The sequence below is a fragment of the Camellia sinensis genome, chromosome 9, assembly GCF_055761805.1.
Source record: "Camellia sinensis isolate YWXY chromosome 9, ASM5576180v1, whole genome shotgun sequence".
Taxonomy (NCBI): Eukaryota; Viridiplantae; Streptophyta; class Magnoliopsida; order Ericales; family Theaceae; genus Camellia; species Camellia sinensis.
Window position 1 is genome coordinate 149,946,310 of NC_138969.1, and position 72,089 is coordinate 150,018,398.

At 40.1% G+C, this 72,089-nt stretch overlaps 2 protein-coding genes, 1 long non-coding RNA gene and 1 pseudogene across 3 annotated transcripts; 2 read left to right on the top strand and 2 right to left on the bottom strand.

The window, feature by feature from the left end:
• Window positions 1–7,179: 7,179 nt before the first annotated feature.
• On the bottom strand, window positions 7,180–11,015 carry LOC145798796 (uncharacterized). The gene is made up of 2 exons (XM_082887805.1): window positions 8,562–11,015; window positions 7,180–8,492 (listed from the first exon to the last, which is right to left on the bottom strand). The coding sequence occupies exons 1-2, from the start codon at window positions 8,655–8,657 to the stop codon at window positions 7,995–7,997; spliced, it is 594 nt and encodes a 197-aa protein (XP_082743931.1). The 5' UTR covers window positions 8,658–11,015; the 3' UTR covers window positions 7,180–7,994.
• A 1,515-nt stretch (window positions 11,016–12,530) lies between these two features.
• LOC114315533 (trans-resveratrol di-O-methyltransferase-like) lies at window positions 12,531–24,573 on the top strand (annotated as a pseudogene).
• A 579-nt stretch (window positions 24,574–25,152) lies between these two features.
• Window positions 25,153–29,172, bottom strand: LOC145798797 (uncharacterized). Its single transcript, XR_014340433.1, has 2 exons — window positions 28,586–29,172; window positions 25,153–25,567 (listed from the first exon to the last, which is right to left on the bottom strand). It is a non-coding gene; the product is annotated as an uncharacterized LOC145798797 (long non-coding RNA).
• Window positions 29,173–32,338: 3,166 nt separating this feature from the next.
• Window positions 32,339–34,485, top strand: LOC114315518 (trans-resveratrol di-O-methyltransferase). Its single transcript, XM_028262127.2, has 2 exons — window positions 32,339–33,263; window positions 33,951–34,485. Exons 1-2 carry the CDS (start codon window positions 32,490–32,492, stop codon window positions 34,251–34,253), a joined length of 1,077 nt encoding a protein of 358 aa, XP_028117928.1. The 5' UTR covers window positions 32,339–32,489; the 3' UTR covers window positions 34,254–34,485.
• Window positions 34,486–72,089: the final 37,604 nt, after the last annotated feature.

The following is a 72,089-nucleotide window of genomic DNA, read 5'->3' on the forward strand; positions in this document are numbered from 1 at the left end:
AAAATTAATTTTATAGCCAAGAAGGAGAAATGAAAGATATAAGGGGACTCTGAAAGAGTCCAATGCTATGAATGCCAAGGATATGGCCACTTTGCTTCAGAATGCCCCACTCGTTTGAAGAAGAAGAAAGCCCTCGTCATCACTTGGGATGAGGAATCAGAATCTGATGAAGATGAAAGTGACAACGAAGATCAAGGCGAAGGGGGACATAAATAATTCCTTGCTTTCATGGCGGCTTCTGAAACTGAAGGACAAACAAAGTATCCAAAGAGCCCAGTTGTGAATGCCACTGATAATGAATCCTCGAGAAGTGATGATGAAGAGCTTGAGCAAGCTTATGAAAAGTTGTATAAGGAATCTCTTAAGTTATCCAAATTGAATGACAAACTCACTATAAAACTCAAAGCATGTGAAAGTGAGAATGTCAAACTAAAGGAGGAGATTTCCGAGGCTAGGATTGATGCTATAGCTAATGATAGACAAGCGCTTTGTGCAAAACTTTTGACTTGTGAGACAGAGAGGAATGAGCTACAACAAATCTATGCAACATATGAAGAAAAAATTGAAACTCTCGAGAAGTCTCAAGTTGCTTTGGAAGAACTAATGATCAAGAAAGAGGAAGAACTCAAGTGTGCTATGGTTACCATTGGTCTTTGGGATAAAGGATCAAAGACTTTGGACAATATCATTCGGTCTCAACAAATTTGTTTTGACAAGAGTGGCATTGGGTTTGGTGGTAAGAAAGAGCAAAAACAGAGTGCTCCCACATCTCATGATACAAGAACTCAAGGAAAGGGGGAACAAAAAATTCAATGTAAGGATGGACTTCTCAAACTTTCTAGAGTTGGTAAGGTAAAAAAAAAGAAGGTACACCCTGTACACCCTGTTTTTATTTGTCATCATTGTGGTATGCATGACCATATTCGCCTTTATTGTTATAAGTTACATGGGAAAGTGTATTTGCATAGACCTAAAAATAGGATATTGGAAACCAAGTCAAGACGGGTTCCCATTGAAAGCAAAGGGAACCACAACGCCAAGACACCACCCAAGAATCGCAATGCTCACAACTTTGTTTATACTAAAGCGATTTGGGTGAGAAAACATGACTTGTGTTAATTTGTTTTAGTTTTTAGGTTTCTGTGTGTTTTTTTTTAATGAGAAAAAAATGTGTGCATGTTCATTTTTATGTCTTGCTTTGCTTAGAAAAAGAAAACAAATGAAAAAAAAAATCCCAAAAAGATTTTCTTAGTATGGTTTTGCAAGCTTAAAATTTTTGAGTGATCCTTGGTGCATATTGGAATTGATAAGAATATCCATTACGTGTTAATATGTGTGTGCTTTCTGTGGTCATTACTCATTTTGGAGTGTGTGTTCTTTGATTAGTATGTCTCATTCTGTACACACTCTTGGATTAGCAAATTTTGGAGTCTTCCGCCTTAGTGATTATTTTTCTCTATGGACTTCTGTCATTGATCTTTTGCGTTTCTGGAGGAATTGACCTATATTAGTATATCATGGGTGATGTTGAGTCTCTTAACCATCTTCTATCTTTTTGCATCTCCACGGCTTTCCCCTCTATTCTTTGTAGTCCAGCCATGAGGAAAAGGCTACCTCAGAGTCACCAACCAGGCCATCCTTATTATATCCATGCTTCTCTGGTTCAGTTTTCATACTCTTGAGCGTGTTAGCCGCCAATGAGTGTGCAAAAGAAAAAGAAAAAAAATGAAAAAGAAAAAGAAAAAGAAAAAGAAAGAGAAGAAGAAAAAATATGCAAAAGAAAGAAAAAATGTGCAAAAGAAAGGAAAAAAAAAAAAGGATTCATTGATTGAGGGGGAGCCTCCGCCTTTGCTCACCAAATACCCCTTGATTTCTAGTGGTTTGACTTTCCTTAGTTGTGCTTAGATTCTCTTGTCAGAGGTCCAACTTTCAGATCACTACTAGGATTGAATCTAGTGTTTGTCGAACTCAAAGAGTCATACACACACTTTTATCTTGGGATCTATACTTTTTACATAATGCATCACTTTCTTTCATGAGGAATCTTCTACAGACTGTGCACATTGTGTTTACTAGTAATTGTGCTTCTTGGATAATCTTGTGTGTTTTAAGGTACAAATCTGAGATTTCTTGCTTGCTCCACCATATTATTTTTGTTGTTTTTCTTCTTGTTCATTGTTTTTAGTGAAGGGGAGTTTGGTTTATCATTGCAAGAGTTTGTTAGAATGAACAGTTTGATTTGTTTGGTAAGGGACATTGGCTATAGTTGTTTTGCATGTTGCTATGCACTGTTTGCTAGTTATTTCCTTCTTGCATGTTCCTGGTATTTACATCGTCATATCATTGCTTGTGTGGTTTATGATCTTACTTTTGTTGTTTGAGAGTTGTTTTTATGAGTCTTAGTTTTCATCTATTCATGTTTTCCATCTCATGTTTCAAGATAATCGTGTCATATGTTTATTGTTTTTTCCTATACTCTTGTGGGACTAATAGTTGTTTTGGAGATTGTGGCACTAATAACTGTTTTGCAGATCATGACCTTGAGAAAAAAGTTGGCTTTTGTTGGCTATAATGGGTTGGGGTGATTAGGATTTTATTTGTTAGGTGTGTTTTGTCACGGCATTGCCAAATGGGGAGATTGTTAGGTTTTTATTCTTGGCAATCCCGTTTGACAAAACTCCTTTTAGTTGTATTTGTTTTCACTCTTTTATTTCAGTGAGGCTATGCGTTTATTAGATGCGAATCCAACCCGAATCGAGCCTCTTGAACTCGGCCAGTACGACATTCAGTTTCTACCTAGAACCTCAATCAAGGGGCAGGTGCTTGTCGACTTTATAGCTGAATTTACCGGGGGTCTTGCCGATTTCAAGTCTAATGAAATTCGACGTAAGCCGAACTGGAGAATCTATGTTGGGGACATTTGGCAGCTGTACTGTGATGAGTCATCCAATCAGGCAGGCAGTGGAGCCGGAGTAGTAATCATGGCTCCTGACGGCGTAGTAATTAAGTAGGCCGTCAAACTCGGCTTTAAAGCGTCAAATAACGAAGCCGAATACGAAGCCCTTCTAATCGGTTTGCGGAATGCACATCTTCTGGGTGCTCGGCGCTTGCTCATATTTTGTGATTCAAAACTAGTGATCAATCAACTGAAGGGAGAGTATGCAGCAAGAAATGACCATATGGCAGCTTACATGAAAACGGCTAACTCCTTGCTAGCAAAATTTGATCATTATGAATTGAATTAGATTACACGTGATCAGAACACGCATACAGACGCCCTGGCGTGCCTAGCCTCCGCCATTAACTCAGAGATCAAACGGACCATCGAGGTGGGTTTTATCCCAGAGCCAAGCATTGGTCCTTCGGAGGAATTCCAGGTCAATATCATAGAATCGAGACCGAGTTGGATGGATCCCATCGCCGCATTCCTGTCTTCCAAACAGCTCTCAGACGATAAGAAAGAAGCGCACAAGCTGCGAAACAAAGCCCTACGTTACTACTTGGATCCGCATGGAAAGCTTTACAAAAAGTCCCTTTCTGGCCCATACCTAGAATGCGTGCATCCGGACAAAGTTGAAGAGCTTCCGGCCGAAATACATAAAGGTAGTTGCGGCGCACATTCTGGCGGGCACTCTTTGGCCCATCGAGCTATAACACAGGGGTATTATTGGCCGACAATGAGATCTGATGCCGAATGCTATATGAACAATGTGAACAGTGCCTGAAGTTTTCCCCCTTAACCCATCTGCCTGCTAAAGAGTTAATCTCTATCACCAGTCCCTGGCCATTTGCCCAGTGGGGGCTCGATATCGTAGGACCATTGCCGAGGGCCCCGGGCAACAAGCGATACTTGATCATCGCCACAGACTACTTCACAAAATGGATCGAAGCGGAGGCATTAACGCACATTCGAGATGCTGATGTCAAGCGCTTTATGTGGAAAAATATCATAACACGATTCGGCATTCCAAGAGCTCTTATCTCAGATAACGGCACCTAGTTTGATTTTGGCGTCTACCAGGAGTTGTGCAGCAAGTATGGTATCCGGCCCTACTTTTCCACCCCGGCTTACCCCCAGAGCAATGGTCAAGCAAAAGTCTCTAACAAATCCATCTTGGACGGCATCAAGAAGAGGCTGGAGAAAGCTAAGGCCAAATGGGTCGAAGAATTACCAAGTGTATTGTGAGCACATCGAACTACGCCGAGGCGATCCACTGGAGAAACGCCATTTGCTTTATGTTTTGGAACCTAGGCAATCATACCCCTGGAGATCGGCCACCCAACCCTGAAATCGTAAGTTTTTGATATGGACCGAAATGACACGATGCTGGCTTTGGATTTGATTCTGATCGAAGAACGAAGAGACCGCGCTCTTGCCTCCATGGCACGATACCAGCAACAGCTTGCCAAGTCGTATAATCAGCGTGTTCAGCTGCGCCGCTATACACTAGGAGAGTTGGTCTTGAAGAAAGTACTTCCGGCGGCCAAGAAACCGGCTGATGGAAAATTGGACCCCAACTGGGACGGCCCCTATCAGGTCGATTCGATCGCAGGGGTAGGGACGTATCGGCTTAAAGACATGTCTGGAAGGAGCCTCCCACGGCCTTGGAATTCAACGCACTTACGAAAATTTTATCATTAAACCCGACTTGTGGGGAATGATACTAGTTCTGAATGGTTTAACGTGTACGTGCACCACTTTTGTAATGCAAAGATCGTTGTTTACTCACTGCCAAATCCAGTTCAAAAGTATTCTGAATATATTCTCCGGATTCGGAGCGCCCTTCATGGATATCATGATTGGCCAAACAAAGTCTCTGGATTCGGAGCCCCATCGGCGCATGACGTCTTTGGGCCGATAAAGCCTCCGGATTCAGAGCGTCCTTCGTGGATATCACGATTGCCCAAACAAAGTCTCCGGATTCGGAGCTCCATCGGCGCATGACATCTTTGGGCCGATAAAGCCTCTGAATTTGGAGCGCCCTTCGTGGATATCACGATTGGCCAGTCTCTGGATTCGGAGCCCCATCGGCGCATGACGTCTTTGGGCCGATAAAGCCTCCGGATTCGGAGCGCCCTTCGTGGATATCACGATTGGTCGGATAGTCTTCGAATTCGAAGCCCCATCGGTGCATGATGTCTTTCGGCTGATAAAGCCTCCGAATTCGGAGCGCCCTTCGTGGATATCACGATTGGCCAGATAGTCTCAGAATTCGGAGGCCCATCGGTACATGACGTCTTTCGGCCGATAAAGCCTCCGAATTCGGAGCGCCCTTCGTGGATGTCACGATTGGCCAAACAAAGTCTCCGGATTCGGAGCCCCATCGACGCATGACGTCTTTGGGCCGATAAAGCCTCCGGATTCGGAGCGTCCTTCGTGGATATCACGATTGGCCAGATAGGCTCCGAATTTAGAGCCTCATCGGCACATGACGTCTTTCAGCCGATAAAGCCTCCGGATTTGAAGCGCGCTTCGTGGATATCACGATTGGCCAGGTAGTCTCCGGATTCGGAGCCCCATTGACGCATGACGTCTTTCGGCCGATAAAGTCTCTGGATTCGAAGCACCCTTCATGGATATCACGATTGGCCAGATAGTTTCCAGATTCGAAGCCCCATTAGCGCATGATGTCTTTGGGCCGATAAAGCCTCCAGATTCGGAGTGGTATTCATGGATATCACGATTGGCCAGTCTCCAAATTCGGAGCCTCATCGGCGCATGACGCTTTTGGGCCATAAAAGCTTCCGGATTTAGGGCCAGGGCCGTGCGTAACACGTATGCTGAATAAACATTTAATGAAGAACGCTCTGTTATGACGAGCCGGCTAAAACGGTTTGTACATTAAGGCATTTATACATTTGAAATGAACTCCAGACGGTCAATGTCTATCCAATTATCTAAAACACATTTATTCGAACATCTATACAATAAAGCACAAAACATGCAAACATATGTGTGCCGAACAAAAATTATAAAGAAACACGAACATTGAAAACAAAACATTTTATTCAATCAGCCAATGATTACATAGTTTTTAACGCAATCTGCATTTTAAGCATCACAATGAGTATTTTTATCCGGTGTCTCCCTTATCGTCACTCTTTTCGACTTCAAAAGTGAAAAATGAAAAATGATCACGCTGGTATAGCGGCAACGCCGAATCAACACCTTTTGCTCGGAGAGTCTTAGCGGCCTGAAGTGCCTCGATCCAACCGTGCCTAAATCCCCGGTTCTCGCATCGGCAAACCTCCTTCGCAAGTTTCTCTTTAGTTTTGTCGATCCCAACCTTCCGGCCCGCATGGAAGCCTTGTTCGTAACCCATGGTCCTCGCATTCTCTACGGCGAACATGCTTGTCGTATCTCGGTCGGCAATTGCGTGACTCAACAACCGTTGAGTCACCCTCTCCTCCACGATCGGGTTGGATTGACCCACCGCACGCAGCTCGGTGGTTTGAGCCTTCCTAAGCTCCCTGAGCTCACGCCCGGCCTTCTCCGCGCGAGCCTCCAAACTGTGAATTCTCTCGTCTTTCTTCTCTATTTCTCGTCACGTGGCGTGCAGGCGCATGCCGACCTCATAAACGGTGTACAGCCCCTTCACCGCCCCATGGATACCTTTTCGAAATACTTCGAAATTTTGTCGTCCAACCATTGATTGCTGGATTTCCGGTGGAAAGATCTGTCGAGCAAACTCGACCGCCACACCCGGATCCTTGACGATGGAATCCGCCTCCGTCATCGGTTTATTCCCCACGAAAATCGCAAAACCCAATGGTCGTGGCGCTGCGTCTGGCTTGTTCCTTGGTCGCGTTTGCGGGGAGCTTCCCCGTTCCTGTTTTTCTTTCCGGGATGATCTGCTTCGACGACTTGGGGGCTGGCGTTTTTCCCGTTCCTTGGACGTCCTTCCTCCTGTGCGTGTAGGCTCGCCACTGCGATTCATTACAGTGTCTAGCTCCACTAATGTTCGTCCTTCTCCTCTGCCGTTGAAGAACAGTCTGTTTGACATTCGCACTTACCCCAAGCTAGTTTAAATCAAGTATGAATAAGAATAAATGGAATCACTAGCACGAGCTCACCCCATTTATTCTTACTGTATGTAGCGCCCCCGAGGCGATATCTTTAATGCCAAGCACCAAAAGTCGGACGCTGATCGGATCATTCCATGAACTAGTCCTAGCTCATGCACTGACTGGGGCAAAGGCAGATTTATTAATCCGATCGGTCAAGTATCTAAACCCAATGCCGATCGTTTTATGCCTCAGCCACTCCATGAACTAGTCCTAATCGGCTTATGAAACTCACATTGGCTGGGGCAAGGGCATATTTATTAATCTGATCGGCCAAGTATCTAAACCCAATGCCGATCGTTTTATGCCTCAGCCACTCCATGAACTAGTCCTATTCGGTTTATGAAGCTCATGCACTAGCTGGGGTAAGGGTAGATTTATTAATCTGATCGGCCAAGTATCTAAACCCAATGCAGATCGTTTTATGCCTCAGCCACTCCATGAGCTAGTCCTAATCGGCTTATGAAGCTCATGCACTAGCTGGAATCTGATTGGCCAAGTATCTAAACCCAATGCCGATCATTTTATGCCTTAGCCACTCCATGTACTAGGCCTATTCGGTTTATGAAGCTCATACACTGGCTGGGGCAAGGGCAGATTTATTAATCTGATCGGCCAAGTACCTAAACCCAATGCCGATTGAATTATGATACTTGGTATTGAAAGCAAAATGCAGCCATTTCACAATTGAAAGAAATACCATTCATCAATAACAAAATTTAGCACAAATAATAGCAAGGGAAAAAGGAAATTTTCATTAGTAAATTGGGCACCAATTGTAGCCATTTTACATACAAAATTTACTAAACAAAAAGGTACAAGTTCATACGAAAATGCCTAGTAAAAAACTATGATTGTAGCAACACATGAAAACGAAAAGGTGTGAAAGTACATTCGAAATCCTAAAACAAAAACAACAGTCGCCTAAATTAGTCCTCAGAGTCAGACTCCAGCGGCTCAACATCCACTTGCTCGTATGGAATCGGCATAGCCAATGTCACATCAGTAGCAACAAGGGCTTTGAGCCAGCCATGTTTGAATTCCCGATTTTCAAATTTGGGGACTTTGTCTACGTATTCGGCGAATGCAGCACTTTTCCTGACCTCGAATGCCATGGAAGCCTCCAGGTCGGTTGCTTCCTTCCCCTTCTTTATTTCTTCCAACTCAGCCTCTAGTTTGGAGATCGCCTCCTTGGCCAATTTAAGCGCGTCGTCGCTCGCGTTCGCCCTCTTCTCGGCGGCCGATCTCAGTTGATCAGCGATACGGGCTCTCTCCATCTCGGCCTCGGCCCGCGCGCTTTTCATCTTCACCCTTAAAGCCTCGAACTCGGCCCTACTCCTTTGTCTCTCAACTTCCGTTTGTAAACGGCCAAGCTGTTCGACGGCGTCATGATGGCGACGGCCCATCTCGGCTATCCTTCCGACGGTCTGCAAAACAGGAAGTTAAGACCAAAACAGTATTTGCGTAAAGTGAAAAGACAAAGTCAAGATATATACCAAAAGAGCCGATTGCGCGGCCAACACTATTGCAACCAGATCCGGCTTCGCCCGAAAAGCCACCTTGTCAGCAGGCAGTGAAACGGACGTAGCCATGCTTAGTGCGACCACTGGATCTTTAATTACCGAAGCATCGGAGGGGATCAGCGTGTTTTTTTATCTTCGGTTGAATAACAAAAGGTACAATCACATCCGATTCCTCCAAACGTCGTTTGTCGGTGCGGTCTTCTTCTGAGCCAACCTCGGCCTCGGCCTCAGCCTCGGTAGGGCGCTTCTCTGCCCTTTGCTCAGCCTCTTGACCGGCTTGCACAACTAACTCGGCCTCGGTACTTCAGTTTTTTGTCGTTCCCTCCTCAATAACAGGCAAGGAGGGTTGAGATTCGTCAACAGGCAGGGAGGGCTGAGATTCGACAGCTCGAATGGCCTCTGCTCTTCGCCGCGCAGCCATCCTTTCCGCGTTCGCCTTCTTGGCAAGTTGGGTGAGGCTTAACCCAGCCATATTTTCGGGGTACGCGCTAGGAAGGTCCTCTAGACCGTGAAAAATGTCGTCAAGTGGAAGGTCCTCTCGGCCCGAAGTGGACGGAAGGTCGGCTGAATTGAGGCTGGCTTCTTCAAACGCTAACTTCAAAGCCTTGTCGACTTCGGCTTCAGACTGATCTGACTTGGCGACCTCAGCTACTTCTAGGCACTCTGAATTTGACCCTTCAAAACCGACTTGCCTCAAATTTTTGAAATCAGTCAAGATAAGAGCGGTAAGAAACTCCTCACCCTTTGAAATTGGGATGTTTTCTGCCGCCGAAAAGGTCGTATAAGTCGGCTCGTAGCAGAGTAGAACGTGGGCCGCCCTTCCCTGTTTCTGGAGACTCAACCGGCCGAAATATTTGAGCGTAACCTTGATTTCTGAAAGAACAGCGTCGTCGGTTGAGGTCAAGACTTTCTTCAAATCGTTTCCTGCACAAGCAAAATCATGAGGTCTCGAAAATGAAGCTTTATAAATATAACAAAAAAATAAATAAAAGAAGCTATACGGCCACCTAGTTCGCCCCTCCGTCTAGGAATAGGATTGAGGCGATCCTCACCTTCGCCAAATTCCCAGTTTCCTTGGACGACGACCATAACATCGTCGATTTGCTTCCCAGAACTGGAAAGCATATTCACTAGTTGATGGTCGGTGTCCCTGGCCCTAAGGAAATAACGCCCGTGCCGACCAAAAGACTTGGCCAAGGCGTAACAATGCCGAATAGCGGGAATGCCAAGGTTAAGCCTAAGGCGACAGTTTAGTGTGATAATCCTCATTACGATTCTAAAGAAGTTGACATTGGGTTGGGAAGGGATTAAGCCCCAATGGCAGAGCATAGCCCTAAGGAATGGGTGAAGGGGGAAGCGAACTCCACCCTTTATGATTGATAAGAGAGGGAAGACGATCGTGGTTTCATCTGCCCTCTCCATATCGAGGGTGCCGTCTGTCACAAGTGACAGACGGACGTCATTAGGAATGGAGAAATAGCGTCGGAAGCCAGAAATTCGATCCGAAGAGAGGAGATCTTTTAAATGTTTTTCCATTTCCCCCAGCCTATAAGAATATGCTAAGCCAGAAACAAAACAAGAAAAAAGATTCAAAGTAGAGAGAGAGAGAACTTACAAGAGGCGAAGAGGATAGTGAAGAAAAGGAAGTTACAGAGGTAATTCGGAAGGCAGTCCATTGCCGAGCGTCTAAAAGTGTGTATGTATTTGAAATGACGTCGAAATTTTAAATCACAATAAATAGAAGTGTACGGAGGGGTGGGAAATTGACATGATAATCGAGAAGCGTGTGTTCAGACATTTGCGTTGGAATGAGGTCAGCCGCTGAATTTCGGCTTTGACTTTTCGAGTTCGAAGCCAAATACTCCAGCCAACTGTCGTTAGTGGAGTGCTCGGGGGGCAATTGTGGGGGCCGAGTATTGGGAGTCATAGAGATTCCGGATAGTCGAACTTGGAGAGTCGAAATATATAGCACTAGGCCTCGTCTCGCACGCTCGAATCCAATCCTACTCGGTCAAATAGCCGGTTAAGCAAGGGGCCGAGTGAAAAGTGGTTTGCTACAAAACATGCCGAATAGCAAATTGAAAATGGACCTAATCTTGAGGCCCAAGAAAGAAAAGATATAAATAGAAGAACATCAGCCAGAAAGAGGTACGTGAGAACCATTACACTTAACTTAAAATACAAGTAATTCAGAGAGTAGAGACTGACTTGCCCGTCGGAGAGCTAATTCTGGCATCCCCGACCGGAGTGTTAATTCTTTTTCAGGTGGCTAGCTGAGGATTACGAGCGTCCCCCAGGATCAGAAGAGTATTTCCAAACCACTTCTCCACAGACAACAACTTTGCTTTTAACCTAATTGATAATAAATTTTATTTTACAAATACAATATAAATGCAATATATATAATTATAAATATCTTATATAAAATCTATATAAATAATTTCTTTTTTTATATTTATATTCAGATTAATTATATATAATTAACTAACACGTTAAATTAATTAAGTAACACATTAAATTAATTAAATAACACATTAAATAATCATGTAACCACACAATTAATAAATTCAAAACTAAAATAAGATAATAATAATAATAATAATAATAATAATAATAATAATAATAATAATAATAATAATAATAATAATAAAAAAAAAAAAAATAAAAAATAAAGATTTACGAAAAATCAGGATCGCTACACTGAATTTGTGTTTTGGTCGTTGACGACATCACGAGCACATACCCACATCGTAGGCACGGTCTCATGGATTGTGGCCTCTTTCATGGGCCACCATGAGCCACACAATTCTACTAGGCCAACAGACCTAAAGGCCATAATTGGTCGTGGCGTCTCGTGGGAGCAACCTAGCACCATCATGGGCTCAACCTTGCAAACAAGAAAAAAAATTATGCCAATGTGTGAAGCATAAACCAAGGTTCCTTGTGACAAATAAACTTAAAGAAGAGACAATACAATCCAAAATAATCACCAACTCAATACCAACAAATATAAAAAGGATCGGGTCTAAACCCGAGCCACTATAGGAAATGTTTGATTGGTGGACTAAATTTCTTGGTATTGTTTGGAATTAATAACACCATTAGGTTAAGGTCGGGATTAGTAATATATAAAATAAGTTATTTTAGTTGGCTAATTTAGCCTGGTTAAAAAAAGTTGTGTTTGAGATGATAGTTGATTTTATTTTTAGTTGATTTAATGGTTGTGAGAGATCTATAAAGCATAAATACGGATATGAAATACGGTTACAAGAAGATATGGATACGACAACACGACAAAATCTAAAAAAATAGGATACTAGTGCGGCTTGGATATATGTAAAATATATGTATATATATATATATTTAAAAAAAGTTATTAGTAGTGAGTTACATATAAGCTCAAGAATTTGAGAAATCACATTGTAATTTTATGATGCAAAATACTAACATTTAAGAATTATGTATTAATTTAAGTTTTTCAATAGGTCTTGCAAACATTTTACTATTTCAATATCAAGTTTAATATGCTTATATTATAATAGTAGAACAATTCACAATTTGTCTCTATACTTTTTCCTTTGTCACTAATAAAAATGTTGTATTCAAGTTTCCTTGTTTATTTATTTATTAATATTTAATTTTACTATTATTATATTCTTTCGCTAATCGTTACTTTCTATGTAGTTATAACATGCCTGAAACAATAATAATATATCAATTTAACAAATTCTATTACTTTAACTTACTATGTTCTTCTTATCAAAGAACTAAACTAAGTATTAGAAAATATTCTTGTTTTTATCTTTACAATTATATTATATTATGGCCTCGTTTGTTTTGGGAGATGGAGAAGGGATTGTGATTGAGATGAAAGTGAGATCCACTAATGTTGTGTTTGTTTTAGGAGATTGAGAGGGAATTGAGATAGGTCTCCGGATTAGAATGAGCCGTGGAGAGGAGATTGATATGGAGGTGGAAGAGTTGGTATTAGAAGTTAGTCCTCCTACTTAGTATTATTATTATTTTTTTGAACATTAATGTTTAATGTTTTTTTTTTTGTTAAATAAAAATTATAGTTTTATTTGTTTTAATATTTTATATTTCTTTTATAGAGTAATAATTTAACAATTTTCACACTAACAATTATCATCAAAGCAAATACAATTTTACTTAATCCCCTCACTATCAATCCCCTCATTATCAATCCCCCTCTATTCTACCTCTGAAAAAGGGCCCTATAATGCTATGTAATAAATACTACAATACTAATTTTGTAAAAGTAATATGTGACTTCGAGTATCCGATACTTCAAAATTAAGTATCCGATACTCCAAATTTAATGAAAAATTAATTAAGAAGTATCTGATACTTTTAACAAGTATCTGATAAGTATCCCTGAGTATCCAAAGATTATCGATATTTGATATGGATACGATACAGAGATGTCTCTCTTTTTGGAGTATCTGTGCTTTAAAGTGAGAGAAAAAATGAAATGATTATAAATTAAATGTGATATTTTATTTTATTAGTTATTTAGTCTATTTTTAATTTTATTAGCTATTTTAATCAAATAACCTCTAGCCAAAGAAAGCCTATATATATGTTGTGAGAGTATTTGTACTATGGTTGTTTGGGGTGTCCTAAATAAGTGTACTTTTTGTCTTTTTGGACTAAAAAATTGACGAAAAAAATATGGATGTTTGGGTTAACTTTTTAACTTTTTATGAAAAAATTTGTAATAAAAAATTATAAAAATTAATTTGTAGGGAAAAATTATGATTGGGAGTTGTGTAGCCGTAATTGTTGACTTTTGGTGAATAGTGTTAACTTTTTAATTTTTTGAGTAATTTTTTTTACTTTTGGACTTTTTTATAATATACCAAACTTGGCCTTTATTATGATATAATATAATATGTGATAAAAGGAGAATAATTATTTTTTAACCAATGATGTAACATCCCATGGCTATGGGATTAGGAATACCATCAGTGTTGTTATTGGTAATCTCCCACCGATGGAGTAGCAATATCATGACATTATCAAGCCTATTCATTTTAGCCAATCAAACACAGTGTAGGGACAAGAAAAAAAATAAAAATAAAAATAAATTTGAGGGGGAGGGGGGGATTACCATCAGTGTTAATTTGAGAAAATTATTACATGTGTGGAAAATTTTATAATTTTAATTATCGATATTGATAAAGTTTATCATTAATTTATAATTATTTTTCAAATTCTACACTAATATGAAAATTTTCACAAAAAATAAAATAAAATGAAACCTATTTGGACTCTGCATTTTATATATCAATCCCAATCCTCTCCTACTCTACCAAACAAACGAGGCTATAAAGTTGATCATTTCTCTTCTTATCCTGCCTAAAAAATTTGTTCTTCATCAAACACTGTAATACCATTACTCATCCATCCGAGCAAGATCTACAAGGCTAGCTAGCTATCTTCGTGGACCTCCACAATGGCCAATTAGGAGCAAGAGAGTTGTTTCAAGCTCAATCCCACATATACAAACATGCATTCAGTTTTGCAAACTCCATGTCACTCAGCTGTGCAGTTCAGCTAGGCATACCAGACATAATTCACAACCACAAAAAACCCATCTCACTCCCTGACCTAGTCTCATCACTCCAATTGCCTCCCTCAAAAATCAATGCTCTCCACAGACTCATGTCCTTGTTAACTCACTTGGGTTTCTTTGCCTCAACAAAACTTGATCCAAATCATGGAGATCAAGAAGGGTATGTCCTCATTCCATCATCTAGGCTTCTCATCAAAAGTGAATTACCCAATTTGTCCCCACTTTTCCAAACCGTGATCGATCCGGTTATGGTCGCTCTATAGCGACCTCGGTCTTTTCCCATTTGATTATTGTATCCGGACTTAGGTTCCGTAGATTCTGTCGTTGTATATTGTTGTTGTTGTCCTTTATTTTCTCACTTGGAATTATAGGATGTGTTGGGCAGGTTTGTTTCAGGTTGGTTGGGTTTAGAAACCAAGTCTTGCTGTCCAGGTTTTTGGTTGTTCGCTCGAGCGAGGAGTTTGTCGCTCGAGCGAGATGTCTTTTTGGTTCTTCGCTCGAGCTGGGGTTTGGTCGCTCGAGCGAGAGTTGGCGTCCAGTATGGACCTGTAGCTTTGCATTCTTGGCTCGAGCGAGCTTTTCTTCGCTCGAGCGAGTTAGTTCATCCTTCGCTCGAGCTATAGTTCCTTCGCTCGAGCGTGTGTTTGGTTACAGACCTGAGGGTTTGAGTTCTTCGCTCGATCGAGCTTTCTTTCGCTCGAGCGAGCTTTTGAGTTGTTGGCTCGAGCAAGGCTTCCTTGGCTCGAACGTAGTTTCTCTGTGTCTGGTCGCTCGAGCGACCAAGTCTTCGCTCGAGCGAGACTGTCCAGTTTATATACACAGCAGCGGGATTTGATCAGGCTTTTTCATTTTCTTTTGATTCCAAACCCTAGGTCCGACTTCTCTCTCTCCCTACTCACCTTCTTTCTTAGATTTGATCCACTTAGGGTGTGTTTCTACCCTAGATCCTTCATTAAAAAGATAGAGTGAGGCAAGGGCTACCATTTAATCTGAACATTTGGCAATTTGGAGCATTTTGGTTTTTGGGCACTCATCTCTGTCTTCATCATTTGGGTTGTTTTCTCTGAGGTAGGGATTTCCTACTCCATTTTATAGGTTTTGATCTAAGTTTTGGTATTTTGATATGTTGGGGATACTTTGGTAATTTTGGGAAAAACCCTAGTTGTTTTATTAATTTAATCCGTATAATTAATTCATGGAATTGGGAAAAGATGGTTAAATTCATGGAATTGGGGAATTCATTGATTAAATGGCATAGTTGGATAATTTGAATCATTTGTCTAATGAATTGTTAACATAGTTATTTTCAGTTTAGAAATAACTGTTTTGGGCTATCGGTGGAGGATAGTCGTGATTGTTGTAGACATTGCATGTGGATTAGGAATAACTGAAACTAATCACATTGGTTAAGTCATTAATTATGACTATTGCATTGATACAGAAAATACGTGTATTGATTGAGCATTGCATTTGCATTTGCATTTATATTGTTTTGTGTGGGAGGAGATAGGGGATGTACTCCACGGTTTAGGGGAAGATAGGGGATGGACCTCTAAACCGGATTTTGTTTGGGAGGAGATAGGGGATGGACTCCATTAGCATCACTTTTATGTGTGCTTATTTATATAGAAGTGTTTTATTGATACAACACTAAAATGTGTATCAATCTGGAAGTATGAAGTGTTTGATTTGAGCTTGAGTCTCATTTGCTTGTTGATATTGGAAGAATGTGAATATGTTATATATAATTCACTGTTGTAAGTTTGGCCAGGTTCTGAGCCATGTTGATAAAATTGGAAATTATAATGTGTCTTAGACAATAGTGTCATGAGACAGTAAAATGAAGTAATTGATTATTTTGGTTAACCATCTGTTGAATGCTATTGCTTTATTCATTGCTTATATGTGGTTTAGTATATTTCTACTGGGTTGTGGCTCACCCTATATGGGAACATCATTTTCAGGTTCAGGTGATAAACTACCTCCAAGGACTTAGCTTTGGAGGGTTTGGCTTCTGGACTAGAGAAGACTACCTTTAGTTAATTGTCTTTAATTATTATTACATGTAAACATTCAAGCCTAGGGCTTTTCTTGTATTGAGTTAGAACTCATATTTTTGTATCCAAGTGTTGGCTTGGAAAGATGTAAGCCTGTAGGGCATTTTATTCGATGTTACATGTAATGCTTTATTTAGTAATATTCTGATGAATGAATTAATATATATTGTCTTCTTTAAATAATGCCTGTCTATGATATATATAATGGGTTAATTTTGAGGACGTTACAACTTGGTATCAGAGCGTACCGGGTTTGAATACTTTGGGTACGTGGGACGTGATTAGTATCACATTGGGTTCGTCTCATTGGATAGAGACTTAGTGTAATGTTATATGCTTATGTGTTAACATGTTTATGTGATTATATGGGTATGGAATGTAGTTTCTAGGATGTTGATTGGACCCTTGAGTTTCTAGTAGTCTTGTTGGAAAGGCACTTGATCACTGCTGCTTCCAACTGGAACTATAGTAACGCATTGGGACTATCATTATCCGGGAATGAAATTCGTAGGTGCTTATGTGATTATGTGCTTACGTGGAATGAATTATTGTTGTCCATTGCATTAGGACGCGAGTGTTTAGCTTCGGCACATTTATTAATGTGCTAATGTCTTTGTTTCCTTTATTAGGATGTCAGGACGAGGACGAGGACGCGGTAGGCGTGGTAGGCCAGGCAGGCAGGAGATGCCTGTGCCAGAGGAGATTCCGGCAGTTCAAGAGGGAATTGGCCAGGCCAATGTGGCCGAGCCAGTAGGCCAGCAGGCTATGGGCGCTCTAGCCCGAGAGATAGCAGGGGCATTCAGGGAGTCCGTAGGTATTCTCAGAGCTGAGAATCAAGCTCAGGTTGTTGTTGCAGATGCAGGACCTTCCTATTTAATGAAGGAATGGCTAGTGACTCAAGAATGATGGGCTTGGTAATTAGGAAATGTGAGGCAGTGTTTGGAGGGTTGAATTCATTGGTTCATGTAGGGGGTGGCACCGGTATCATTGCTCAGATCATTTCTGAGGCATTTCCTAGTATAAAATGCACAGATTTCGATCTCCCACATGTTGTTGAGAACTTGCCAGAGGGGAAGAACTTGAACTATGTTGGAGGTCACATGTTTCAGTCTTTCCCATCCGCGAATGCCATTTTCTTCAAGGTAGGCAATTATTTTCTGGATTATTTCCAATGTTTCGATATGGAAATCAAGTAAATTTTAGGAATCGCATCATATATGTAGGCCAATTTTTGTCTTTTTGTTTAATTTGATATCGAGTTACTTGAGTTGATCGATCAAATAGCCAAGTTCTAAAAAGAAATCATTATTAAGGATTCAAGGCCATACATATTTGTACGGGAAAGAAATAAACCTTCTCGTATGATCCTGTTGATCAAGTTTGCACTCCTCCAAACGTCGTCGCTTTGCCACCTGAAAACACAAACGTGAGCTAACCGGCAGGTGTGTACCGGAAATCTCTCTGATGCCTAAGTCAGCAACTAGATAATAGACAATAAACTCTGTGTATTCTCGAGTAAGAATTGGGATACCTGTACAAAGGTCTGGTCATGAGCTTTTATGGACTTTACTTTGGCACAATCCTAGTAGGATTCCAACTCTCCCTATGAGAGTCCTCCTAGGAATCACACACCCTACTCACTACCAACCAAGTGAGATGGTTTTGCACAATCCTAGTAGGACTATACTCTCCTTAGCAGAGTCCTCCTAGGAGTCACACTTCTACTCACTACCAACCAAGTGAGATGGTTTATACAATCCCAGTAGGACTCTAACTCTCCTTAACAGAGTCCTACTAAGAGTCTCATCACTGCAAGCCAAGTGAGATGGCTGAACTTTTTACCTCGGTTATACATTCCTGCCCGAACTGATTTATCTCAGTCCCCTGCCCTTCGGACCGTGTGATCGAAAGCCGATCTAACGGATGCCACCCTGCAGAGCTATACATAGCTCGGCCCTTGCCATTGATGCTACCTCCTTTTAATAAGTTGCTGCAACCACACCGAGCTAAGTTACCTCGGTTACACGCTTAAGTAATGATGTAGATGGCGCCCGGCCGAGTTATACCAAGACCGACCGAGCTATACTAAGCCCGACATCCTTTCTCACCAATACCTCGGGTAACCACCAGGCCCACTTATTTCGGCTGACATCTTTACCTCGGCTAACATTGCGGTCAGCCAAGTTACTTCGGCTCTGTGATACTTTAAGTACTACTATCAGTCTTGACTTCGAGATGACGCCCTGTAGAGCTATCGTTTAGCTCGGTCCTCTTTCTACCGATACCTCGGTCCATAGTTCGGCCCAAACCCAAAATATGAGATGTCTTCTTGGCCTAAGACCGAGCTACACCAGCCCTTATCGCGGTCCAACTCCCAAAGAAGACTCTTTCTAGCTCGGCCCAATTTGTTGACAAATTACCCTCTCAATTGCCCCTTAATTCTATCTGCATAGCATGATTGGGATTATTTTTCCTCTAGCCGAGCTAAGAAGTTGTTCGGTTTCACGGCTTGTTCGGTCCCAATAAGCTTTGTCAGTTGCTTAGCATGTCCTTCCACTAATCTGGTACGACGTTATTCCCAGGATACATGGCGTGCCCCCAATATCCTTGTTCTCATTGTTACCATCTTCATGCCAAAAATTTGAATAGCCCTGATTTTTTGCCTTTAACGTATATATCCTTCGAGTTTGTATACGTCGAGTCGTTCTTTCTGTGTCCTGTCGAACAAACTAACTCGGTTTATACGAACCTTGCCAACCTGTTTTGGCCGAGGTAACCATCATCCCGGTCAAAGAGTTCTAAAAATTTGTTGGTCAAACCTGCCAACCTGCTTTGGCCGAGGTAACCATCATCCCAGCCAAAGAGTTTCAAAAAATTTTGTTGGACATACCTGCCAACTTGTTTTGGCCGAGGTAACCATCATCCCAGTCAAAGAGTTCCAAAAATTTGTTGGTCAAACCTGCCAACCTGCTTTGGCCGAGGTAACCATCATCCCGGCCAAAGAGTTTCAAAAATTTTGTTGGACATACCTGCCAACTTCCTGCAGCCGAGATCCTTATCTCAGCTTAGGAGAAGTAAGTGTTGGTTTTTCCAGTCAATCACTCTTTAGCCGATATCCTTACTTTGGTTAAAGAGTACCAAGTGTTGGTTTAATCCAGCCAACCACTCTTTAGCCGATATCCTTACTTCGGCTAAAGAGTACCAAGAGTTGGTTTAATCCAGCCAACCACTCTTTAGCCGATGTCCTTACTTCGGTTGAAGAGTACCAAGAGTTGGTTTAATCCAGCCAACCACTCTTTAGCTCGATATCCTTACTTCGGCTAAAGAGTACCAAGAGTTAGTTTAATCCAGCCAATCCACTCTTTAGCCGATATCCTTACTTCGGCTAAAGAGTACCAAGAGTTGGTTTAATCCAGCCAACCACTCTTTAGCCAATATCCTTACTTCGGCTAAAGAGTACCAAGTGTTGGTTTAATCCAGCCAACCACTCTTTAGCCCGATGTCCTTACTTCGGCTAAAGAGTACCAAGAGTTAGTTTAATCCAGCCAACCTCTAAGTTGGTTATTCCGGCCAACCTAGAGTAAAGTGTTTGGTTATTTCAACCAAACGTCCTGCAGCCTGGATCCTTATCCTGGGCTTAGGAGGGGTGTTGGTTTTTCCAGCCAACCTCTAAGTTGGTTATTCTGGCCAACCTAGAGTAAAGTGTTTGGTTATTCCGACCAAACGTCCTGCAGCCTGGATCCTTATCCTGGGCTTAGGAGGGGTGTTGGTTTTTCCAGCCAACCTCTAAGTTGGTTATTTCGGCCAACCTAGAGTAAAGTGTTTGGTTATTCCGACCAAACGTCCTGCAGCCTGGATCCTTATCCTGGGCTTAGGAGAGCTAAATGTTGGTTATTCCGGCCAACATAGAGCTAAGCGTTTGGTTATTCCTGCCAAACTTCTTGATTGCCCCCCAAGTCGGGCAAAGACTTGTTGGTCAAACCTGCCAACATCCTGCAGCCTAGATATCCTTATCTCGGCTTAGGAGAGCTAAATGTTGGTTATTCCGGCCAACATAGAGCTAAGCGTTTGGTTATTCCTGCCAAACTTCTTGATTGCCCCCTAATTCGGGCAAAGACTTGTTACGCATTGTTAGTCCTTCTTTCCAACCGTGCTAACTTTTGCCGAAGGTGTTCTGTCCGATATCACTATTTGTATCGAACTCTAACTTGGTGTGCATCCCATCTTCCTCTACCAAGATGCGTTGGTGCACTCGCTCCATCAGGGCTTCCATAGAAAGAGGTGGCGTCATTGTTATTGAATCTCTCAATTTATGACCCACTGACAGACCTTGCTTGTACTGTGCAATAGCTAGGTTTGTAGGACAATCTGTTACTTGGTTGAAGGTCTCCCAATACCAATTGTCGTAAGACTTCAATGTTTCATTCTTGCCTATGCTGATGGAGAGAAGCTGGTCAATCTCCACTGGCATCTTGGTGTGTGTTCTGAATCTGGTTACAAATGCCTCCGTTAGTTGCGCCCATGAGGCTATACTACCTTCTGGTAACCTTTCAAACCATGCTAAACCCATGTCGCCAAGGCTGGACGGAAACATGATACACATTAAGGGCTCGTTTCGTCGATACATGGCCATAACCTGGCGAAAGTGGCTTAAGTGTATGTAGGGGTCTGACTCCCCCTCATAAGTTATGAATTTAGGCTGATGGAAGCCTAAGGGTAATGGTGCGTCCTCAATTGTCGGGATGAACGGTGAGCTCTGCAACCTTGCTCATGGTTTGTCTGCTGGTTCATAGGCGAGGCGTGGTTCTGGAATTCCAACCTCGACACTCCTATGTGTTCTAGGAGCCAATCGTTGTAGTGCGGAGACTCTGCGGGGGTCACGAGCCTGAGTGTCTTCTCTCATTCGAGCCCTTTCAGTCTTCTTTCTCTCAGGTCTGGAGTAGCGTGTCCTGGAAGTCTTTGATTGTGTATCACCCGACCTGAGGCTTTTACTTTCAGTTTGTGATAGTGTGACTTGTCTGTCATGATCTTCTAAGTGGCAAGAGTGTGTGTTGCCTCTGCTCTCTTTTGTTGCCACCCCTTTGCTTTTTATCTCGCTCTTCATAACTCTATGTCAGCCGCTATTCTTCTTATTACTTCGTCTTGCTCCTTTACGCGATCTTCGAGAACCTGATGATCCATCTTCCGCCTCTGTCTATCAGGGCTCCAAGAGCGGTGTGGACTTGAGCCTTGTCTTCTTCTTGCTTCTCTCCGTGGATTCCTTCGCTGAGGATCTAATTCCGCCATGGGTGGGATAGAAGGTAAACCTTCATGCCTCCCACCCCCTTCCGGAGTTTGCCCATCTATAACAGATTGCGGCAAGTCTTCATTGTGTGCCATATCACTGTTTGTATCGAACTCTACCTTGGTGTGCATCCCATCTTCCTCTACCAAGATGCGTTGGTGCACTCGCTCCATCAGGGCTTCCATAGAAAGAGGTGGCGTCATTGTTATTGAATCTCTCAATTTATGACCCACTGACAGACCTTGCTTGTACTGTGCAATAGCTAGGTTTGTAGGACAATCTGTTACTTGGTTGAAGGTCTCCCAATACCGATTGTCGTAAGACTTCAATGTTTCATTCTTGCCCATGCTGATGGAGAGAAGCTGGTCAATCTCCACTGGCGACTTGGTGTTTGTTCTGAATCTGGTTACAAATGCCTCCGTTAGTTGCGCCCATGAGGCTATACTACCTTCTGGTAACCTTTCAAACCATGCTAAACCCATGTCGCCAAGGCTGGACGGAAACATGATACACATTAAGGGCTCGTTTCGTCGATACACGGCCATAACTTGGCGAAAGTGGCTTAAGTGTATGTAGGGGTCTGACTCCCCCTCATAAGTTATGAATTTAGGCTGATGGAAGCCTAAGGCTAATGGTGCGTCCTCAATTGTCGGGATGAACGGTGAGCCCTGTAACCTTGCTCATGGTTTGTCTGCTGGTTCATAGGCGAGGTGTGGTTCTAGAATTCCAACCTCGACACTCCTATGTGTTCTAGGAGCCAATCGTTGTAGTGCGGAGACTCTGCGGGGGTCATGAGCCTGAGTGTCTTCTCTCATTCGAGCCCTTTCAGTCTTCTTTCTTTCAGGTCTAGAGTAGCGTGTCCTGGAAGTCTTTGATTGTGTATCACCCGACCTGAGGCTTCTACTTTCAGTTTGTGATAGTGTGACTTGTCTGTCATGATCTTCTAAGTGGCAAGAGTGTGTGTTGCCTCTGCTCTCTTTTGTTGCCACCCCTTTGCTTTTTATCTCGCTCTTCATAACTCTATGTCAGTAGCTATTCTTCTTATTACTTCGTCTTGCTCCCTTACGCGATCTTCGAGAACCTGATGATCCATCTTCCGCCTCTGTCTATCAGGGCTCCGAGAGCGGTGTGGACTTGTGCCTTGTCTTCTTCTTGCTTCTCTCCGTGGATTCCTTCTCTGAGGATCTAATTCCGCCATGGGTGGGATAGAAGGTAAACCTTCATGCCTCCCACCCCCTTCCGGAGTTTGCCCATGTATAGCAGATTGCGGCAAGTCTTCATTGTGCGCCATTGCTTTCAACTAAAGAGGAAAACTTGATCAAGAGGTTTTGCTCTTTGTGAATTTCCCACAGACAGCGCCAATTGTACGGGAAAGAAATAAACCTTCTCGTATGATCAAGTTTGCACTCCTCCAAACGTCGTCGCTTTGCCACCTAAAAACACAAACGTGAGCTAACCGGCGGGTGTGTGCCGGAAACCCCTCCGATGCCTAAGTCAGCAACTAGATAATAGACAATAAACTCTGTGTATTCTAGAGTAAGAATTGGGATACCTGTACAAAGGTCTGGTCATGAGCTTTTACAGACTTTACTTTGGCACAATCCTAGTAGGATTCCAACTCTCCCTATGAGAGTCCTCCTATGAATCACACACCCTACTCACTACTAACCAAGTGAGATGGTTTTGAACAATCCTAGTAGGACTATACTCTCCTTAGCAGAGTCCTCCTAGGAGTCACACTTCTACTCACTACCAACCAAGTGAGATAGTTTATACAATCCCAGTAGGACTCTAACTCTCCTTAACAGAGTCCTACTAGGAGTCTCATCACTGTAAGCCAAGTGAGATGGCTGAACATTTTACCACGGTTATACATTCCTGTCCGAACTGATTTCTCTCGGTCCCTTGCCCTTCGGACCGTGTGATCGAAAGTCGATCTAACGGATGCCACCCTGCCGAGCTATACACAGCTCGGCCCTCGCCATTGATGCCACCTCCTTTTAATAAGCTGCTGCAACCACACCGAGCTAAGTTACCTCGGTTACACGCTTAAGTAAGGATGTCGGGCTTAGTATAGCTCGGCCGGTCTTGGTATAACTCGGCCGAGCGCCATCTACATCATTACTTGAGTTGATCGATCAAATAGCCAAGTTCTAAAAAGAAATCATTGTTAAGGATTCAAGGCCATACATATTGATATATAGAACTACTATTTATTTGCTGAATAGGGTAAAGGTTGCACAATTTAGGAGAATTCTAGCAGATAGCTTTATTTATTTATTTATTTATTTTTTATTTATAATTAAACAAAAACAAGAAAACTAAAAGGGAAACTTAAAGAAAAGAACAACTATGAAGCATTTGTTTCAAAATTATTCTGAGAAACATTCTAAAACACTTGATGTTCATGCAAGTATTGTAAATTTAAGGCAATCAATTGAACTTGAATATATTTTTGGACTTGAAAATGGCAGTGTGTTTTGCATAATTGGAGCGACGAGGACTGCGTAAAGATATTGAAGAGATGTAGAGAAGCTATTCCAAGCAAGGAAGGAGGGAAGGTATCATCATAGACATTGTGGTAGATGGGGACAAAGATGAACATGACATTACTGAAACAAAGCTTGTTTTAGCCCCGTTTGGTAGAACTGTGGGAAAGTGATTATAACTTATAACCTAACAGCTTATAGCTGTGAACATAAGCTGATTTTTGACTTATAAATTAAGCTTCTTCTCCTCCACTCAAAGAATAAGTTGATTTTTGACTTACAAAAAGCTATAAGCTGTATTGTTAAGCTGAACCAAACACATCAAAATAGCTTAAATTAAACTAAAAGCTGAAATTAGCTGGAAATAAAGCCCTACCAAACAGGGCCATTCATGATGGTTTTGGCGATTGGAAGAGAAAGAAGTGAGAAAGAGTGGGAAAAGATTTTCTTGGAGGCTGGCTTTAGTCACTACAAGATCACACCCATCTTTGGTTTAAGGTCCCTCATTGAGGTATATCCTCAAATTATGTGGGGAAAATTTCATTTTGCCTTCTTATAGTTTTTCCCTTCTGTAAATTATCTCCTATGATTTAGAAATAATCACATAAACTTTTTATGATTTGTAAATTGAAGTGTACTCTTTTTCACCTAACTTAATGTTAAGTGTGGAAACACATGCTAGGATGAAAATAGTACACGGAGGTTAAAGTGAACTTTGTCTCCTAAAAAAATGACGAAAATGTTTATGATTTGCACAATGAAGTTACTTATGTATAAGTGTATTTTAGTGTTTTTACTTAAGCTTTTACTACTAAAAAATGCACGTTGCGGCCATTACAAGCCGTTGCAAAAAATAAAAATACAGTCACAAAAGACTTTTTGAGACGGCCATGCGACGGGAAATGGAGGACACAAATGTGAGGGTAACAAATACTTTTTACGACGGTAAAGCGTCGGTCAAAAATTATTTGCAACTGCCTAACCTACTTATTGCATCTACTATTTTGCTGTGGAGAAAAACAAAAAAAAAAAAAAAATACTTACTATGTTTTAGCGACTATCTTGTTATTGTTGCAAATAATTATTTATTATAAAATATATATATATATATATATATGCATTTGTTACAATCAAAAGATCAATTGCAAGCACCACAAATTTATTTATTTAGTTTTTTTAAAAAAAATAACTTACCAACGCCAGACACATCTCATAATGGTAAAAAAATTCTTGTTGCAACAATTTATCTATATATTGCAACTAAAACAAATCTACAAAGAAAAAAAAATATTAGAAAAATTAGAAATCAGTCATTTGGAGACCTAACAATCTTATCAGCACACAATGTTTACCAAATCTTCAACTAAAAGCGAAACACCTAAACAGTAACCATGACAAGTAGTTGGACTATGAATTTCTACATAAGCTTTGTACCAACCAAAGAAATGGTCCTCCCTTTTGAATTCTTATCAAAGCACAAGCTGCAAGCAAGCCGATTTCTCTCTAGCATACACGAACACCCGCTGAGGGTTTTATCACAAATTAACTGGACACTAAAATGATTTTCATTAAAATAAAATACAAAATGCAATAAGATTTCATAATAATTGATAGAGATGTAGTGGTCCATGGCATTGTGATTGGTGGAGAAGGTATGGTATTATGATTTTGTATTGGGTAATTGAGGAATATGAGAAGATATAATGAATGATAATTGGTGAAAGAATATGGACACGTGATACTCCGAGAATATTTAATAATTTTCCGTTCTGTTAATACAAAAGAATAGAGGGGAAATACATTGTTTACAGCAATGAGGGTAAAGATGTCTTTTTGCATTTTTTGTTAACAGTATTAGTAGTGCACTTTAATGGAAAACCATATGGGTGGCATTTGCATATTTGTAAAACACAGCAGGGTAAAGTGCTCTTGAGTAATATCACAGGAGTGTAAAGTGACTTTTTCCCTTAATTTTAATTCAATGCATGGCACTATTATTAAAGGACAAATGATGATGTGGCCAAAATGAAAGCAAAAAATGACTAAGGTGATTTGTAATACAAAAATGTTAGGGATACATAAAAAAATTATCAAACCACCCATATGAGTGTGAGTATTTGATAATTTTTTAATAAAAAATTTGAAATCTCTAACATCACTGTTCATTAAAATAGATTGATGTACGACGCCCACAAAGCCTTGTACAAATTAGAGTTAAATAGGTTTGAAGAGCAGTACTCTTATTTTGTGCTTAGATTATACATTTATATAGCAATTGGGAAATGAATAAAGAAAAATTATATGAAATGTAAATAAAATATAACTATATTTTACATATTTTTTAAATTTAATTTTTCAAATTCATACCCAAATCTATAATTCAACGTATATTGTATCTAAATCATGAATTTGGGTAGAGTATGAATTTAAAAAAAAAAAATGAAATTAAATGTACTATCTTTTTAAATTTCTACTCAAATCTATAATATAAACACAAGTTTATTAAATCTCAAGAAAGAATTCTAAATCTTTAGCACATAATATTAAAAATGAAAATTACACCTCAGCGGCAAATTTAGAAAATATTTACATATTAATGAAAAAAATTATAAATTCAATTATTAATGTTTATAAATTTCACCGTTGATTTAAAACTATTTTTAAAAAGAATGGGCTACATTGTAATTCTCTCATATTAAAATGCATCATCTCTTTCGCATCAGCAGGCCATATCTTTCGCTCTTATTTTTTTCTTATGGGACTAGCTTCTTCTAGTCTCAAATAGAACTGGAGAGGTGTTATTCGGCTTATTAAACTCATTTTTAGGTTTCATTTCAATAATCTAAACTGTTCATATTTTTGAATTTATTGAATACATCATCTTTGTAAGAAATTAACTTCATCAAATAACAAAACTATATATTCAAATAAATTTTGTATAAAAAATAAAATAAAATAAAATAAAATTCATACACAATTTATTCAAACAATTGGTTTCGTTAACCGCATGTTTTGGACTTTTTTGTTTTTGTTTTTGTTTTTTTTGAGAACTGATGTTTTGGACTCATCAGTGGACTTGAGTATCAGTCCTCTCATTTCATGATACTAGGTGGCCCCCCACGCGGGTCATGCTACAGTTTTAATATAAATATTTCTATAAATTGTGATTGGTTTATGAATTTGAGAAGTAGACTGTAATTATATTTTGTGTCTAAGTTGTTCTGTTTGTGAATTTTTTCTCCAATTAATAGAAATATGAACATAGGTATGTGTCATATCAAATATAAGTATATCTTTACATTTGCAATTAAAAAACAATTCTTGTCGATAATTCATCTATGTAATTTCTTTGAATAACATGACAAGTGATAATAAGTATTCTATGCAATCTTATCTAAACGTTACATATAAACATATTAATGTTGATGGTTTGATAATAATATGCATACAGTATACATCTTATAACATAAATTTAACCCCAAAAAATTTTGATAGCATTATACATTATAGTAGATATGTACAACGGAGATTTGTTTACAAAAGATAAGAAGAGGAAGAAGTATTACCTAGCGAATTACCTTTTTGGAACACACGTTCCGAAATATGGCACACTTTTGTTCCAAAATGTTACATTTGGCGGTCCAAAACAATTCCGTAAGTTTTTCCTAATATATTTCAAGGTTTGAAAAAATACAATTGGCCCCACACTTTATTGTGCTATGTTGGCTGATAGTGTATTGTATTCCATCATGATTTATTAGGTAATCGAAAATAGAAGAGGCAATTATTATTTTCCTCAGCATTAAGCATGAGTGTATGTCATGGCTATGTTCCCCACATGTCATAACTAATCCAACAAATGCAACAATACATTATTTCTTGGCGAAAATATAATATTATATGAATTGCTACACATACATTGAAGAACAAATCAGGCATCAAGAGAATGCCTGATGCAGTCCATTCTTGACAAATTTCATTTCTTCCATACATTAAAAAAACCAAAGTATTAGGAAAGAATCCATTTCTATACCCCAATTTTATGCCTTTAAGATTATCCATAAGTAGCAATGCATACCAACTCAAGAAATATTTGATTATTTCAAGTATAACTTTTCCGTAGAAAATGGTCAACCATCAAATTCCAATACGAACTTAAAATTACCTGAAACCCAAAATTAAATGGACAGAAGCAGGTAAATCTGAAGCAAGTAAATTTGAAACAGACTTCAGTGAATATGGATCCATAAGCGAACTCATTTATCAGTCCACTGAGGAAACAAATGATCAAAATCTCTATCTTTTATTTAATATGTAATAGTAAATTCCGTAGGATAATCATTTCAGAAACACATAATATAGAAAAAGGATCAAAGCAATCCATGACAATTTAACAAAGACTATCAAGATCCAATTACCCAAATCAGGCGGGTAAACTTTTGTTCATTGAGACATATTGACAAACACTTGGTGTGCATCTATTTAACATTTACCTATGAATGAAAACTGTGTGGGTAAATATTGTGCAACAAACATATAAATAATAGGCATCAAAATACAGGTGTAATTACCAGGTTTTGCAACGGTGGAAGCAGAGCTTTGGATGACCAACTTCGACAACAATGCCGACAATGATGTGAAGAATAGTGTAATAGCAATTCTATCTCGTGAGAAATTCAATGTTTGATGCAGAAACACATGGCATGAAAACCAAAATCCAGCCAGCATCATGAGTGCGAGTTAAACCTGTGGGGCGGTGAGGTTTGCTCTTCGAAGTGGTGAAATTTGTTTTCATCTTCATTGTCGGCGTCGGTGATTTGAATCCCACGTGGGTAACCCAATATATGCAAGAAAATTTGGCAGGGAGAAGCTTTGGGAAATAGCCAGGAGCACCGGTGGGGGAAATTTCTAGGAGGAACGGTGGTATTTGTTTTCTTCTTATATTGTGTATGTGGATGATTTGAAGCCCACGTGTCCAATCCAAAAGCTTTGGAAGAGAAACAAACAGCAGCTTGAAGGAGTTAGAAATTTCTAGCAGGAATGATAACATTTGTTTTCTTCTACTATTGTTTGCGTGGATAATGTGAAACACATGTGTCCAGCCACAATCTGCAAGGAAAAAGGTATCACAAACCAAACAAGCAGCATGTTACACCAAAGCGTTACACCACTCTTACCTGTTTTTTATACGAGAAATGTTAGGGGTTATGAAATTTTTTTTATAAAAATGATTAACCTTGATTAGTATGTGATATTTTATTCTAAGTGTAATCTAAAGACTTTTCATAGTACCTAACATTGTTGTTTTTTATATATGTTATAGATTAAAATCGTACACTCGTTTAGTTGGTGTGATAATTGACCAAGTATTCCCTCCTTGACTCTCCTCCTTAACTCCTTATTTGATGAGTTATTGGGTTTATTTTTTGGCCTAATTTTAATAATCCGAACCGTTCGTATTTTAGAATTTATTATATAAATCATACCTGTAAAAAATCAAATAGATCAAATGTCGGAAGAACTAAAAATAGTTTATTAAAAAAAAATAATAAATAGTTTTATTGTTTAATAAAACTTTTAGGTCACATGGTTTTTGATATCCGATCGACTTGATTTTTTACAGATATTATATACATGACAAATTTTAAAATGTGAACGGTTCGGTTTATCAAAATTAGACCTAAAAGTTGGCCCAATGACCCATCAAATAGGAAGTTAAGTAGTGGAGTCAAAGAGGGGATCTTTCCTTGTGATAATTTGGTATTTTGAGAAGTTAGTAAAAAGTTAATTTTTTGACTTTTTTAGTCTTTGTGGGTAAAAATATAAAAGGTAATGTGACCTAAAATGAGTAAAAAGGTAAAAACTAACTATTTTTTTTTTTTTTGCTTCCCAAAAGACCCCAATGCCACTTGTCTTCATATGCTGGCTACAATTTATTCTTGTTACAGCACCGCTACAGACCCCCAGTGGGGGTCGCACCCCCAGTGAGGTGTCGCACCCCCACTGGCCGAAACTCAAAAAAAAAATAATAATAATAAAACAGTTTTTTTTTTTACCCAATCAGCACCTGCCACCTCACTAGGGGTCGACCCCCAGTGGGGGTCCGAAGCATTAATCTTCTTGTTAAACACTCCCTTACAATAATGGTATGAACCAAAAAAAAAAAATGTATATATATTTACAAAAATACTCAAAAAAGACAATATATAATTCAAATTTATTTTAAATATAAATCTCATTATATAAAATTAAATTTAGACTATACATTAGTTTTCAAAATAAAATTTTAAATATTTTTTTTATGGGTCCTACTTTTTTGCACTCATGTACCATTAGTCATCAATGAAAGTCAGTGTTGGATAGGGTTGAGTAAGGAATCCGTGAAATCTGTAATCCGATTCAGTCTAGTCAAATTCGGTAGGTTTGGATTGGTTTTTTGAATTCGTGGTTCGATTCCGGATTGAAGAATTAAAAATCCATAGTCCACGGATTGGTTTTAGATTGAACCACACGGTTCCGGATTGGAACTGATCCGGACCGTATACAAATAGTCTATATTTTTATTATACATCCTCCCACATAATATCTTGTCTTATTCCATATAAAATCTAAACTCAAACCTAAATCCACATAGTATCTCTTTCATTACTTTTGTTTGTTATTTTTTAGTTTTAATTAGTAATGGTCTAAATACGTATGGTAGAACTAGTTTTATTATGGTTGCTTAAATTCTAATAGTATGTTGCTATTATAGAAAGACATGTTGTTATTTTGGAATTAATATAGTGCTATGTTTATGTTTTTATTAAATTAAAGTGTGTTATATATTTTTTGTTATTTAATTATGTAAATCCGTGTTCCTAAACCGATCCAATCCTTGTTTGAATGGATTGGTTTAGATTGGTTCCACGATTTAAATGGATTGGATTAGTTTCAATTTTTCAGTAACTGTAGATAACGGATTGGTCTTGGTTTTACTTCAATCCGATCCAATCCGGACCATGCTCACCCCTAGTGTTGGAGACTTCATGGATCACCACCATCACCAAAAATGCATTATTATAATTGGTCTTTGTTTTACGAGATGTGATTGAAACCCCCTCAATCACCAACCCCCACCACCCCCCACACACACGTGGGGGTTGGTGATTGGAGGAGGAGGAGAAAAAAAAATTAAAAAAAAAATAATTTGGCCAATCAATCCAAGAGGGGGACGTGAGGGTGGGGAAAAAAGGGGTCCGGATCATTTTTGTTGTTTTACATTTAAAATTTTTATTACTACATATCAAGAAGCAATAAAATTATATAAAATTTATTTTTAGAAATGAAAGGACTGCAAACGCTTTTATCATTTTATATAAAAATTATGTACAAATCTTCAATTGTATATCATTACTTATAGGAAATTTTTGATTGGCAGACTAAAATTTCTTGATATTGCTTGGGATTAATAACACGATTAGGTTAAGGTTGGGATTGGTAATATGTAAAATAGATGATGAGATATATATTGTGAGAGTACTTGTACTATATTTAATTTTGATATGATATAATATGTGATAAGAGGAGAATAATTATTTTTGATCATTAAATGATGTGATATGACTAATCCCATGGCTATAGGATTAGGAATATTATTAGGCCATGGTTGTTTGGATGGATATGAGCTTGGGATTGTATTAATAGTCCAACAAAATTATTAATCCGATGTTTGGTTAAATAATTGAAATACGGACTAACAATCCATCCAGACATGGTATCTCACATATAATGGATTATTCAATCTCACAGAGGGGAGTGAGATATAAATTTGAGAACTAAGCCAAAGTCCAAACTATTAGTTCTTTCTTATAATCCTACATCGATCCAAACATAGGATAAGACACATAATCGAAAGGGATTTGTAGTCCCAGGATTACTAATCATGAGAATATTAATCCAACCTAATCTAGTCGGCCCAAACCAACATGGCCTTAGGGGTGTAATTGTTAATCTCCCATTGGGGGAGTAGCAATATCATGATATTATCAAGCTTATCCATTTTAGCCAATCAAACACAATGTATCGTTTAAAAAAAAAAAAAAATGTAGGAACAAGAAAAAAAATTTGGTGGGGGAGAGAAATTACCTGTTAGTGTTAATTTAAGAAAATTATTATATATGTAAGGAAATCTTATAATTTTAATTTTAAATATTAATAAAATTATCACTAATTTGTAATTATTTTTAAAATTCTGCAATGATATGAAAATTTTCACACATAATAAATAAATAAAAATAAAATTGAAATGAAACCCATGTTGGATTCCGCGATCTTACCATTCCCAATCCTCTCCTGGTCTACCAAACAAACAAGGCTATAAGTTCACCATTTCTCTTCATATATATCCTGCTAAAAATTTGTTCTTCGTCAAACACACTAATACCATTACTCATCCATCCAAGCAAGGCCTACAAGGCCAGCTTAGCTATCTTCATGGATCTCCACAATGGCCAATTAGGAGCAAGAGAGTTGTTTCAAGCTCAATCCCACATATACAAACATGCATTCAGTTTTGCAAACTCCATGTCACTCAGCTGTGCAGTTCAGCTAGGCATACCAGATATAATTCACAACCACGAAAAACCCATCTCTCTCCCTGACTTAGTCTCATCTCTCCAATTGCCTCCCTCAAAAACCAATTCTCTCCACAGAATCATGTCCTTGTTAATTCACTTGGGGTTTTTTGCTACAATGAAAATTGATCCAAATCATGGAGATCAAGAAGGGTATGTCCTCACTCCATCATCTAAGCTTCTAATCAAAAGTGAAATGGCCAATTTGTCACCATTTGTCCAAGCCATGGTCGATCCGGTTTTGGTCACCCCATGGCAGTTCTTGGGAGATTGGTTTAGAAGCAATGAAGAAACAGCATTTGAGACTGCACATGGGGTTGCCATGTGGGAGTTTTGTGACAAAAACCCAAAATTCAATAACACTTTCAATGAAGCAATGGGCAGTGACTCAAGAATGATGAGCTTGGTGGTTAGAGACTGTGAGGGAGTGTTTGGAGGACTGAATTCATTGGTTGATGTAGGGGGTGGTACCGGTATCAATGCTCGGATCATTTCCGAGGCGTTTCCTGGTATAAAATGCACTGTTTTTGATCTTCCACATGTTGTTGAGAACTTGCCACAGGAGAAGAACTTGAACTATGTTGGGGGTGATATGTTTCGGTCTTTCCTATCCGCGGATGCCATTTTCTTCAAGGTATGCAATTTTTTGAATTCTTAGTTCCAGTGATTGAATCTGGTAATTGAGCAAATTTTAGGATTTGCATCATATACGTAGGGCAATTCCTCTCTCATCAAGTTATTTCAGTAAATTTCTGTCTTTTATTTACTTTTATTTTTTTGTGTTTTGGATTTAATTTGATGTTGAGTTGCTTCAGTATAGATTGATCAAACAGCCGAATCCTAAAGAGAAATCATTTTTGATGATCCAAGATCCTACATATTGATCTATAGAACTGTTATTTATTTGTTGAACGGACATATTGATTGACGAAATCACAATTATACTTAACAATAAAACTATCTGAAAAGGTCATATACGTCAAAGAACTTTAATTTTCCACTCCTATTAACACCAAAAATGTGTACAATTTAGGAGAATTGTAGCAAATTATCATTTTTCTCCCATTATTTCTTTCATTAAGGAAAAACAAGGAAACCATAAGTTAAGGAGATGGCTGCATGTGCTCTGATTCATTATTTGGGCGATTTTATCCAATTCCTCGGTACTGACAATTGATACTAGAAAAACAGTTTTCAAGTATTTGTCGCTGAATTATTCTGAGAAGTATTCTATAAAGCAATTAATGTTCATATAATAAGCAAAGTAAACTTTAAGATAATCAATTGAACTTGAATGTGTGTTTGGACTTGAAAATGGCAGTGTGTTTTGCACAATTGGAGTGACGAGAACTGCGTAAAGATACTGAAGAGATGCAGAGAAGCTATTCCTAGCAAGGAAGATGGAGGAAAGGTTATCATCATAGACATGGTGGTAGATGGGGACAGAGATGAACATGACATTGCCGAGACAAAGCTTGTTTTTGACATATTGATGATGGTTTTGGTCACCGGAAGAGAAAGAAGTGAGAAGGAATGGGAAAAGATTTTCTTAGAGGCTGGCTTTAGTCACTACAAGATCACACCCATCTTTGGTTTAAGGTCCCTCATTGAGATATATCCTTAAATTATGTAAGGTAAATTTCATTTTACCTCGGCGTAGTTTGGCTCATTTGCAAATAACATTTATATGGTTTGTAAACTGAGATATATCGCTTTCCACCTAACTTAATGTTAAGTGCATGCCAAGATGAAAATAGTACATCGAGGTTAAAGTGAATTTTGTCTCCTAGAAAAATAACGAAAATGTCTATGTTTTACGCAATGAGATTACTTATGTATAAGGATTTCTTTTTTTTTTTATCTAGCTTTTAATGGGTCCAACGGTACTCTTTAGTGTAGAAATCATAAGGAATTATGTTCTTATAAATGATAAGGGTTGTGTGCAAATAGGTTAAACCATGAGGGACTAAAGTGAAATTTGTTCAATTATGTATTGTGAAACCTATATGACTCCTATAATAATTCTTGTTCTGTAAACTTGTTCTGGACTGTAAAGTATATGCTCATTGCTCTGTTTCCTTTGTTTCCACATCTCTTTTAAACTCTAATTGCATTGGTGTTGGGTTTTTGGTCCGGTACTAAGATGAACAGTTCTAAAAAAAATTGGGACCGAGCCGCGCCGAACTGAGCCGAACCATTAGAACCTATGGAAATGAGCAAGAACCAAACCAAAGAAAAAGGTTCGGTTCCATGGTTATGGGCAATTCAAAATTAATCAATTTCCACAACTCAATTTCAAAAATTAATCTGTTAGAAATGGGCGCCCATGTGGCATGACCATTTGAATCTTTTGAACCTTATCCAAATAGGTTTTGATGGCATGACCCTTTGAATATTTTGAACCTTATCCAAATGGGTTTTGAATTCAAATTCAAACCTATTTGGATAACCACCCAGGATATATATATATATATATATATCTATCATATAATTGATATGGATGATATATCTTATATTATCTCATATAACTGATATGGATAAATGAGATAAACATATTATATATCTGATAATATGTGATATAGGTGATTAAGAGAAACACAACGTATGTTTGAACTTTTTCCCATATATTGACTCTCTCAAAAACCAAGATCAAGGCCATTTGCACTGTGATTTGTGTGGGTGATATTCACTATTATAATATCACTCCATTACTGGGTTGACTGATCAGATTCAGGAACGCGATTTACCCAAGAGATCCTTCAATTCAGACTCTGTTCTAGAGGTATGATGTACTTTTTAAGAGACATTACTGAGAAAGCGGTCATGTATGTTCAACTACTTTGGTTTTTTTTTTTTTTTTTAACAAAATAGAAAGAGAATGCAAGATGGGAGAATAATGAGATATATATTTTTTATATTAGGGAGCCATTTTATGTATAAAATAATATATATATATATATATATATATATATTTTTAAAATTCTATAGTAAACAATATTTTTCACAGAAACAACGAAATCATGACCCCTCATAATTTTCTCCTAATTCCGTCTCTACTTCCATCCAAACTTTTTGATGAGGAGAGTGCCGAGCTAACTTAACCAAACCATCAGCCAGCTGATTACCTTGACGCCTCACATGCGAAGCTTTGAAGCGTCCAAACGATCTACACTTACTCACAGCAAGCTGCACTATATGACCACAATCTGACAGCGATGCGACTTGACCTTGAAATGCCTTAATAATGTTCAAAAAGTCTCCTTCCAAGTGAATGTCATGAATCCCCAAATCTGCCGCCAAATCCAATGCCTTGTCTGCAGCATATGCTTCCACACAATCCACCCCTTAAAGAAACGGATTCCGATCTGCCCACACTATAGCGGACTACTACACCCACACCACGTGCCCGAAGCTCCTTGAACACTGCACCATCAAAATTGATCTTGAGCTAGCCCACATCCGGAGGTTGCCATTTGATGTCCGTCCCACTTTGTCTCCGGCCTGTTACTGCGGTCTGCACTTGAACACAATCACTGAGAAGATATCACCCCATCACTACAAAAATTTAAGTTTTAGAGATCAAAATTTAGGGACAAAATTATTTTTTAGAGACCAAATATTTTTGTTGCGAAAAATGCCGTTATTATATTTTTAGCAACAAAAATTAGACATTAGTGATGAATTATTATCTTTTTAGGACTAAATTTTTTGTCTCAAAAAATAAATCATTTTGAGACCAAATTATTTCGTCCTTAAAAGTCTATTTATTAGTAACATTTTCAAAATTTTATTGCTAAAATCCTGGTTTTGGACTTTTCGGAACGACCTTTTAGCGACTATCTTCATGATAATAAAAATTAGTCCTTAAATGTCTTTTGTAACAAAATTTTCACTTTTAGAGATCAAAATATTTAGTCTCTAAAATTCTTATATGTTGGAGCGCTATCTTCAATGGATCTATGCAAATGATAGCCCGATCTTACCGAATACACACCACCTCTTATAATAATGCCACACAAACTCATCAGAGGGAAAGATTGGACATATTGGAATTTCATCCAACTCGAAAAAATAATGTCGGATCACATTCATATCCCAACACTTCCGATCCCGATCAATTAAACAACTAACCATGGCCTAGGCACCCATTTATCTCTAAACACAAGAATGTTCGCCCCATTACCATCCCTCCATCTCACCCCAGCCTCAAGAAGAGGTTTCGCATGCATAATGCTCCTCCAGGTGTATGACGGATTTATTCCCAACTCGGCCCTTAGAAATGACGAGCTCGGAAGATATTTGGCTTCTATCATTTTGCCCAAGATAGAGTTTGGATGTTGAACCAGCCACCATCCCTGTTTGGCTAACATAGAAAAACCTGCTACCCCGTTTGGCTAGCAATGGTTCTACTAGGCATGTCAGAATTTGTAAATATAAATTTTGAAACATTATGTATTTTGATATATTTTAAAATTCATGTTATAAATGTTTACTGTTTAGTTTCTGAACTAAACGATATTGATTATTTGAAAAGTAGATTTCTATTTTCAATCTGTATTCTAGATTGTTAATTGCACATTTTATTTAAATGAAACCTCCAATTAATGCATAACAAGATAATTAAGAGAAAATAATATAAGAAAAAGAAATATTTTATAGAAATTATTGTGGGTTTTAAACCTTTGAATACAAAGTACAATTCTTAGGTTTAGAATCCTTTTTTTATTAATCACCATTATGCGTTTATAGCGTAGCCTCTTGAGTTTTCTGGGTTTTCTGGGTTTCTCCTCTTCTTTCATGTGAAGATTTCTTTAACTTGTGATTTATCTCTCTCTCTCTCTCTCTCTCTCTCTCTCTCTCTCTCTCTAACTTTTGATTTTTGATTTTTTAGTCCCCTTTTTGCATGATGATCCCTCATATTTATAGAGGTCATCCAGATGATAAGAGGGTCTTATCCTTAATTTGAATTTTAAATTGAATGATAATGCCATTTGAATTTTGAATGATAGTGCCATTTGAATTTAGATGTAACCATATCTAATTAAATATATATATCTAATTAGTCGTATTGATCCTTTGGATTTCATCATGTGTGTTGTCCTTGCTGTAGGCTCTATAAGTTCATCTTTCATAGGCTCCACGTGATTTGAGTATCTTGAATAACGTCGCTGAGATACAACATCATTTTAATTATGCACTTCAAGGGATCAAGTTAATCATTTCAGGAAGTGATTACCTATAATAATCCTATCATAGGCTTTATGTGTGTCATTAACTGATTGACCATATTTGAAATGTTAACATAAATTTGGTTAAAATTTATGTGACAACAAATACCCCTCGTGATTTGTACAAGTACAAGTGAAATTTCTTAATTGTGCCAATCACGACAACTTCACGCTCGTATCTAAGCTTTCTTTAAATTGTGGATTGGGTTGTTTCTTGGCCTTGATCATTTGGCCCCTTGAATTATTTATTTATTTTTTAATTTTTTTTAGGACCCTTTTTGGATGATAAGGTTTTCATGTGGACCCGTTGTGTACTTGGGATTTTTTCTTTGCTAGACCATACATGGACTGCCCAAAGGATTTAACTGATGTCTTTTTCATTTTTCTGTTTTTTTTTTTTTTAGATGGTGGAAAACAAAAACTAAAAAGAAATAATCTCAATGCTAGCTAACGCCACCACGCAAGTTGGGACTTCTTCCATCCAGAGACGGAATCAGGATTTTATTACTTGAGGGACCAAAGGAAAAAAAGTAAAAAAATAAAAAACAATTCACTATATACACAAATGTACATGTATGTACAATATGCTATATAATTATATATACATAGAAAAAAAATTAAACGTCACAAAAGTAATTTCTAGCAGGATGAAAATGTTTTTTTTTATGCAAAATAAAAACAGAATGTAAGATGGGAACAGAATGAGACATATATTTTTTATATTGAGAGACCATTTTATATATAAAAATAATATATATGTGTGAGTGATTTTCTGACCACACTGCCCGCCTAGTAATCAGCTGGAAAAGCACTGGCAGAATAGATAGCCTCTAGCTAATCTGCAACAGAAAGAGAAGTCTCCGGCGGTGGTTCAACCACCCGGGGGCACTCTGACGATCAAGTCAGCATATCTCTCAAAGATAATCAATTGCTAAACTCACAAGCTTAAGTATTAGAAGCATACCATAGACCCATGGGGGTGCCTCTCTTTTATAGCCAACATAAACCTAGTCCCAATAGAAACCTAACTTCTATGGACTCAGGATTACTGCTAATCTTGGACTTCCAGTAAGATTAAGATAAACTCTCTAAGAGTCTCATCTTTACCCAAACTGAAGTCTTCTCCCAATCTACGACTCTTGTCCATATCCAAGTTGAGTTCCCTCTTCATTCTAGGACTCTTGCCCTTTATCTGCTTATCTCGGATTCCGATATCTTCGGAGATAGCCTCGGCCTTGCCGAGATCACCTCGGTGTCACGACCAGGACACGTGGCACCTCGGCTAACACGTCGGCGCCACCTTACCACGTGTTGGTACTCAGAAAATATATCCCCACAACTGCCCCCTAGGTTCTATTACCTCGGCATTCTGAGGTGATGGAACCTACACTGTTCGTTCATCTGTGCCCCTCTGTCCGAGATCATACTCGCCGACCTCAAAGTTCCCTGGACCTTACTGTCTACTTGTGTCAAGTATCAAGATTCATGCCTTCCAGGCTACTTGAAATCGCACCTCCTAGCCGAGGTTCTGGTTCCATTAATTTGTAAACTCCAAGAGCTTTGCAACTGCGCATGAGCTACCATGCATACGCTCCTCAACCGTTTTGTTCATGCGTTCATCCCTTACTGGCTTGTACGCGCTTATCAGGTTTGCGTCGTTTCTGCGTACGCTGCCTGACAGGTACGTCACCCAAGGTACAATTCCTTTGTTGCTTTTTTTTAGTTTTCAACAAAGCTTTCTCTCTTTCCCTTTGTCTTCTCATTCTGCATTCTTTCATGTACTTTCTATGCTAAAACTTTTCTCTTTTCAAAAAATATCCCCAATCCTTCATCGATCTCTTTTCAAGCTTTCTGCAACTGCTCCGTTCACACTCTTCGGTTGGTTTCCTGATTTCCAGTCACCTATTTGACTCTGGCGATCTTTATATCGGCGTTCATTTGATAGGTTCATAAATTTTCACTTTTTTATTAAGCTCAATCTTTCAAACTCTTCTGATTTACTTTGAATCTGTTTATTTGCCATCTGTGGCCTTCTGTTCTCGTCTGTCTTCAAGTTTTTGATTTTTTATTGCTAAAATGCCTGGAACTGTTCTTGTCGTATCCGCTTTCTGTTGCTAGTATCATGTCTGGGTCATTACTTTCTTGTTCTTCACATACTTACTTAGTGCCTGTGCACTTGGCTTTATTTTTGAACTTTGTCGTCTTCTTGACTATTTTTCTCTTTTTGTTTTTCTTGTTGTATTTCCAGATTCTTGTCTTCGTTTCTGTTTTCTACATAGTCTTAGAACCACGTCCTTTTTTGAAATTGTTGCCGAGATAATGGTAGAGAAACTCTCCCAACTAACTGTCAATGCTGAACCACCGTCAACCATTGAAGTAGATTAATCCGACGTTCTTGCCTTAGTCCCTAGTTCTTAGGGTCTTCATCTTTGTACTTTTATTTTCTTTGCATATGTAACCTTTTTTGCTTCTGAAAAATGTCTGCTGTTGGCCGATGTTAACATTCCTTGCTCCTTGATTATCATTCCTTCTTCCACTGTATTTGATAGCCATGTCGGGTAATTGACTTCTTGGATGGCCCTGAGCTCTAGAAGTTTGTCTACTTCTTCCTCTACTGCTTCGACGTGCATCAACGTTGGCCCTCTTGCTCGTTGGATTACAGGTTTGGCCGACCTGTCGACGTTCAATTTGTGGCATGTGACCTCGGGGTCAATGCCAGGCATTTCATAAGGTGTCCAAGCGGACATCTCTATATTTGCTCTCAGAAAAGTTTCCAGTTTTCTTTCTCCTTCTTCGGCTAAGCCCGAGCCGATAAGAAATAAACGTTCTTGATCATCCTCCTGGACGAGGGCTTTCTTTAGTGCTTCTTCACTCTTCTCGGCTAGTTTCTTGCCGATATCATCTACGACCTCATGTCCTCGTCTTCAATCTTTTCCTTCTCCGATTTTTGAATGCTGCAGGTGAATTTTATTGCTGCCATGGAGCAATTCTCCGCCTGCAGTTGATCCCCTCTGACTTCTTCAATCCCATGTTCTGTTGGGAACCGCAGTAGTTGATGCAATGTTTGAGGGAACTGCCCCCATTGCATGCTACCATGATCTTCCCAAGATTTGTAACGAGATGGAGTATCGATGATGGTGAATTTTGTTGTGATCTTTCTGGTGCCAGCCTGCATCTCCAAGCTTACTGCTCTCAGTGCCCATGTCGGCGTTCCTTTGAACCCAACCATTGGGCCATTGGGTTGCTCCATATCGTCTGGATGAAGGCCGAGCTCTTTGTAACATGATGTCACAAGAGCTTCCTTGGCCAATCAGGATGCGTTTCACTTGGCACTTCCCAACCTGGGGGGATACCACCAAAGCATCATTATGCGGGTGCTGGAACATCTCGAGGTCGGCTTCGGTAAAAGACACTACTGGTCCCAAGCACTCATTTGCCCGATGTCTCTTGTCCCCGACTTGGTAGACATGTTGCAGGTGCTTTACCTTCTGAGTTTCCCCCTTAATTTCGTTCTCGTTGACCCTCTAGTGAATTATATTAATTACCCGAGGTCTTTCTGCCTGAGGTTGTTGTGCTGGGGGAGGTAGAGCTGCTGGCGCCTGAGGCAGTTTTGCCTGTTCTTCCCTTGTTCTGGTTTTATCGACGAGGTTCCTTCAGATCGCCTTGCCTCATCAGATCTTCTAAGAGTGCTCTTAGTGTTTCTACAGACCTGAGTCATATGCCCGCCTTCAATATACACCTTTAACTGTGCAATCTCTTCGGGGTGTAACACCTTGGTTGTACCCATTAATCAGTTTATCTCGATTTTTGACCTAATACTTGAAAAATATTTATCATAACATTTCCACAAGTGTTATTTACAACTTGATACTTCACTTTTAGCAAGACTTCTGTCTTCAAACTTCTTCCAAGTCTTGGCAATATGGTAATCTCGGCAAGTATGTAGATACTTCTTTCAACATAACCTTGATTTAACTTGTAAATTTCAACTTGTAAATTTTTGCTCAAAAAATTTCAACAAGTATTTAACCATAGTCTTCAATCTTGTAAACTCTTCTCAAGTTTTGACAAGTGTTTGAGCATCTTCTCGGTTTAACCTAACTTGTAAACTTTTCTGAAGTTTAAACATTATCTCGGCTTAACTTCGGTTAAGCATTATCTCAATTTAACTTCGGTTCAACATAATCTTGGCTTAACTTTGGTTAAGTATCATCTCGGCTTAACTTCGGTTATACATCATCTTGGCTTAACTTCGGTTAAGTATCATCTGGGCTTAACTTCGGTTAAGCATTATCTCCGTTTAACTTCGGTTAAGCATTGTCTCCGTTTAACTTCGGTTAAACATCATCTGGGCTTAACTTTAGTTAAGTATCATCTCGGCCTAACTTCGGTTAAACATCATCTTCGGCTTAACTTCGGTTAAACATTATCTCAGTTTAACCAACTTGTAAATTGCTACAAATTTCAACAAGTGAAAGTAAACAATTATCTCGGCTTAATTCCAACTTGTAAATTGCTACAAATTTCAACAAGTGAAGATAAACAATTATCTCGGCTTAACTTCAACTTGTAAATTGCTACAAATTTCAACAAGCGTTAAGCATTACTTCGGTTTAACTTCAACTTGTAAATTGCTACAAATTTCAACAAGTGAAGATAAACAATTATCTCGGCTTAACTTCAACTTGTAAATTGCTACAAATTTCAACAAGCGTTAAGCATTACTTCGGTTTAACTTCAACTTGTAAATTGCTACAAATTTCAACAAGTGAAGATAAACAATTATCTCGGCTTAACTTCAACTTGTAAATTGCTACAAATTTCAACAAGCGTTAAGCATTACTTCGGTTTAACTTCAACTTGTAAATTGCTACAAATTTCAACAAGCGTTAAGCATTACTTCGGTTTAACTTCAACTTGTAAATTGCTATAAATTTCAACAAGTGAAGATAAACAATTATCTCGGCTTAACTTCAACTTGTAAATTGCTACAAATTTCAACAAGCGTTAAGGATTACTTCGGTTTAACTTCAATTTGTAAATTGCTACAAATTTCAACAAGTGAAGATAAACAATTATCTCGGCTTAACTTCAACTTGTAAATTGCTACAAATTTCAACAAGTGTTAAGCATTACTTCGGTTTAACTTCAACTTGTAAATTGCTACAAATTTCAACAAGTGAAGATAAACAATTATCTCGGCTTAACTTCAACTTATAAATTGCTACAAATTTCAACAAGCGTTATGCATTACTTTGGTTTAACTTCAACTTGTAAATTGCTACAAATTTCAACAAGCGTTAAACATATTCCTCTTCTCTCTGCCCCCAGTGTAAACTTAAAATCCACTTGGGTTCTCATCATACATGTAGCTTCGATCTTGTAGCCGAGGTTGAATTCAAGCCGAGGTTGTCGGCCTTGCTGTCTCTATTGATCTTACTTGGCTACAACCTGAGTTTGATTTTCGGCCTCGCATCGGCGAGCCGTTTCTCTTTTCTTGTTCTGACGCCTTTGTTCCCGGTATGTCCTTCTCGGCCCTAGCATACTTCTCAATTCTGGCCAACTTTAGTCTGATCTTGTGTGTTTCCTTTTTATCTTTTGGGATCTGAGATCTGTTCATTGTGCTCTTCTCTTCTTGGACTCAGGTGTCGAGATCTTATTTTCTGGAATCTTGGATCTGTTCACTCAGGTTGAGCTCTTCTTTTCTCGGACCTACTCATCTAGGCCGAGATCATGTCTTCTGGGATCCGGGATTTGCTCGCTCAGGTTGAGCTCTTCTATACTTGAATGTTATCTCCTTGGGAGCGCTCATGCCCCCCGTCTTTGCATCCCTTCTGGAAGGGTCTTCGTTCCTCTACAGGTATCTATCTTTCCATACCTGGAGGTCATCTTTGTTGTAGTATCCGCTTCGATCTGTTGTCTTTGGTGCGTCACCTTCCTGGCTGGCGTCTTTCACTCCGTGACTCTAATCACAAGTTTCTGTGTTGCGGTCGTCCCCTTCAACATCGAGATCAATAGGTTTCCCACTCCCAGCAGGAGCGTTGTCTCTAATCTGATCCTTCTGTCCGTCATTGGCCATCCATTCTTCTTTCTTTTCCACAGACGGCGCCAAATTGTGTGAGTGATTTTCTGACCACACTGCCCGCCTAGTAATCAGCTGGAAGAGCACTGGCAGAATAGATGGCCTCTAGCTAACCTGCAACAGAAAGAGAAGTCTCCGGCGGTGGTTCAACCACCCGGGGGCACTACGACGATCAAGTCATCATATCTCTCAAAGATAATCAAGTGTTAAACTCACAAGCTTGAGTATTAAAAGCATACCATAGACCCATGGGGGTGTCTCTCTTTTATAGCCAACATAAATCTAGTCCCAATAGAAGCCTAACTTCTATGGACTCAGGATTACTGCTAATCTTGGACTCCCAGTAAGATTAGGATAAACTCTCTAAGAGTCTCATCTTTACCCAAACTGAAGTCTTCTCCCAATCTAGGACTCTTGTCCATATCCAGGTTGAATTCCCTCTTCATTCTAGGACTCTTGTCATTTATCCGCTTATCTCGGATTCCGATATCTTCGGAGGTAGCCTCGGCCTTGCCGAGATCACCTCGGCGTCACGACCAGGACACGTGGCACCTTGGCTGAAACATCGGCACCACCTTGCCACGTGTTGGTACTCAGAAAATATATCCCCACAATATATATATATATTTTAAAACTCTATAACAAACAATATTCTTTACAGAAATAGGAGGTCATAGTTCCTGATAATCTCCTCCTAATTCCGTCTCTGCTTCCATTCAAATTTCTTGATGAGGAGAGTGCCGAGCTAACTTTACCAAACCATCAGCCGACCGATTACTTTGACGCCTCACATGCGAAGCTTTGAAGCGTCTCCTTCCAAGTGAATGTCATGAATACCCACATCAGCCACCAAATCCAATGTCTTCTCTGCAGCATATGCTTCCACACATTCCACTCCTGCAAGAAACGGCTTCTGATCTGCCATAGAGGCAATCACCTCACCCATACTATAACGGACTATTACACCCACACCACTTGCCCGAAGCTCCTTCAACACTGCACCATGAAAATTGATCTTGAACCAGCCCAAACTCGTACTAAACTTTAAAATAATTATTTTATTTAAAAAATTAAAACAAATCCGAATTTTTTTTTATTTAAAATATTAAAAAATATTATTATTTGTTAACAAAAATATTCAACTAGTGCTTTAAAATTACTTTTGATTAAATATTTGATTGGAATTTTTTTTAATTGTTTTGTTTAAAAATGTTTTTTTTAAAACAAAAAATATTGTGACAAATTAATTTTTATTTAAATTTTTATTTTGTTAATTTTAAATAAATGTCCAAATAATTTGTCATTTTGTTCTCAAAAAAATATTTTCTATATTTAAAACATAGCAGAAATAAATATAATTTTTTTTCTAGATAATTTTTGCCCCCAAAAAAAAAAAACATTGTTCTAGTCAACCGGCTAGATGTCTGGAAGGATGTCCAGGGGGACGACCAAGTAGACCCAAAAATTCAAAAACTGCCTAGGAGGATGTCCGGACAGACGACCGCGTAGACCAAAAATTCAAAAACTTTCTAATTTACCAAACATGTTTTCAAAATGTGTTTTGAAATTGTTTTGAAAACATAATTTGAAAACTGTAATCAAACAAAAGATTAATTATTTGTGTGTAATCATGGTTTGAGAATCAAACCAAACACATTAGCTTTTATCATTTTGCCTAAGAGGGAGTTTGGATGTTGGACCAGCTGCCATTCCTGTTCGGTTAACATAGCAAAACCTGCTACCCTGTTTGGTTAGCAATGGTTCCATTGGGCGTGCCAAAATTTGTAGATATAAATTTTGAAATGTCTAGTGTTTCAACACATTTTAAAATTCATATTCCAAGTGTCCACTGTTTAGTTTTTAAACTAAATGATGTTGATTATTTAAATAGAAGGTTCCTATCTTCAATCTGTATTCCAGATTGTTAATTACACATTTTATTTAAATGAAATCTCTGATTAATGAAGAACAAGAAAATTAACAGAAAATAATATAAGAAAAAAAATATTTTATTGAAATTATCGTGGGTTTTACACCCTTGAATATAAAGTACAATTCTTAAGTTTGAAACCCTTTATCTATTAATCACTATTATGTGTTTATAGCATAGGCTCTTGAGTTCTCTAGGTATCTCCTCTTCTTTCTTGTGAAGATTTCTTTAACCCTTGATTTATCTCTCTCTCTCTCTCTCTAACTTTTGATTTTTCAGTCCCCTTTTTGTGTGATGATCCCTCATATTTATAGAGGTCATCGAGATGATAAGAGGGACTCATCCTCAATTTGAATTTCAAATTGAATGATATCGCCATTTGAATTTAGGTGTAACCATATCTGATTAATCATATATCTAATTAACCGTATTAATCCTTTGGATTTCATCATGTGTGGTGTATTTGCTATAGGCTCTACAAGTGTCATCTTTCATAAGCTCCATGTGTCATTTGAGTATCTTAAATAACGTTGCTGAAATACGGCGTCATTTTAATTATGCACTTCAATAGATCAAGTTAATGATTTTAGGAAGTGATTATCTACAACAATCCTATCATAGCCTCTATGTGAATCATTTTGCAACAAAAGGGGCCGAGTAAATAATTACATGATGGATTAAAGGTGGGCCCAACCCTGAGGTCCAAGAAAAGATATAAATAGATGGACATCAACCAAAGTGAGGTATGTGAGAACTAGTAAACTTAACTTAAAAAAGAAGCAACCAAGAGAGTAGATGCTGACTTAACCGTCGGAGTGCTAATTTCGACACCCCCGACCGGAGTGTTCATTCTTTTTCAGGTGACTAGCTGTGGATCACAAGCGCCCTCCAGGACCTGAAGAGTATTTTCAAACTACATCCCCACAATTGGCGCGGTTTGTGGGAATACTCAAGCACATCCATGGCAGGCGTGACGGAAGATCCTCCGGCAGTCGTTGGTGACCCTACGCCACGATATGAAACCACTCCAAGCAATATGCTTGGGCCAGAAAATATTACCGCAAGAAGGGCCTTAAACTTCGATTCACCCTCGACATCAGCACATGAGACAATGCAAGCGATTATAGAGCAAGCAAAGCAAAGCAAAGCAAAACGAACAAAGGTTGGAAAACATGATGGCTGCGAACAAGCACCTTCGAGAAGACTTGGCCATGGAGGTGGCAAAATCTCAACAAGCTGCGCACCATGACCTGGGACGACCTCTGAGAAAGGATGGTCGACAATCTCAAATTCGAAGACATGATAGTAGTAGTGGCTCTGACCCATCATCCCCAGAATCTACGAAGAAGGGCTGAGTCAACATCTCCAATTCTTCTGAAGGAAGTCCGCGTGCACAGAAAAAGCGAAGAAGCAATGATTTAGATGAAGAGGATCAACATGACCCCTTTGTACGACAGATTGCAAGAGCAATGCTACCCAAAAAGTTTAAAGCACCGTCATTTACCTTGTATGATAGTAAATCAGACCCCACCGATCACATTCGCCATTACAAGCAAGCCATGACGCTACGTGCAGATGACGAGGCCCTTATGTGTCTAATATTTTCGAGCAGTTTGGGACCACTTGTTGTCAGGTGGTATTATAAACTGGAGCCGGCATCGATCAACAACTTCCACCAACTCCAAAAATCCTTCAGGGCAAGGTTCATCACTAACGAGGTCCAACCGAAACAAGCTGATTCTCTCTGGGCAATGCAAATTCAACCAGGGAAAACGCTTCGTGCATATTCGGCGCGGTATTGGGAATGTTTTAACCTAGTAGATGATGCCTGCAATGACTCCATGGCCATCACCGCCTTCAAAATGGGGTTACATCTGAACAGCGCCCTCCGCAGCTTTTTGACCAGACGGCCGCCAAAAACGGCCTGGTCGTTGATGAAAAAAGTGGAGGAATACTGCAAAGTAGAAGACGATGCCCTATGGGTCAAAGCCAGGCACAACGCCACTAAGTCGGCCCCACCTGAAATCGTGTAGCCGATGAACGCTGTGCCACCACGGAGCCTTGAATCACGAAACCGAGCTAAACGAGATCAAAGATGGTATTTACGCCGATCAAATGACCAATGTCCATACCGAGCTCGTGAGCTGCTTCAAGTGGATAGCAGGCGTGCAAGGCGCGCTGACAAGAAATACACAGAGTTATCAGAGGCGATCAGTATGATTATGGTTAAGGTTAAACACTTTCCGTTCTTTAAGTGGCCGTCTAAAATGATGGGACCTCCTGACATGAGGAGGCGGGATAAGCGATGCGAATATCACAAGGACCACGGTCATGATACCGACAGTTGTTATGCGTTGAAGGATCACCACCAGGAGTTGGTATAGGACGGTCGGCTTAAGCAATACGCCCGAAAGGACAACTCAATCAAAACTGTTGCTTTGTGGCCGGAGTCACCACCGCTCGGCGTAATTCATATGATATATAGCCTGCCAACGGCTTCTGCGGTGCATACAATTCAGTCACATCCTAACCTCGAAAAGAAAATCACACTGGCGAACTGCCCCCACGAAGCTGCGGGTATTTATTTCGATGACTCCGATTTGGTCAGCGTAACACTCCCCCACATTGAACCCCTGGTAATCGAACTACGCGTAAACAGATTCACCGTCGAACGGGTTCTCATTGACTAGGGGTGTACTTCGGAGGTTATGTACTACAAGACCTTCATTAAACTCGGCTTGACTGAGTCAGACCTGTCTTCGACCCATTATCCATTATTTGGCTTCAACGCAAATCCAGAATACCTGTTGGGCAAAATCACACTACCTGTTCGAGCGGGCTCTCAACTAGTGGATGTGGAGTTTTTGGTTGTCAAGCTCCCTTCACCGTATAATCTCATCATGGGACGAACTTGGCTGCAAACAATGCAGTCCGTTCGAAGCACCTATCATCAACTGCTCCGCTTTCCGACTGAACGTGGTATTGAACAAATTCGTGGTTCTCAGAAATCGGCACAAGCTTGTTACCTCCTTGCCGCGAAGACTCTAAGAGAGCTGGAAGTGAATTCTATTGAGGTGCCAGATTGAGAGAGCCTCGACGATGTTGGGTAGCTCCCAAGTGAAAATGCCACGGGAGCACTGGATCGAGTTGAAATCCATGGGAATCCTGACAGGTTCTTCATGGTCTACGCCTCCCTGAATAAAGCCGACAGACAACAGCTAATTACATTCTTACTCAGCAACCTTGATGTATTTGCATGGTCGCCGTATGAGATGCCGGGGGTGGATCCATCTATTTCTCAACACCGTTTAAATGTTGACCCCAAACGCAAGCTGATTATTCAGAAAAGCTGGCATTCAGCCGCAGAACACACTGCCGCCGTTGTTGAAGAAGTTGACAAGCTGCTTGATGCCAGGGCAATTCGAGAAGTCACCTACCCAACATGGCTGTCAAATACAATGGTTGTAAAGAAGAAAAATGGGACTTGGCTTGTTTGTGTGGATTTCACGGACTTAAATAAAGCTTGTCCCAAGGATTGTTTCCCCTCCCCAGAATAGACCAACTTGTGGATGCCACGGCGCGTCATCAACGTATGAGCTTCCTCGATGCCTACAGAGGCTATCATCAAATTGCAATGCACTCAGAAGACCAAGACAAAACTGCATTCCTCACCCCAAGAGGAACTTACTGCTATAAGGTTATGCCTTTTGGACTGAAGAATACGGGGGCAACTTACCAAAGACTAGTCACTGCCATGTTTAAGGAGCAACTCGGCCGAACGATGGAAGTATACATTGACAATATTGTGGTCAGGTCTAAAGAAGAGCAGATTCACCTAGCCGATCTGAAAGAGACATTCGGCATTTTACGCAAATACAAAATGAAGCTGAATGCTTCCAAATGTGCGTTCGGTATCGGTTCCGGCAAATTCCTGGGCTACATTGTCAATCACCATGGAATCGAAGCCAACCCGAGGAAAATCACAGCAATCTTGGAACTCGGCTCCCCTAGATCGATCAAGGAGGTCCAAAAGTTGATGGGGATGGCCGCTGCACTCAACAGGTTCATCAGTCGTTCCACTGATTGCTGCCGACAACTCTTTCATACCCTACGGCAGGGTAAAGCTTTTGAATGGACCTCTGAGTGGGAAGCCGCTTTCAATGGTCTGAAGACCTACCTCCGATCAGTCCCACTCTTGACAACACCCTCGGCCAGTGATCCACTTATTTTATATCTGGCAGTTTCCAACCAGGCCGTCAGCGTCGTACTATTAAAGGAAGAGCTTGGGGAGCAGCGGCCTGTTTATTATGTGAGCAAGGCAATGGTTGACGTGTCGAAACACGTTATCTCCCGTTGGAAAAACTCATCCTAGCCCTCATCATGACAACAAGAAAAATGATGCATTACTTTCAGGGGCATACCATCGGGGTACTAATGGACTACCCCCTTCGGACAGTACTCCGTAGCGCAAAAGCATCGAGCCACGTTTCAAAGTGGGCTCTCGAACTTGGCTAGTACGATATTCAGTTTCTACGTAGAACCTTAATCAAGGGGCAAGTCCTTGCCGACTTTGTGGCCGAATTCACTGGTGGCCTCGCCGACTATAAATCCGATCAGACTCAACCTAAGTCGAACTGAAGAATTTATGTTGGGGACATTTGGCAGTTGTATTGTGACGGATCATCCAACCAATGAGGCAGTGGGGCATGAGTAGTGATCATGGCTTCCAACGGAGCAATAATCGAGCAGGCCGTCAAACTCGGCTTCGAACCATTAAACAACGAGGCCGAATGCGAAGCCCTGCTAACCGGCTTACGGAACGCACATCTTCTGGGCGCTCGGCATTTGCTTATATTTTGCGATTCAAAGCTGGTGATCAATCAGCTAAAGGAGGAGTACGCGGCCAAAAATGACCGTATGGCAGCCTACATGAAAACGGTAAACTCCTTACTGGCACAATTTGACCATCATGAATTGAACCAAATAACCCGTGATTAGAACACACATGCAGATGCCCTAGCCTGCCTAGCCTCCACCATTAACTCAAAGATTAAACGGACAATTGAAGTAGGTTTTATCCCTAAGCTGAGTATTGGCCCTTCAGAGGAAGTCCAGGTCAATGTCATAGAGTTAGGACCGAGTTGGATGGACTCCATTGCTGCATTCTTATCTTCCGAACAACTCCCGTCGGACAAGAAAAAAGCGCACAAGTTGCGAAACAAAGCCCTGCGATACTACTTGGATCCGCAAGGAAAGCTTTACAAAAAATCTCTTTCTAGTCCATACCTAGAATGCATTTATCCGGACCAAGTCAAGGAACTCCTGACTGAAATACATGAAGGTAGCTGTGGCGCCCATTCTGGCGGGCGCTCTTTGGCTCATCGAGCTATGACACAGGGGTATTGTTGGCCGACAATGAGAGCCAATTCCGAATGTTATGTGAAGAAATGTGAACAGTGCCAGAAGTTTTCTCCTTTAACCCATCTACCTGCCGAAGAGTTGAGCTCTATAACCAGTCCTTGGCCATTCGCCTAATGGGGACTTGACATCATCGGACGATTGCCTCGTGCCTCGGGCAACAAGCGATCCTTGATTGTCGCGACAGATTATTTCACAAAATGGGTCGAAGCGGAGGCACTAACGCACATTCGAGATACCGATGTGAAGCGTTTTGTATAGAGGAATATCATAACACGATTCGACATCCCAAGAGCACTTATTTCGGACAACGACACCCAGTTTGATTGCGGCGTCTACCGAGAATTGTGCAGCAAGTATGGTGTTCGGACTTATTTCTCCCCCCCGGCGTATCCACAGAGCAATGGTCAAGCTGAAGCCTCTAACAACGCCATTTTGGACGGCATCAAGAAACGGCTGGAGAAAGCTAAAGGAAAGTGGGTTGAAGAGCTCTCCAGTGTACTATAGGCTCATTGCATTACATGTAGCTTGGCTTTTCGTGCTCCCTTTCGGAAGAATGAAATAGCCCTTACAGTTCGGACTCCACTTGTGTTGGTTCTGATTCTGGATTCACAAGTGCAATGTGAAACAATGGAAACACAAAAAGAGTCCAAATCTGGCAATTTCTTTTGGAAAATCGATGTTTGAATCAAATGCCAAAAATGGACTGTTTTGCCAGATTTCAGAGTCGCCACCTAAATATTTATTTTTGAGAAATTTAGGAAACCCATGACTTGTGCCAAAGGCCATTAGTCTATCGTTACCAAAGTGTCTTGGGAAGGTCAATAATTGAACACCCTACTCACCCAATCAAAGATCGGCCTCTACTAATCATGAAGTGGTTTTTATGTACAGTATATGCTCTTGTTCTATATGTAACATATATGTATAGACTAATTTCACGAAAAGTTGAAACGTTTGATTTCATGTTTGTTTTGAAAAAAATGTTTTAAATATGTATCACTGAAAATGGTGATCTCATATATACATGAATCAAAGTATCCCAATTCAAGTGATTAGCCTTCATCCACAAGCATTCAAACAGATATATCAAATAAGCAGTTAGCCTCATGGTAGGATGTTTGATATGACAACATTCACACTTATGCAATATGCTAAAGCAAAAAGGCTTACCTTAATGTCTGAAGGTGAGTCCAAAAAGAAAGCAAATAGTTAGAAAAAAATGCATGATCATAATTTAATGACTAATGCACACATGCAACGCGCAATTAAGGTTCGGCTACTAGTATGGCATGTGAGTCAAATCAAGGCATGTGATAACGCATGTATGCAAGTAAGGAGTTTGAATTGAATAATATGAAGAGCCAAACTTTTATACATGTAAACGAATGGATGGAAATCATGGAAAATGCTAATTAAACATGATGTCCCTGACTTAACCATCATAAGCAGTGAAATAAAAGAGAGAGAATGGGGGTTAGAAGACATACAACTTATTACATATTTGTCCTCGCGAAGGAGGGTTCGAATGTCCAAATGTCCGAATAAATAATTATTACAAAGCCAAATGAATAATAAATGAAAGGGGTTGTCTAATTTATTACAATAAGCCTTGACACAATAAACTCAGTATAACGTTCGATCGAATTCAATTAATCATATTGGTTCTTTATGTCGGTTGTAATCCAATTTTAACCAATTTTATTAGCCTTTTTTATTACCTTTCCATTTCTTTATCCTTTCTCTTGTTTGTGCAAAAATGATATTTACGTCCACTAAGTCCAAAACGCAATAAAGAGAAACAAGCATCAACTTAACCCGAGAAACAAATCTTATTATCTTCGGGGGAAATTACAAAGGATGAGTCAAACTTATTTACAAGTGATAAGGGATTCCATGTCAAACTCAAGATGTGCAACGAGGACTAGTCAAACTCAAAAGAGTGATAATTACTTAAAAAAAAACAAACTTGAGTGATAATGACTTGAAATCCAAACATGATAATAAGTGACAATGACACTCTTTGACAGAACTCGAAAGTCAAGAAGTGACGGGAGTGAATGTCAAAGTCCAGAGACGACCTATTTTTGACAAGGCCGAAGACTTAGACAAACAGGCAAGATAACAAAGAGATGTGCCCGCAGGCAGGGGCAAAAATGCAAAGGACATGCAAGATGCCGAACATAACTTATGATCATGCAAAGAAAGCTGTAATGAAGCAAATATACACAATAAATGCAACAGTTTAAGCAGGCGAATTCAAACCAAACTACATTACATGCAGAAAGGATGTAAGAAAATTATGCAATTCTCACGATCATCTGCAATAGATACATAAAGGTGAATGAAGTGTGATAGATACACTAAGTGGACAAGCATGTGTGATAGATACAAAAAGTGAACATAGTGTGATAGATACACAAAGCGAGTGTGTGATAGATACACAAAGTGAACGTGTGATGGATGCACAAAAGCGAGTGTGTGATGGATACACAAAGGGTGAACACAAAGTGTGATAGATGCACTTAGTGAACAAAGTGTGATGGATACACAAAAGGTGAACACAAAGTGTGATAGATGCACTAAGTGAACAAAGTGTGATGGATACACAAAGGGTGAACACAAAGTGTGATAGATGCACTAAGTGAACAAGTATGATAGATACACTAAAGGTGAACACGAAGTGTGATAGATGCACTAAGTGAACAAGTGTGATGGATACACAAAGGTGAACACGAAGTGTGATAGATGCACTAAGTGAACAAGTGTGATGGATACACAAAAGGTGAACACAAAGTGTGATAGATGCACTAAGTGAACAAGTATGATAGATACACTAAAGGTGAACACGAAGTGTGATAGATGCACTAAGTGAACAAGTGTGATGGATACACAAAAGGTGAACACAAAGTGTGATAGATGCACTAAGTGAACAAGTATGATAGATACACTAAAGGTGAACACGAAGTGTGATAGATGCACTTAGTGAACAAGTGTGATGGATACACTAAAGGTGAACACGAAGTGTGATAGATGCACTTAGTGAACAAGTGTGATGGATACACAAAGGGTGAACACAAAGTGTGATAGATGCACTAAGTGGACAAGTGTGATGGATACACAAAAGGTGAACACAAAGTGTGATAGATGCACTAAGTGAACAAGTATGATAGATACACTAAAGGTGAACACGAAGTGTGATAGATGCACTTAGTGAACAAGTGAGATGGATACACTAAAGGTGAACACGAAGTGTGATAGATGCACTTAGTGAACAAGTGTGATGGATACACTAAAGGTGAAGACAAAGTGTGATAGATGCACTTAGTGAACAAAGTATGATGGATACACAAAAGGTGAACACAAAGTGTGATAGATGCACTTAGTGAACAAGTGTGATAGATACACTAAAGGTGAACATGAAGTGTGATAGATGCAGTTAGTGAACAAGTGTGATGGATACACTAAAGGTTAACACAAAGTGTGATAGTTGCACTTAGTGAACAAGTGTGATGGATACACTAAAGGTGAACACGAAGTGTGATAGATGCACTTAGTGAACAAGTGTGATGGATACACTAAAGGTGAACACAAAGTGTGATAGATGCACTTAGTGAACAAAGTATGATAGATACACTAAAGGTGAACACGAAGTGTGATAGATGCACTAAGTGAACAAGTGTGATGGATACACAAAAGTAAATGAAGTGTGATGGATACACTAAGGTGAATGACCTTTAGCGGAACGTCTTTGAATGAACCGTACATACAATATTACCTAGTTGCGCTAGTTTCAAATGAACTGTACATACAATACCGTGCATGGATGAGAAAGAAACTTGATAGGTACAATGCAAATACAATGCATGATGTTAAGGAATGCAATAAACCGACATAGTGGCGCTTTAAAAAACACCTCACGGGGTGAGTGGCGATGAACTGCTCTACTCTTGATGGGCATCTCCCTTTGTGTTCTTCAAACACTTACCTTCAACTCACAGTACAAAGGTTCTGAAACGTTGACAAGGGGTAACTTCTTCATGTAGAAACCACAAATGCCGTTTTCCTTCCCGATCATATTCATAACTTTCCCTATTCTCCAACAGAGTGACAGACTAGGTTGGTTCAGTATCCAGAATTGAGGTGCATACACGCTATCTCAACGTATGGGGCTTCCATACAGATTTCAAGCCGGGGACACGCCCTTGGGTATTTAAACCAGACTTTAGTTTCCGAAATCCCGAACCTTTACGTTCTAGGCATCAGCCATTCGAACTCTAGTTTCCACCGTCGTAGTTGGTCTCCTAGGAACTCATTGCAAACACAACCAAGATGCCCCTAGTATGGAACAGTACTCAGGGAGAGCACTTCTGATCGCCATTCTGGCTTTGAAGCAAGGTTGATCTTGAGCTTGAGGTAGAGGCACTCTCATACTTCGGAGCATTGACAAGACCTGAGGAGGTACATCCGGAATACAATCCTGAAATTTGAAACAATCTCAAATGCTCCGATTTTTCCTCTTTTCTTTTGCTTTGCAGTCCGGAACCTATATAGCTTCAGATAGATCCTAGCTTTACTGTTCTCACATGACCTGGGTTGAACCCTGCGGTTTTACGAAAGAACAAATCCTATTTTGCACATATGTGGAGAACGACACAGCACTCTGAGCACAAAACGATTTGAAATTGAGAAATAAGAAAATGATTCTCAACTGGGTATTGAGCCTACGACTGACCACAGCCAAAACGACACAACAAAGGAAAAGACAAGGTAAAACAACCTAAGCACATCTATTGACACACGAAATGACTCAAAACAAGAATCGAGACAAACAAAACACAACAAAAACACCAGACTCAAATGTGCACAGGGAGCCTGTTTCTCCGGGTATTGTTTCCCACCATTTCTCATTTGTGATTCTCACATCACTCGGCCCTCAGGCTCTGTTCTTTTCTAAAAAAGCCCTTTTCTTCACTTTTTTTCTCAGCGCACATCTCTCTATTCTTTAATCTCTCATTTTTTATCCCTTCCTTGGGTGGTTGATGGATAAACAAAAAGTTGCGGACTCTTACCCCTAGCATTCTGCTAGATTCTCTTTCTTCTGCTCATAACAGTGAACTTCCCCCACAGAGGGGTTGTGATGCGGCTGGATGTGCAGCAGATCTGCAATTGACATTGGTTGACGATGCTCTATTGGGGAGTTTGGATGTGATTAGATCTGTCCAGATGAGGGAATGAAATATCCTGCTCCATTCCAGTTCATGTTTCGTACTTAGCTTGATACCTAGCTGCTTGGAGGATGAGAGAACTTTCGGCATTTTGCTATTAGTTTTTGTTGTGCCCTTTTCTGGCAAGTATGTTGACAAAGGGGAAAAGACAGAACACCTGACTTAACTGTGCCCCTAGTTCAATATTTTGACCATTTTTTTGTTTTTGACGTTCTGCTAAAACAATTTTGACCAGCATGAGAGTTAGATTAACACGCTTGTTCGATTTTCTGATTCGAAATCGTGCAAGTCAGGTTATGAGCACCGAAAATTTCCTTTTTTGGGTCCAAGAAATGGTCCAGCTTTAGAAAAATGGAATAATTTTCGAGAGAATTAGTCAACCTCATTAAAAATTCTCAAAAACTATTTTTGCAAATGGCCACTGCTCGACCAACGTAGGATTTACTCTTGAGATGCACAACCTCAGATCCAAAACAATGGAAAATTACCCCATGTCTGAACGGCATTGCATGGCAACTGAAAGTTGCCCCTAGTCTGAATAGCACCGCAGCACGTGGCAACCAGTCCTCACAGTGACAATTACAACCAAATTCTCGGATACAGAGAAGACAAAGAAGACCAGAACCATCACATGGACACAGTCAAATTTGAAGTGTTTTACAGCTGGACTTCAGAATGAAATTACCTACATATCCCAAAGATGGGAATCAAGCCTTACGTAGTTCGAGGTTAAGGTACACTGGGTTATTTAACCTCTTATTTTACGCTCTAACTTTTGCCAAGGCCGCCCTTCCGGGTTTTCAACCTTGCGAGCTATGTTCTTCTTTTCTTTTCAATTCTTTTCATTTCTTTTCTACTTTTTTTCTTTTTCATCTTTTCCTTTCATTTTCTTTATTTTTCTTTTTTTTTCTTTTTTTTTTCATTCTTTACATTTTTCTTTTTTTTTTTTTGGTTCTTTTTCTTCTTTTTCTTGCTCTAACTTTTGCCTGGGTCGCCCTTCCAGGTTTTTAGCCCAGCGAGCCTCTCAAGGGTAAAAGTGTAGCTTTGTCCATGCCAAATGGTTTTGAGATCCTGAAGTCATCTGAATCCAGGAGAATGGCTGCTGTTCGCTGACGATGCAGGAGTCCATCCAATGGGGGCTGAATTTGCCCCTAGTGTTGTGGATAGGAACTCGGTTATCCTTCAACAATACCTTCTTCTTTCATCCCTTCTGGGATTTGGTATTCTTGCTGATCTTTGTTAGCTTGAGAAACATCCCAATTTTTTTGACTCTTCAAGCACTTTTGACATTTTTGCCCCTAGTTCGAGGGGGGCTTCTGATCTAGCTTTGCAAGCTTATTTTGACGACATCTGATCTTCTTGATCTGACTTCCCTGCCCCTAGTTTGAGGGTTGCTTCGAATCTGGCCACACAGGCCTCACATTGTAGTTGGCCGTTGAACATTCTGAATTCAAGTTCAAGGTTTGAAAGTGAGGGGTCGAGTCTCGGGGCTGAGAGCAATCCTAAGCTACACAATCTCAAGAGCGATTCCACGCAAGTCTTCGCAGGACCGCGCAAAGCAATTTTTGAAATCTTTTAAGAAAGTGACTAGTCGCTCACGCTGAAGACAGTACGGAACCAATCTGGATCAAGCCAGGATCCTTCTCAGTACTCACATTAACAAACAAGATCTCATTCATTAAGGGCTTAGCACGCCTCTCTTTATCTCAATTGATCAAATTTTGCAAAACCTGAGGAATTCCTTCCTTTTCGTTTTCATCACAATGTTCAAGAAGGTTTTGAAAAACTTAGGTCGATGTAATGACTTAAAGGCACATAAAAGCAGGTGAAAAGCACTGCCGTTTCATTCAAGTTTGTTGGCACGACAGGCTCAAAGCAGAAACAAGCACAAAAGCATGAAAACCACAGCTATTCATTTAGATCTTCTGGTGTAACTGGCTCCCCGGCAGAAACGGACTCAAAAGAAAGCGAAAAGACAAACACAAAACAAAATAATAATATCCGAGGTAACGCCCGCGGGATCACCCGACTCTAATAAAACAGGACTGACTCGATACAACAAGACAGACCCAACTGACTCAGTATGACAAGATTGACTCTATGTAACGGGACAGACTCTAAACGACATAACAACACTGACTCAATACCCGAGTCAGAAAGTACAAAAACCAGCATTTACAAATCCTCAAAATAGTGCGTGCCATACACCACATCTGGAGTAAACTGAGCGCCGCCCGCAGGTGGTTTATCACCTGATCACATATTCGTACTATCCCCCAAGTTCACTGATCCAGTGGCGATAGACTTTGCTGAGTTGGTGTGGCGATGACCTTGCTGTCAAACAGATCATGTACATCATGGCGAAGACGAAAGCAACTGTCAGTGTCATGACCGGTTTGTTGATGGTAGGCAGAGTATTTAGTCTGGTCATGCTTTGGAGGGATAGGATCGGGTAGAGACCGTTGTTCCAACGGTTTCAGATATCCTTTCCGGAGTAAGACCTCTAGAGCCTTTGACAAAGGCACATAAAGTGGGGTAAAAACCCTCTTGACTCGAGGTGGATATTTGGTTTTTTGTGAGCTACTTCCGAATGCACCGGTGAATGGGGTAGCTGTTTTTGATGCGGTGGTGGTGACCATGCCCACTTCAGAAGATCTTGCAACTGCATCACCACTGGTGGTCGCATTCGAACTGCGGGAAAATGCCCTCCTGGGATGCTCTTTCTCCTGGTCAATGAGGCCTTGCTTCATAGCGTCCTTGATTTGTACCCCAATCTTATGTAGATCTGCAAGGTGGGGAGGGGGAGAATGATCATCTTCTGCATGAGCTTGGGCTGGAGGTTGTGCACAACCATCCGAATTTGATCTTTGTCAACAGGCCTGATGGTCATCATCGAGGCCTTAGCCCTCCATCGGGTTACAAAATCGGAGAAACTCTCCTTTAGCTCTTGCCTAGTGGTCTCAAGATCACGGGTTGTAATCTCAATCTGCGTGTTATAGGAGTATTGAGCTATGAATGCCTCAGCCATCTCCTACCAATTCCTCTTGATGGAGTCCTCCAGTTTTGCAAACCAAACAGGCGCTACACTCGACAGGGTCCGGCCAAACAAGGAAAGCTTCTATAATCTGGAGAGGCCTATCGGCCTTAGTATGTCTGAAAATAGCCGCAGATGCACCATAGGATCTTAAATTGGTCTGGCAGCGTCACGGCCGAGTCGGTGTACCCATCCTCAATATCCGGAATGGACTTCACACCCTGAGTTTTCTTGAACAACTTTTCAAGCTTGCTCACTTTCAACGCCATGGGGTCTACCTCGAACTTAAAAGGAGAATCCGGTAGGTCGGTCTATGCTTTGGATAGCTGGGGTAGGATCGGGGACGGAGCCGACCCTATTGGAATGTCCGTATCATCCTGGACGTTAACTGTCTCCCCGAGTATAGGAACTCTTGGTGGGGGAGGAGCCTGGTGTGAAACAGATACTCCAGTCTGCTACTGTAGCCTGATAATTACCTCTGCCTGTTGGGCCATGACCTCAGCCTGCTGTTTGGCAAATTCTGGTTGACGAGCAGCGTCCTGCTGCATGGTTTTCATACTCTCTTGGAGCTGACGCATCATCTCTTCCATTCCCGCCATATTGCCCTGATCTAACTGATCTATCGGTATATTTGTCATTGTGGTAAAAGTAGATATCTCAACCCAACTGCACACTGGTGAGATGGATAATGAGTGCTGATCCAAAGACTGTTGAACTGATGATCTGTGCCTGACTGACCTTTTTACCCTGCCTCTGGCGAAGGAACACTAATTTTCCCTTGAACTGAATCTCTGACCTGACAAAGTCTATCAGCACAAGTCCAACGTACCGGGGGATATTGGAGCCTTCTGAAGCTATGGTTCCAAGACTACCCTAGCAAAAGAAAAAACATGCAGCATCTCAGCCTAATTTCAGCAGAACAGATATGAGCATAGCTGAATGACTGCACTCTCTACTGGATTCTGGCCAAAATTCTTCCCTGTAAACTGATACCCTCAGGTAAAACTGATTCTCCCAAATACTGATGCCCTCAGGCCTGATACCCAGACTTGCAACTGATACATGCATTCCTGTAGAGACGCATTCTAAAAGCACATAGCAAGTGAGAGCCAAAACATCCCTATGTTGGGGTAGGGTTTCCCTGTCCTATTTTGTCAGAAGCTAGGGTTTCACTACGCACACAGCGGTTTCAAACAACCTGCAATCGGGTAAGCAACCTGTCCTAGTTTGGAATGGTCACTATGGATTATGAATATGCACTAGGTCGAATGGTCAAAAAGGGTGCCCCAGTAAAAATCGGGTTTGTGTTCCCATCGTGGCAGAGCCCGTAACCGGTCAGCCTTATGGCACGCTTCTCAAAGCGAGCCTCCGGCAAACCGTTCAGGAATAACAGATGGCAAACACGGTGTCCTAGGCGCACCAATACAAATGCAATGCAAAGAAACACATAAGTGTAATCAAAACAAGATATCATGAGTTCGAGTCAAGTTCTCTAAATCCCCAGCAAAATCGCCAGAAACTGTAGACGCGCCCGAACGTCCCGGGAGAATCCTATTTTGTTCATTGGGCTCACTACAATTCGGACTCAAATGCACGGTTCTTAATCTGATCTTGCAAAGTAAAATGTGAGATTGATAAATAACCAAAGAGTCCAAATCCGGTAAATCGTTTTGAAAAACTGATTTTTAGAAAAAAAGTGCCAAACATGGACTACTTTGCCAGATACAGAGTCGTCACCTAAATATTTTATTTTTGGGGATTTAAGAAAACCGTGACTCGTGCCTAAGGCCACGTGTCCGTCATCAACAAAGTTACCTCGGCTCGGGAACTTGTGTACGAGAGGGGAAGGTCATGCAATGAGCACCCCCTCTCGCCCGATCAAAGATCGGCCACTACTAAACATGATATCTTGTTTTTGAAAACACATATGGTCTTATTCCAGTTATTAACCTAGAATTACTATGTGATGCGCACAGCATACAAGTATAGACTGGATCGCCTAAGTTGGAACAAAACATCTCATGTTTGTTTTTGAAAGCGGTTTGGTACTCGCAAATAGGCTAAAATACGGATTTTGCCACCCTCAAGTGGGCTTGGAAAATATGGTGATTTGCCACTCTCAAGTGGGCTTAAAACTTGCAATCAATGAATTGTTCCAATTCAAGTAATCCAACCTTCACCCACAGGCATTCAGGTAGTTATATCACATAAGCAGTTAGCCTTATGGCAAGCATGCTATCATGGCAGTCACTCACACACATGCAAGGATGCTAAAGCAGAAACATTTACCGAGTACTCCGAGCCAAAACAAAAGATAGTTAGTAATCATGCATGATCCTAGCTATGTCAAGAATGCCTAATGCAACACATGCAAAATGCAACTAAGATAGGCTCGGCTATTCTAAAATGTCATGTGAAATGCAACTTGATACATGTATTCAAATAGGAATTGAAATTCAATGCATTTAGTATGATGCGCCGACCCCGGTGCATGCAAGATAGATGAATGGATGCAAACATGCGAGCATAAGGATGCTAATTGAAACATGCCCTAAAACTAACCATCGTAAGCTGGTAAATAAAAGGGAGAAAGAAATGGGGGTTGGAAGACATGCATCACACACACACACACACTTATTTATAACAGTTGTGCTCTCTCGACGGAGGGTCCGAATGAATAATACAGAACCAACTAGCTAATCTAAGCTAATCTAATTAAACTAGTTATTACACACGAAATGAATAACAAGCTACAACTAATTATTACACAACTCTAATTAATCAACAAATTAACTAAGTAAGCAATTTAAATAAGCATGTAAACCAAATGAAATAGGCTGCCTCAGCTCTGCTTTGGATGACAAAGGATGCATGCATGCTCGAGTCGCCTTGTTCGGAAATCCCTCGCGATGCCCCGATTTACCTCTGTTTGCAATTGATCTCAGAAACTTGCACCAAGCTCCAGAGAGAAGAAACTCCACCTTGGGAATCTGTAGGGATGCTGTCGACCAGATATTGGCCTTGGAGACCACCGACCGACCACTTTTTGTGGTGAAAACCAGAAAAAGTGGTCGCCCTGCCACTTTATCTGGTCGGCCAACCAGTTTTTGCTGTTCGTTTCTGGTTTTCTGCAACAGAGAGCAAGAAAGGGCCATGGCAAAGTATTTGCAACACATATATGCACAACCACCCTCCCTATCATTACACCAGCTCAAGGGAGTATAGTTCTTGACCCTCAGGCCACCAATCACGCATCTCGATGCATGATGGCCAAGTAGCCAAATTGCACAACTCAATATGAAATGAATGCACACACGAACACATAAAGCCTAAAACTCAATCATGTATAGTCAAAAGTGTCGGTGACCGAGAATTGAGGCACGTTTCATCACTTCAAGTATGAAACGTCCCTCGTTTCCCGTGTTTGGACTAACTCCTATTCCAAACACAACGCAATAACACATGGCATACACAATGTGGCTCCAGCATGCAAACATGCAATGCAACAAAACAAGCATGCAAACAACATGCAAGGGACAAGCATGCAAACATGTAGTGCAGTGTAACTTAGCGTACTCAACGCCAATGGAATGCACAATGCACAATACTAAGAACCACATGGCCCACTCAATGCAATGTGACATGATTAACTTAACAAAGCTAGTGACATGCAAATTATGCTAATGCATGCATACTCAATGCAAGACAACATAAGCATGCAACAATATGAACAACAACTAGCATACACAATGCGAATGGACATGGCATACACAACGCAATGAACCATATGGAATACACAATGCTCGATGGACTTAAACCAAAATGGACTGACCTCAGTCATGCCCAAATCAGTGGCCATAACACCAAGACTAAGGCATCAAAAGGCAAGACACACATGCACACATATTGGTCTACAAGCTAGGCAACAACAACACAACCCTTAGGGGTACTCAAGGGGTGACAAAAGTGGGAGCATGGCAAGTCTATATGCTCTGAAATTACATGCAAAGTGAAGCCATATCATGCAAATAGCTCAAATAAACCATGCTAAGAGACTTGAAATACAAAGCTAGTCAAGGGCTTTACACTACAACCATACCAAGCAATGCTCAAATGACCTAAAGCACTCAAAATAGACCTAATACAGGTCAAAACAGTGGCTGAAATGGACTGAAATAATAGCATGCTAAGCAAGAAAAAGCATGCCCAAATGATGGCTCGCAAGCAAGGCACAAAGCTCAACTCTCAAATAAAATTAAAGAGTGATAAACATGAGAATATGGCAAAGATATAAGCTCTGAAATTCCATGCCAAATGACGCTAAGGTATGCAAACATCACAAATATAGCATGCTAGGGACCTCAAAACACAAGACTAGCCAAAGCATTTGCACTATAACTATACAAAACATGAGTGATATGACCATGAAAGCCCAAAACAGTCCTAGAACAGCCCAAAATATGAATAAAATCATGCTAGAGCATAGCCAAAATATCCTAGAATGATGAGCCAAAACATCATGCATAGAAAGCTAATAAGCAAGATTTGTTCTACAAGTACATGAGCCACTCAAGAGACAACCAAAATATCTTTAGACAGAGTTATGACATGCCAAATCATGGTAAAAAACCCACTGAAATTGAGTCAACACATGCTAGCAAGACATGCTACTTTGATGGGCCACAAATGCGATTACACTACACATACTAGATGCATGCACAAGGTGACCAAACTAGCCATGGAGAGACTTAAGGCAGGTCCTAAAAGTCACAAAAAAGTACCTGAACCAAGCCTCAAAAGTAAAGGGATACATGCTCCTTTGATAGGCCAAAAATGCAAGCAAACAAAACCAAAAGAGAGGGGGTCACCCCCCTCTGGTTTTAGGCCTCAAAACCACATGCCTACCACTGAAAATCCATTGGATTTCAGCGGCTAAAAGGCCAAACAAATACTAGCTCAAAGGCCTTAAGGCATGGCTCAAAACAAGGCTAAACAAGGCATGCAAGAGGGTAGGAGACCCCCAGCACCCAAGAGGCCTCAAACAAACATGTTAAGTACTCAAAAATAAATCTTTTTTCAGTTGAAAGTTAATCCATATGAAGCATGCAAATATGGCTAAGAGTGTAATCAAAATAGAGCTTAAAAAAGGAAAAGCGAGGGTTACCCTTGAAGCACTGCAAAACCAGCAAATTTCCTCAGCCAAAACTAACTTTTGAGCTCCCACAAGACCCTCCAGCAACTCAACAACAAGGTAAGAGTGTTTGGCTAGGAGGTTGTAGTGCAAAAGTGAAGGAATAACACTCTTTAAGGCACAAAATATAGAGGGAGAGAAGAATATAGAGAGGGAGATGTATGTATATGCCCTAAGCCAACTTCAGAACCTGAGACAAGAGAGAGAGCCTTTCCTCTTGTACAAAAACAAGCACCAAGCTTGTTGAAGAAGTTTGAAGCTAGATGCAATCCCTCCATACATGTGTATGGATGATGCAATCTGTGCACTCCAGCTGGCACAACTGGCATCCACAACACCTGTAGAATATGCAGGAAGGCCGCCGACCAGTTAAAGTGGTCGGCCCGCCACTTTTTCTGGTTGGCCAACCACTTTTCATGAGAAACTGATCGGCCAGCCACTTTTTTTGGTCGGCCAGCTAGTTTTTCTGGTCGGCAGGAAAATTCTGCTTTCCAGGTCCAACTTCAAATGGCCATAACTCATTCATATGGACTCCTTTTTAGGTCATTCTTGTGTCCACATTGAAGCACTGGAAGTAATATTTCCAATGGTGGTAGCCTTGCATCAAAATTTTAACTGTGCAAAAAGTTATGCCTACTTTGGTGAAGCCGCGCAGTTTTGGTCCTACCTGGATTCATGCCAAACTTCTCCCAAACTAGTTTTCTTCTCTCCTTTCCTTTTTTCTTCAACCCCAAACCCCTAAACAAAGTGTTTTGAAATATTTTTCAAAGATTTCATCTCTCTTTCATTCATTTCTACTTTGTCCTTGCTCGGTTTATCAAAAAGCGCGACATTTAACAAAATGCGAGTGTCGGAACATCGTAGAAATTTTATTTTCAAAACACTTCGAAAGAGAGGGTTTCAAGGTCTAAAATATTTTGATCAAGATTGTTTTGGTCCAAAAGGGGTATGAAGTTGAGATTTGTCTCTCTCATTGCCGAAGAAACTGAACTTTTGCCCTACACACATTTCTCCACCAAGTAAACCATCAGTAGCCCAAGTCTTAAGGGCAGTTTAAAATGGGGTGTCTACAGACACTTTCCTTGGTGATTCCCAATGGTCAATTAGTCCCTTAAAAGTAAACACGCTGATGAATAAAGAGAAATGAAAAATAAAAGATTGCGCTTTAGTATAAGAACATGTATACATTTGGGGTAGTGAACCACCAAATAATTTAAACTGTTAAGTATAGAACGCTTTATGCTTTTGGTAGTAAATCCCCTAAGAGATTAAATCAGTAAGCATAGAACGTTGTATACTTTTGGTAATGAGCCTCCTATACATTTGGTAATGAACCTTCTCAGCATAAAACGTTTTATGCCATTGGTAGTGAATCTCCAAAGAGATTAAACCATTAAGCATAGAACATTTTATACATTTGGTAATGAACCTTCTAAGCATAAAACGTTTTATGCCTTTGGTAGTGAATCTCCAAAGAGATTAAACCATTAAGCATAAAGCGTTTTATACCTTTGGTAATGAACCTCCGAAGAAATTAAACCATTAAGCATGGAAGAGTTCCTTTCTTATACTTGAACCACAATCTTAATTTTTCACAACTTTTTAATCGAAATAAGCAAAGAATGGAGGGAGGTTGCAGAAATGATTTTGCGAAGTCGATTAATTAGTTAGTACAAACAAACTTGATATTTAAAACCTAAATCGTTGAAATAAATTAAACAGCCCCCTAAATAGCATACAATAGTGCTGACATTCAGCTATAGAAAGCGAGCAAAATTAAATAAGATCAAGTTAGTAAACAAGTAGAAGGAAGGGTGGCTAACCCCACCACTTTTACAACTTCAAATCACATAGTTTAGATGTTGACAGCCCCAAAAGAATTTGAGAGAAACCTACCACTTTTACTATTCACCGCTGGAGGTACTATTCATCGTCGAGGTTACTATTCACCGTCGGAGGTTACTATTCATCCGATGGGGTAAATTATTTCACGTAATAAATTACAACAGTTTATATACAATATTTAAATTGCAGCAGATATGTGGGTGATGCAGCCTTCCTGTTGAAACAGTAAAACAATATAATAATAATAATAAATTAGAACAGATATGTGGGCGGTGCAACCTTTCCACTAAAGCGATAAAAAAAACAGTTATGAAAAGAAGTAAATGAAGTATTTAAACAAATTATATCACATTTTTAAATTAAATGAAAATTTGCAAAAACTCATCTTTTGGGGAAATGATGAATTTTCTGAGTTACAAACTTTCTTTTGATTACTCTCAAGTCTGTGGAATGTGTTCTCAATTCTCAGTCCAAAATTTGGAATTACAACTTTGGTAGTTGGTTTTTGAATGGTGTATTGATGAAATGGAAATAAAAATATCAAAGAAAATATTTTATTTTCACTCTCTTTCTCTCTAAAAAAAAAAACGAATTTTCTTTCTTTCTGATTCTTTTTCTCAAAAACTCTCTCGCACCACTTCATTTTCCTCTCTTTGATTTCCTAATCTCCTTCCCTCTTTTCTTTGCTGGCCCCCCCCCTGCCCCTGTTTCCTTTCCTAATTGCCTTATATAGGCAAACCCACCCAAACTAATAATAATATAATATACTACCCACTCAAACTAATAATAATATAATATAATAAATATTATATAATATATAAACATATATATATATATATATATACAAATTGAATCCAGCAGGCAGGGGACGTCGACACTGACCTCTCTTTCTTTTTTTATTATTTCTTTTATAATATATATATATATATATTTAAAATACAATACAATATATAAAATATCTAAAATATATAATTGATACCAAAATACTAAACATATAATATAATAATATAATTTTTTTTTTACTATTTTATTTTGTATATGTAAAATATATAATTTATACCAATTTCTATAAAAACACCAAAAAAATGAACAAACACATAAAATTATGCAAAATTACAAAAAATACTGAACTAATGAAATATTTAGTATTTTAAAACAATTTGGCCATAATGGTGAAAGTTGGGATTAAAGTTCAAATTTTATCTTTCTTACTGAGGATTCTGTGAGAATCACATTCAAATTGTTATCATCGGGTAATCAAAAGAAAGAGCCCAAGTCTTAGGGCCAATCAAAATGGGGTGTCTACACTACACTAAGGCGATCAACTGGAGAAATGCCGTTCACCCTGTGCTTTGGGACTCAGGCAATTATCTCACTGGAGATCGGTTTACGGACTCTGAAAGCAAAGGTCTTCGACTTGGGCCATAACGACATGATGCTAGCTTTAGACCTAACTCTGATTAATGAACGGCGAGATCGAGCCCTCGCGTCTATGGCACGGTACCGGCAACAGTTTGCTAAATCATATAATCAACGTGTGCATCAGTGACGTTGTATACCCGGAGAACTGGTTTTGAAGAAAGTTCTTCCCGCTACTATGAATCCCGCCGACGGAAAGCAAGGTCCCCACTGGGACGGCCCCTATCAGATTAAATCAATCGCCGGCACAGGGGCATATCGACTCAAAGACATGTCTGGAAGGAGTTTGCCACGCCCTTGGAATTCCACGCACTTGCGTAAATTCTATCATTAACCCAACTTGTAAGGCACGATACTTGTTTTGAATACTCACCATGTACAAATTTCACTTTTGCAATACAGTCTCTTATTTCCTCACTGAAATTCAGCTCGTTAAAACAAGTCTTCCCGATTAAGCCTCCGAATTTGAAGCGCCCTTCGTGGATACCACGATTGGCCAAGATTTAAGTCTCCGAATTCGGAGCCCCATCAGTGCAACACTTTTGGGCCGATTAAGCCTTCAGATTTGAAGTGCCCTTCGTGGATACCACGATTGGCCAAGATTTAAGTCTTCGAATTCGGAGCCCCATCAGTGCGACACTTTTGGGCCGAATAAGTCTCCGGATTCGGAGCACCCTTCGTGGATATCACGATTGGCCAAGATTTAATTCTCCGAATTCGGAGCCCTATCAATGCAACACTTTTGGGCTGATTAAGCCTCCGGATTCAGAGCGCCCTTCGTGGATACCACGATTGGCCAAGATTTAAGTCTCCGAATTCAGGGCCCTATCAGAGCGACACTTTTGGACCGAATAAGCCTTCGGATTCGGAGCACCGTTTGTGGATATCACGATTGGCCAAGATCCAAGTCTCCAAATTCAGAGCCCCATCAGTGCTACACTTTTGGACCGATTAAGCCTCCGGATTCGGAGCGCCCTTCGTGGATACCACGATTGGCCAAGATTTAAGTCTCCGAATTCGGAGCCCCATCAGTGCAACACTTTTGGGCCGAATAAGCCTCTGGATTCGGAGCGCCCTTCATGGATATCACGATTGGCCAAAATTTAAGTCTCCGAATTCGGAACCCCATCAGTGCAAGACACTTTTGGGCCGATTAAGTCTCCATATTTGGAGCCCCATTAGTATGACACTGTTGGGCCGATTAAGTCTCCGAATTCGGAGTGCCCATCCGCGCATGACGCTCTTAGGCCGAATAATAATCCAGATTCGGCGTACTTCTCCTGAATATTACGATTAAAAAGCACGCATTGTTGACAAAAGTAAAAACATGCAAGCATCCAAAATGAAGCTAAAATGAAGTGTTTCATGACATTGACCGATTGGCTCAGAATGTATAAGCTTAAGCTGAAACATGCAAACATTTAAAAAAGGGTGTTTTATTAAATTAACCAATAAATAAATAATTTGCATCCAATCTGTGTTGCAACGTTTACTGTATGTTCAATTTTATTTGGCATCACCCTCATCGTTGCTTTTCTTGATTTCGAAAGCGCCAAAGGGAAAGTGCTGACGTTGGTATAACGGCAATGCCGATTCAACGCCTGTTTCACGGAGAGCGTCTGTGGCTTGTAGAGCCTTAATCCATCCGTGTTTGAAGCCCAGGTTCTCGCATCAGCATACTTCCTCGATGAGTTTCTTCTTGGTCTTGTCCATCCCGACCTTTCGGCCATCGTGGGAGCCTTTCTCATAACCCCTGGACCTTGCAGTCTCTACTGCAAACATGTTTGCCGTATCTCGATTGGCAATCACATGACTTATCAGCCGTTGGGTCACCTTTTCCTCCACGACCAGGTTAGATTGGCTGGCAGCTTGCGGCTCGGCAGTTTTGGCCTTCTTTAGCTCACGCCCAGCTTTCTCCGCGCGAGCCTCCAAGGTTCGAATTCGTTCGTTCGTTCTTCTGCTCTATCTCCCACTGCGCGGCACGTAGACGCATGCCGATTTCATAGGCGGTATATAGCCCTTTCACTGCTCCATGGATACCCTCTCGAAACACTTCGAAATCCTGTCGGCCGACCATCGACTGCTGGACTTCTGGTGGAAAAATCTGTCTAGCAAACTCGATTGCCACACCTGGGTCGTGAACATTTGAATTCATTTCCGTCATCGGTTTATTTCCCACAAAAATCGCAAAACTCAACAGTCACGGTGTCGCGTCGGATTCACCTCTCGGTTACGGTCGGGGGGAGCTGTCCCGTTGTTGTGTTTCCCTTCTGGGTGATCTACTTCAACGTGGGGACTGACGTTTTTCCCGTTCCCTCGATGTCCTACTTCCCGTGCACATAGGCTCGCCACTACGATTCATCTCTGTATCCAGCTCAGCCAATGTCCTCCCCTCTCCTCTACTGTTGAAGAATAGTCTACTTGACATTCGCAATATCTAACCTTCCTCAACAGACTGTTTTAAATTGAGTCTGAACAAAATAATGGGATTTACGGGCACGAAGAATTCACCCCATTTATTTCTAACGGGTGCAGCGCCCCCGAGGCGATTTCATTAATGATCTTCAAAAAGCCCGGTGCCGATCTATGCATGCCTCAGCCACTCCATGAACTAATAGTATTCGGCCTTTCCAGTTCAGACATTGACTAGGGCAAAGGCAACCTTTCCAATTCGTACATTGGTTGGGGAAAGGGAATATTTCTTAATCTGATCAGCCAAATATCTAAGCCCGGTGTCGATCTACGCGTGCCTTGGCCACTCCATGAACTAATAGTATTCGGCCTTTCCAGTTCATACATTGATTGGGGCAAGGGCAGCATTTCCAGTTCATACATTGGCTAAGGCAAGGGCAGATTTATTAATTTGATCGGCCAAATATCTAAGCCCGGTACCAATCTACGCGTACCTCAGACACTCCATGAACTAATAGTATTCGGCCTTTCTAGTTTATACATTGACTGGGGCAAGGGCAACCTTTCCAGATCATAAGTTGGCTGGGGCAAGGGCAAATTTATTAATCTGATTGGCCAAATATCTAAGCCCGGTGCCGTTCTACGCGTGCCTCAGCCACTCCATGAACTAATAGTATTCGGTCTTTCCAGTTCATACATTGGCTGGGGCAAGGGCAGATTTATTAATCTGATTGGCCAAATATCTAAGCCCGGTGCCGATTTACGCGTGCCTCAGCCACTCCATGAACTAATAGTATTCGGTCTTTCCAGTTCATACATTGATTGGGGCAAGGGCAGCCTTTCCAGTTCATACATTGGCTATGGCAAGGGCAGATTTATTAATCTGATCAGCCAAATATCTAAGCCTGGTGCCGATCTACGCGTGCCACAGCCACTCCACGAACCAATGGTATTCGGCCTTTATAGTTCATTGGCTGAGGCAAGGGCGGATTTATGAAGCTAATCGGCCATAAGACGAGGCCTTGAGCCGTTTCACTTGTTTGGTTAAATTACTAAATTGCCAAGATAGTTATCTAATAGGCAGGTGGTCGCGAATGTTTAATTCACTCACCTCGTAATCCTACATCCTATTAGATTGATAACTAGCAAGCACAGTAGACAACAGTTATCTTATTTAAAATAGCAAAAAATTAAGCACAAATAATAGCAAAGAACAAAGTAAGTTCTCAAGTAAAGGGGGATTTTCATTAAGTAAATTGAGTACAGACATTAGCCATTTTACACATGAAAACTACCTTAAACTAATAGAAATCTATTAAACAAAAAGCCTACAACCTTGCATGGAAGATGCCTAACAAAAATTAAAAATGTTACCCTAGTCAGTCCTCAAGGTCAGATGCCAGCGGCTCAACGTCCACTTGCTTACATGGAATCGGTTGGGCCAATGTCACATTTGCGGCAGCAAGGGCTTTGAGCCAGCCGTGTTTGAAGCTCCGGTTCTCAAATTTGGGCACTTCATCCGCATAGCTCTCCAAGGCGGCTTCTTGTCCAGCCTGGAATGCTTTGGAAACCTCGGAGTCAGCTTTTTCCTTCGCCTTCTTCGATTCTTCCAAGTTGGCTTCCAACTTGGCAATCACCTCCTTGGCTAGCTGGAGCGCGTCCTCACTCACTTT

Coding starts and splice junctions, on each gene's coding strand:
- LOC145798796 (XM_082887805.1), bottom strand. CDS start 8,657: ATGGCTACGTCCGTTTCACTGCCTGCTGACAAGGTGGCTTTTCGGGCG. Junction 8,493..8,561: donor CCGCGCAATCGGCTCTTTTG/GTATATATCTTG, acceptor CCTGTTTTGCAG/ACCGTCGGAAGGATAGCCGA.
- LOC114315518 (XM_028262127.2), top strand. CDS start 32,490: ATGGATCTCCACAATGGCCAATTAGGAGCAAGAGAGTTGTTTCAAGCT. Junction 33,264..33,950: donor CGGATGCCATTTTCTTCAAG/GTATGCAATTTT, acceptor TGAAAATGGCAG/TGTGTTTTGCACAATTGGAG.